This window comes from Aquarana catesbeiana, linkage group LG02 (genome assembly GCF_042186555.1).
Source record: "Aquarana catesbeiana isolate 2022-GZ linkage group LG02, ASM4218655v1, whole genome shotgun sequence".
NCBI lineage: Eukaryota > Metazoa > Chordata > Amphibia > Anura > Ranidae > Aquarana > Aquarana catesbeiana.
This window is the reverse complement of record NC_133325.1, coordinates 780,891,823-780,963,911: the sequence shown is the minus strand read 5'-3', so window position 1 is coordinate 780,963,911 and position 72,089 is coordinate 780,891,823.

Genomic DNA, 72,089 nt, shown 5'->3' with positions numbered 1-72,089 from the left:
CGGCATGGGTTTTCTGGGCAATTTTGTACACTAGGAGACCTAGCTGCACTGGCCAATGGGCTGATATTATATTTTCACAACCTCTTCGAGCCCCACAACTGAGCCAAGTCCTTACCCACTCCACAAGGCATAGATCATATCCCGACCAGCAGTAAAGAAGAGATACGTTCATGTTCTTCTGATTTCTTTTGCTTGACTAGAATATAACTAATAACATGACAGTCCACATTTCACAGCACTGTTCACATCAAAGAAACAATTTCCATCTTTTCCCACTGAATGGGGTGCACTCTACTAAGTTGGACTCCTTTGTAGCCTATTCGAGAGAAGATTTCCCATCAAGGGGAAGACCAATATGAAGGGCTCCTACAGTATGCCATCTTGGCATAGGAGGCTCCAACTTTACCGCCTAGGCCTGGAACAAGGCCATGGCACTGCCTGTTGTAGCAAGCCACTTACTACACCAACCAACCGTGTTACCACCTGCCAGCTCTAGAGACAGACCCCTAGTGGGAAAACAGGAAACTGAAACTCAACATAAAACAATGAGGAGAAGCAGCAGGGTGGCACTGCCAATTTACCTACTTAACGCCCCTCTACATGCTCCCCCATAAATACAGTACAATGGGTGAGCATGGTCACCCTAGAACAGGAAGTATGTTACTGGCAGGATCAACAGGTGAAAAAAAGGAAAACAACCCTTGGTTGGCTAGTTCTCAATACCTATACTACCTACCTTGTTCCATATTCCTCCAAAATAATTACCCTTTTAGCCATCAGAAGCTGACCAGGCTATTGACCCCCATTAACTGCAGCTGATGTTATAGAATTCACAATAAGATATACTCTACTTACTTTCTCTTGTCGCCTTGTCAACCAGAACCCATTAATACCCTAAAACCTTCCCACTTTGTTCTATAACTTCTGTACTGTATCGTCACTTGCACATTATAAGAATTTGACTTTAATTATCTTGAAGATCTTATTGTCTACATCCATTACTGCTGAAATAACCTTGAATAAAAGAATAAAGCATTAAAACAAATAATAAATGCATGCTTACGAACACGTACATCTGGTTTTCAGTTGAGAAAAGCTTTCCTCTGTGGCTGTGTGTGACACCACAATTTGATCTTGTGACAGTTTATATCTACTGGCCATCAGAACTTTCCTCCTTTCTCACTTTAGCCGAGGCCAACAGGGACATTGAACTCAAAGGAAAAAAAATTAACTGTTCACTTTCCATACAGAATTTGTACATTTCCTTGGCTATGCTGTGTTTTACGTAGTATCAGCCCACTTTTTTGGGGACATACTGAATGTTTCTATTTATGCTAATTTTCTGACCTTAAAGTTGTAAACCCTTACATATACCCAGAGAAGTGACTAGCCTGGGATGATACACAGAGATTAAACACTCCTACATGGGTTGTGTCTGTCTATCTGCAGTCTTCTTTCCTCTACATCGCTTCAAAGTCCAAAATTTACACAGCATTTCTGAGCTCTAGAAGACCGGGGGCATAGAGAAGAGAGCTGAGTGTAATCTGAGACCTGAGTGGAGGGAATGGACACACCCCCCCCGGTCTACACAGTCTCATAGGGAAACATGCACAGCGGAGGCTGTCAATCACCTTCTGTGTGCTAGAGGAGGGATATGGCCGTCTTTTGGGATTGTCTAGTGTCAGCTTAAACTATCAGAAGTGATTCATGCAGGGAGCAGAGAGCAGACAGAAATCACACTCTGTGCTTTGGATTGAGGCAAATGCACACCATAGAAGGATATGCTTTGTTCTTTTTTCATTTTAGAGGTTTACAATCACTTTAAAGGCCGATACACAAAGGAGAAATCCTTACAATGATTCCCTTGTTCTAATTGTTCTCATTGTTCTCATACCTGTGTTAAATAAAATGTCACTTTCTATAACAAAAAGTCTTTGTTCCCAAAAAGGGAAGTATCTATCCTGGACAGTAGAACCACTGCAGTCTCTGACCATCTCCTGTAGTATGTCTTAAGTCTCTGATAATCTCCTGTACTATGTCTGCAGTCTCTGACCATCGCTTGTAGTGCCTACAAGTGGCGGCTGATGGTTCTTTTTTTGGGGGAGCGGCAAACAACCACCCCCCCCCGGTCGGTCGCAGCATCCCCCCATCCCCCATCAAGCCCGGCACTTACCTAATCTAGGTTGTGGGCGGGCAGGTTGCGGTCTCCTATGGGCGGTGGGCAGTGGACGGGTTGCGGGCTCCTATGGGCAATGGGCAGCAGCACCTGTGTCCTCTCCTCCACTTCTGCAGCCGTGTGCCCCTAATGGACGGGCCATCCACTGATTTCTACGGTCCCTGACCATTCTTTATAGTCTTCAGTCTCTGATAATCTCCTGTAGTATTTCCACAGTCTCTGACCATCTCCTATAGTATGTCTTAAGTCTCTGATACTCTCCTGTAGTATGTCTGCAGTCTCTGACCATCTCTTGTAGTATGCCTACGGTCTCTGACCATTCCATATAGTATGCCTGCAGTCTCTGACCATTCCCTGTAGTATGTGTGGGGTGAGGGTCTCTGAACATCTCCTGTAGTATGGGTACAGTCTCTAGCCATCTACTGTACTATGGGTACAGTCTCTAGCCATCTACTGTACTATGGGTACAGTCTCTACCCATCTCATGTAGAATGTCTACAGTTTCTGACCATTTCATATAGTATGTCTCCAGTCTCTGAGCATTCCCTGTAGTATGTCTACTGCCTCTGGCTATCTCTTGTAGTATGTCTACAGTCTCTGACCATCTTGTGACCTAACATAATAGGTATAAAAAGATGTGTTTGAACCTTCCTCCTGCTATTCCTTGCCGGCCTTTATATGGAATGTAATCACATTTGTGCCTTTTCCCTCCTGTGAGCATAATTCACAATTGCGGCTGCATGGTTATAGCAAAGAGTTTCTCGTTTTACACAGGTAGTCCCTGCATGGCCCCTAATACATCACTCCAGCTGCGTTTTATAAGGTTTAAACAACTATAGATGGTGTGACTTCCCAGCATCAATCAGCTCCTATAAGGTATTATAGTTGGTGGTGTCGGCTTCAGAAAACATTGCTATCATTATCACAGCAAAGGGTTGGCTTTGAGATCCACTCAACAATTCTGGGCAGATGAAACAACGTCTGGGTTTCCTTTTAAGCATTCATAAGCTCGTAGGGTTGTCTCCTTTAATAATATCGCCGTATCCAGGAATTGTCAGAACCCAGCTATTGCCGGAGGCAGAAAAAACTAATATGGCATCCATTCTTCCTAAGACACCAATGAGAATATTTATGTGACTTGAGAAAACGTTGACATTTTATTAGTTTGTGAAAGGCCAACGAGTGCAAAGTTCTAAAAAGACAATGTCAGCTTTTTTTTTTTTATGTGTTTTATTTATTTATGTTTTTGTTCACTTTGGGCTTTATATTGGCCCATAGCCCATATTGTAAGAGATATTGTCCCCTTTCCCATTTAGTGATTGGTAGCTAGACAAGAGTTCACAAGTTCTATATTAGGGGAGGAGGTCACATGCTCCCCATACCCCAACACCGTATTTTTTTTGCACTGGTGGCTATAGGAGTAGGAGCAGCAGGAGAGCATTTAAGGTGGTCAGGTGGTGGAATTTACTCAGGCATTTCGGGTGGTGGAATTTACATTGGCATTTTTTTCCCTGAATGGGCAAGGTATCTCAGCTGGGGTTTATTAATCACTAATTTGCACTGCCAGACAATTCAGTCCACTTTGGGAACTGTAAAGGTTTCCCTTAAGGCCACCCAAGTAAATAGGTCATACAATTATGGGAGGAACAATATAATACCCCCAAGGTACAGTAGGTGGGATTTTAAAGGCAACTAATATATCCAATGAGGTTGTATAAACAAGCCATAAGTTTATTGATACATGTTAAAATAACATTGCTGGTGTTTACAACAGTAAAAGTTGGTTAGGTTTGTGAAACAACACTCTCTCTACTCCTTCCCAACGCATTTCAGGAAGTGGTCAATCCTTTCTTGAGGGGTATATTTGGAGGAGATTCATATGTTTAAGTGTTTCAGGTGAGATGATGGTGACCAGAAACTGAACGGAAAACTCCAGGCCACACCTGGAGTTTTCCATCCAGTTCTGGTCACTAGCCCTCCGAAGGAATGTGCTTGAGCTGGAGAGAGTCCAAAGAAGTGCAACAAAACTAATAAGGGGACTGGAGGTCCTCAATTACGAGGAACGACTGCAAACATAATTTTTTTTTTCGCTGGAGATGAGACGCTTGAGTGGGGACATGATAGCGATCTGCAGATATCTCAATGGTGATCCCAGCATAAGAAATAAACTATTCAGTCCCAGGGAGTGTAAAAGGACACAGGGAACCAGAACCTTAAACTGCATAGGGGGTACCTCACTGTTAGGGCTAGAAAACTCTCACACAATTGGTGGTGACTGCGGGGAGCATGGGTATTTTTAAAAGACTCTAATGACGCGTACACACGGTCGGATTTTCCGACGGGAAATGTTGGATGTGAGCTTGTTGGCTGAAAGTCCAACCGTGTGTATGCTCCATCAAACATTTGTTGTCAGACTTTCCGCCAACAAATGTTGGCTAGCAGGTTCTCGAACTTTCCGCCAACAAAACTTTGTTGTCGGACTTTCCGATCGTGTGTACACAAGTCCGTCGCACATAAGTTCACGCATGCTTGGAATCAAGTACGAGCCGGAAGCGCTCAGTCTTGTAAAACTAGCGTTCTTAATGGAGACATCACGTATGTCTTGTACGTCACTACGTTTGTAATTGTTGGCCAACATTTGTGTGACTGTGTGTATGCAAGACAAGTTGGAGCCAACACCCTTCAAACAAAAATCCACGGTTTCGTTGTCAGGAAAGTCTGATCGTGTGTACGGGGCATTAGATGTACATCTTAAAGGACACAACATACAGGGATATGGGAGAACATTATAGACATTGATACACATACACCTACATAGGTTGAACTGGATGTATTGTCTTTTTTCAGCCTTACCGACTATGTAACTATGTAATGATACAGGTGCTTTACAGCTGTAAAGGATTAAAATAAACCCTATGCATGTGCGCCAGTTGGAAAAGTGGGTGGCCAGTTGGATCCAGGAGCCCAAGTGATCCCACAGAGGTCTAGTGCCTCCAAGGGTAGTGCAGTCAGTAATCACTGGGGCCGCAATAGCCTTTAAAGGAGAGAGGGTGTTGTTGTGTGGAAGATGGAAGCCAGTCCACAGATTGCTGCCCCTGGTGGTCTGTGTGTGTGTGTGTATCCTTTCTCCTGGGACGTCCTAGGCGAAATGCTGTTAACATTTTTTTTGAACATTGTAGGGACTCGCTTCCAGTGTAGAGCTTTAAGGACAACACCACTCGTTTTCTTTGTTTAAGGGCTGGTTTTGCCCATTTTTATTTAAAAGAAAGTCCACCAAACACAGTAGATTCCCTCACAGGGGTATTCAGCATTTCAATCCTGCTTCACAAATAAAGGACTTTCAGCCCTTCTGGCTTGAAAACGCAGCACTCCTGCTCGGATGCTCAGCAACTCGGTGCTTACAGCTAGCAGCCTCGTGCTGCAATGGCTCCCACCTCCCTCCTAGGTGGAGCCCTCATGACTCCTGGGCCAGCCCTCCTGTCTGCTGGGGTGGAGCCCAGAACCATGGTCTGGGCGTTACTTAAATCCCAGAAAACAGCTGACCAATTAGTGTACCGGCTGTTCACTAGACCTGGACCCTGGCAGGGTACCGCCCTGTTACAACATGTATCAATATTTTTTTTTTTATACAGCTTCATTGGATATATTAATTGCCTTTAAAATCTCACCTACCTTTGGGGTATTATATTGTTCTCTTACAACCCGGATGTTGGCAACAAATCATGTTTTCCTTTATGGTGGACCCTTTGTCTACATTATGGGAGGAGGTCACATGCTCCCCCCCCAGACCCAAAAGCCGGGTATTTTGTAAGAAGGAGTGGCTGGAGAAGAGCAATATAAGGGGGCGTATAAAGTGGTTGGGTGGTGGAATTTACTCAGGCACTGACATTTATTGCCCTGGATGCACAAGGTATTTTCTCTGAGGTTGGTTGTTCAATAATTTGCACTGCCAGGTGATCCAATCCACATTGAAAACTGATAAAGGGTTCCCCAACGCCTCCCAAGTAAATGGAGCATGGAATATTGGAGGAGGTCACATGCTCCTCCATGCCCGGCACCGGATATTTTGTGGTGGTCTTGAATCTTTAGCTCTGCTTTAACCAATTGACCTATGGGAGGTTTTACCCCCTTCATGACCAGGGCATTTTATGCTATGTAGCATTGCGCTACTTTAACTGGTAATTGCTCGGTCATGCAACGCTGTACCCAATTTTTTTTGTTTCACACATATAGCTTTCTTTTGGTGGTATTTGACCACCAATGTTTTTTTTTTTAATTTTTTATTATATAAATGAAAAAATACAGAAAAATTTGAAAAAAAAAAAAACAATATTTTTTTACTTTCTCTTATAAAACATATCCAATAAAATCAAATTTCTTCATAAATTTAGGCCAAAATGTATTCTGCTACATGTCTTTGGTAAAAAAGCAAACTGCTTTTTGGGGACACCATACCATTGGGGACACTACTATAGTTCTGATCGTGATCAAGATACTGATCCGTACAGACACTGTAATAGTAATGGCAGTGATCAACAACCTATAGTGTGACTGTGATAGTGTGGTGGGTACTCTGGCACTAACTGAGACTGGCTGGGAGGGACCCTAACTGGCTAACTGACACTGACGTTGCTACTGCATAGCTCCCAACTGTCCCTGATTTCGACTGTCCCTGATTTCGAGGGACTGTCCTTGATTTGGAGCAATGTCCCTCTGTCCCTCTTTCCCCTTCATTTGTCCCTCATTTTGGTCTGATCTAGATAGTTGTATATAAAATGCACTTTAGCTTTCAAAAAGTGTTTCCCACCGCTAAACCTTTCATCTGTTTTCTAAATTGCTGCATTTGTATATTTTAAAAGCCAATATAAAGGAATAGTAGTGGTAAAAAAAAAATATCCTTGTGGATTTAATTAACCTTTTTTTTTGGTTAACTCTCCGTTAAGGGGGTGTGGCAGGGGGCGTGTCCTATGCCTACATACATTTTTTAGTAAGTGTCCCTCATTCCCATCTCAAAATGTTGGGAGGTATGGTTGCAAGTGACACCAAGACGGTTATCAGTGATTATACTGTACACTGTACTAATGAGACTAGCTGGAAAGGGGTTAACATCAAGGGGCAATCAAGGGGGTAACTGAGTGCCTAACAAGCGTAATGTGTGTAATGTCTGCTGCTTTTACTAACAGATCTCTCTGTGCGCTGAGTTCTGTGTGTTTGTCAACACAGAACTCAGTGCTGAGATTGGCCACAGCCGATCAGCAGGTTTCAGCCAAAATCATTGGCTGAAATCTGCTGACAAACTCGTGCTGTGTCCAATCACAGTGCACAGATCAGCAGGGGGCGCACAAGCGCGCCGCCAAACCAGGAAGTACACCGTGACATACACGTTTGTCGCCGCGCCTAGCTGTCCCGCCATCTCACATATCTACTGTGAGCGGGTCGGCAAGGGGTTACACATACAAGCATAACAGGTCACACTCAAAGATCCATCCAAATTTGCTATAATTATAAAATAAATAAAAGGATTATTCTGGACCAGGCCAGAATCTCCAGGTTGTTTTGTCTTCCCAACGCTTCGTAGCTTTATTTAGTCCATCCAATCTTCTTTCCCTGGATCTCATTATGTAAGTCGTCTCCACAGTCCTGCTGGCTCTTACACAATATTAATGTTGCTAAATCATTGGAAAGACAAACGTTTCAGGCGTGGAGGGTCAGCGCAGTTCAGGTGGAACGATAGGGAGATTTCCGCGAGGCATTGAAAAGCACTGCGAGGAATGGAGGGGAAAAAAAAAAAAAAGACTCCACTAAAATTATAGCACTGCCTCTGGGCCTTCGATGCGGGCCGCCGAAAACAATAAATCAAAGCTATTTAAAAAGGCATCTAAACACCTTGGGCTCTATACAAAACACTGGAAGAAAGGTAAATGTGGAAGCATTTGTCAAAATATGTTTGCGAGCGAGAAAAAGATATTAGGAAAAAAAAAAAAAAACTATAATGTTTCAACTTTTAACACTTTACAGAGGCAAATGAGGACAGAGCGGGGATTGGGCTCAAGACTTTGTTCTTCCTTTAAATGTTATTGCCGTGAAGCCTACATCTACCAAGACTTTCTAAAATGCTTGGGAGTCAATCCCAAAGAGCTAAACCCAATCATTATTCTGTAACAGGTCATTAAACCTGAATCCTAGATATGGCAATTTTCACATAGTCACACCTGTCCAGCTTTGGTAGCTCAATGTCTATGAAAATTGAGGTACTCCAAAGCATACAACATATTATTTTTTTAGTACTTGACCCCTTCCTGCCTCCAAGCCATATATCCCTCAGATCACTGTTGGTGATGCCATAGAAGTCGCGGCACATTGCTGCATATTTATTGGCAATGCCCGCTCTTACAACCATATTGGCGGGTTAGTTCAAGACCTCCTCCGAACGATTGTTTGATGTAGACTTCACCTCCTATCCCAAAATTTTACTATTGGATTTACTCCCACCCAGGTTGCCCAAGCTGGCTAAGAAGCTAGCACACCACATTCTCACGGCTGCTAGATGTCTAGTGGCCCTCCACTAGAAATGGCAATCACCACCTACCTCTATCGAGTTGTAGGCTAGGATTAAGGATGTGGAGCTTATGGAGTCTCTTACAGCGCACCTTTCCAATAAGCTAGAAAGTCACAGAGCAGTATAGGAGCCTTGACACTCACGAGAGGACCCCCCCCCCCCATGATGCCCCTGTATTCCTACTAGCCACCTCTGTTCCCAAGAGCATCGTGCTCAGGATTATACTTTTTTGCTATTCTTTCCCTTTGTTGTTTTATGGATGTTTTCCTAGGGTTCTTTGCTGGACTTAACCCCCTGGGAGTTGTTCTGCTGTTAGCAGGCTCAACAGAGGATGTTCATAAAGTTGGGCTGTTCAACATGTTATTTCTACAAATACTCTGTGAACATTATCTGAAGCAATTTTGTTGTTTTACCCATTGAATCTTTTTGACCTGTTGTTTTCTATATACTGGTCTGTTGTTGGCCCTGTATAAAGTCCACCGTTTGTTATCATTTTTCTTCTCTGATTTAAAAAAAAATTGAAAAAAATTGTGAATTATACAAAAAAAAAATGAAAAAATAAAATAAAATTGAGGTACTCCAATGAAAGGTCATTCATAATATTCCATGAAGACCTCATTGAATGGTTAGAGGAGTGATTTTTATACTTTCCCATACGAATGTTACAATTCAATTCTACAGGTGTGTCAGGAGAATCACAGCCATCCATGAAGACATGCACATGCTTGTAGCACCCTTCTAGGTAGGTTGCAAGTAAGGTTAGGTCAATTTCGTTTTTTTGGCCTCCTCTGTAAACAGTGGAGCAGATTATGATTTCTTTGGGTTGTTCTGGACTTCACAGGCTGCAGGGTTGAGTATTTCTCCCTGCCTTCTGGAGGATTCTAGAGTGTAGTGGGTTGGAAAGGGAAAAATTACCAGCCCGAATATTTATGTTGACTCAGCCAATCTCTGGGGCAGAGTGCCCAGTAGTTGTCTGGGGTGTGCATAAATATCCTGAGTTCTGGGGCAGCCCTGTTCTTGTCCAGAAGGGAAAATCTCCCAGCCTGAAGGGTTCTACACGTGCTCATTGAGGTCCCTGCTATGCTAGAGCTTGGGGGGGGGGGGGGGCGTTTTGCTGAAAATCTCTGAAACTAATTAAAGGATTTTACTCAAGATCTGGTCTAAAGAGTTAATTGTAGAAATGTCTGGATGATTTTGGAAGGAGGCATTCAAGTATCCAGGGACATTGTGAGTACAGACCTGAGTGATCCTGGTGACTGTTGCTGATACTATCCCTTGTGCATTGTGCATCAGTGCTAGTGCTTGCCTGGATTGGGACATTTCTTATGGTTTCTCAGTGCTGTCCATTTCCATGGCTTCTACTAGAAGGGCTGCTCTATGAAGTAGTGACAAAGTGTATCCTCCTGCTACTGTTCAGTGTTAATGGATTATCCCACAACTCCCTGGACCCATCCAACTTTATTCAGCAATAAAATCTCAAAAGGGCAACCCCTAGACTGTTCATTGAGCCAGAAAGAGTGACTGTTGCTGTGTGCCTGGCTGCCGCTGCACTAACCTGGCAGAGGTACCAGTGGCAAATCAGTGGGCCCTTTTGGGGATAAGTGCTACATGTGCATAGCCCAGTTCAGTCATTCGGAATAATAACTATGCTGTACTACGTTAGCATGGATGAGTGTGATCATGCACATTAGCGCGAGTGAGCGTGCATATGACGATGAACGTTTTGGCGCCTATCTAAAGCTTTGCTGGAGTCCAAAAGATCGCTGGTGGTTGTCAGCTCCTATTACCCGTGACCTGATCCCGTGCTTGCTGCTGTGTTCTGACCTGGCTTTGTTTGACTCTGCTTGCTCCTGGACCTGCTGTTCTTGTATCTTCTCTGCTAGTCCGATACAGACCTTGGCCCGACCCTGATTCTGCTTTGATTTCCTGCTGCCCTGTTGTTGTCGACTCCTGCCTAACCATACATCTGAGATCCTGCATCTGCCATCTGCCACTCTTCAGTTGTGCCCCTGCTAAAGTGTCTCCCGGGCAGAATCTCCTACAGGCACCGTGCCGTTCTGTCCCCTGTTATATCCGTTATCAATTCAGGGGAAACGGGGGTAGAGGCGTAAGGGAAGCCCTTTTGTCAACTCAGCCATGACCAGGTACGTGACTAGTTATAAGGCCCTTGACCCTGATGAATAGGAGCCGGACACCAATATTCGCTTGTTCAATGAATTTTATTGACCTGTCAATAGCCCGGCCCTTTCTTATGTTCAAGCCAGTAGTGGTGAGACGCCTTGAGGAGGGGCGGTCCCTGGGTGATAACGTTATGGATGCAGTTGTACTATTTACAGCTCAATAAAAGTCAGTTGAAGAGCAGATGTTGGTGTGCAGCTCCTATTTTTCAGCATCCTTTGGTCAATGGTCATTTTATATTCATGATTTAAATCTTTTTTTGAAAAAAAAAAAACAGTTGCTTTAAGCACTCGTTCACAAGGTTGTCTGGGGGGGCAGTAAAAGCTGAAGGTTAAGCTACGGTTTTAGCATCCCCCGACTGGCCACCTTAATAAGAAGGGCATGCAGCCACTAAGGGATGTACACATGCAGTGGCCACAATGCTTTGCTTCACAACTGTAGCAAAAGGTAAAAAACATACTGTATTCAGTGGGGAGTACTGTTGCCAAATGCGACACCTGTAGCAGTGTAGAGGTTCAGTCTCTTTAGGGCACAGGATGACATCATCTGTGACAAAACACGTAGGGAGGAGCGAGGTGCTGATGTCACTGCGTTTGCACAGGTCCCGGAAGGACGGCTGCCTTATTGAGCCAGCCGGCTTATCTTTTTATGCCTAATTTACATTCCTCGATGTAAGTGCATTATTGTTTAACAATAAACGCCTACGATTTTACATTATGGAGGCCTTATCTCTTTTTGGGGTTCATGTGTGATCGGGCCCTTCTGGATGGTGGAGTCTGGACAGCAATTCCCTTGGATGACCAAAGGCCCTGCCTGGGTATATAGCCACAAGCGGGAAAGACCTCCTCTATTAAGAGGTCACAAGGAGCTGGTAAGCGGCCATTCTTATGAGGTTGAGGCTTTCTTTGAAATTCACATACTACTTTGGTGAAAGTGTTAAGCACTGAGGGATTCATTGGACATCACGTCATTATATGGACTTCCTTTAACTTCTTCAGATCCACTCTATAGCCGAAAGACGGCTACAGCACGGACCTACTTTGCCAGGAGGGCATCAATGGATGTCCTCCTGTCCTTGAGCGGCCTGCGCGCCCCCTGCAGGGCGCGTGCGGCACACTCTGTGATCAGCGAGTCTATGAGAATCGGCTGATAACAGATCGGAGTAAGGGGTCAATCGCGACCCCTTACCACGTGATCAGCTGTCAGCCAATGACAGCTGATCATGTGATGTAAACTGAGCCGTTATTCGGCTATTTTTTCTCCTGGCGCTGATAGCGTGAGGAGAAAAAAAAGCCAATCACTGGCGGCTCTCAGAGGGACATCGGTCCCGATCAAGGAGAGCTGCTGCCAGCTCATCTGTGCCACCTGCCAGTGCCACCTACCAGTGCACAAGAGTACCGCCTACCAGTGCCCACCTGCGCCACCTAGCAGAGCCCACAGTGCCACCCATCAGTGCCCACAGTGTCACCAATCATTGCCTCATCAACAGTGCTGCCCATCAGTGTCACCTACCAGTGCCCATCAGTGCCACCTATCAGTGCCACCTATCAGTGCCCATCAGTGCCGCCTTATCTGTCCCCATCAGTGCCGCCTTATCTGTGCCTATCAGTGGCGCCTTATCTGTGCCTATCAGTGCCCATCAGTGCAGCCTATCAGTGCCGCCTCATCAGCACATATCAATGAAGGAGAAAAATTACCCATTTGCAAAATTTTATAACAAACTATGAAACATGATTTTATTTTTTTTTCAAAATTTTCAATCTTTCTTTGTTTGTTTAGCAAAAAATAAAAACCCCAGCTGTGATTAAATACCACCAAAAGAAAGCTCTATTTGTGTGAAAAAAAATGATAAAAATCTCATATGGGTACAGTGTTGTATGACCGCGCAATTGTCATTCAAAGTGCGTCAGCGCTGAAAGCTGAAAATTGGTCTGGGCAGGAAGGGGGTTTAAGTGCCCAGTAAGCAAGTGGTTAATGTGTTTACTATAATGTGTCACTTATATATTTTTTACTTTAGCGCAATTTGTTTTTGGATTCATTGATGTGTGCTGTGCGTATCTCACAGGAAAGTTTCTGCTTTTCTTTTATATTCACTCATTGTTGATTTGTGACAGCGCAGTAATAGCCATTTTTTTCTATGTAACTCTATATGCTTTTAGAAAATATATAATGTTTTGCGGGCTTTACATCATCTTCAGGGCTAAAATAATTTTTTTAAACAAGCATGCAAAAAAAGCAAAAACGCGTCTGGCAGCAAAAAAGGGTTAAAACTAGTGACAGCCTGTATTATCTATGTCATTTTAGATGTTGTCCAAGATCCACTTTAAAAACCCATTTTATGGGTCAGCAATGTCTTTTGTTGTTTTTTACGTTGAAGCCAATGGGCAGAATTTGCAAATTTGTAGCCATCACTGAGATGGACATTAGAAAGTTACAATTTGATACATATGGCATAATTGGTGTGGTAATATCACACAGTTGTGATCTACGGGGAATCTGTAGTAAACAGCCTTGGGTCTACACATGTCCATTCGTCCTTCTACGCAGGTGAAATTGCGTCTTTTCCCAGATAGCGATAATCATTATATCAATCTCCCCTGAGCTGTCATAACAGCAATATCAGCTGAACAAAAGAAGGATCGTGAGCCGTCACTGACCAATAAATGTGTCAAGCCGCCTCTCGGATCCTTGACTTATCAAACCCCGAGGCTGCGGTGATAAGAGGCTCCGCGCGCCAAGATGTGTGGACGCCGTCGCTGCAGCCGGCTCCCATGACAATCGTTCTAATTAGAGGGAAAATAGTAATCTGATTAAATGTGTGATGTCTGAGCTGCCCTCGCATGTGGCGAGACTGTCGCTGTTTGGTGGCACGCTTTCACAACAGGCAAAGACATTGTCATAATAAGGGATCTAACGACACACTACATATGTAACGAAGAACTGATGGAGCGCGCACATACGCGGGACCATAAAAATGTACATAGTGATATGGATGTGTCCGTTCAAACCTCAAGTGGTGGAAGCCTTTGGGGCATTCTTATGCCGCGTACACACGAGCGGACTATTCGACCAGACTGGTCCGACGGACCGAGTCTGGCGGACAATTCGACCGTGTGTGGGCTTCATCGGACCTGCAGCTGACTTTTTCAGTCGAAAATCTGACGGATTTGGAACATGTTTCAAATCTTTCCGACAGACTCGAGTCCAGTCGAAAAGTCAGCTCGTCTGTATGCTAGTCCGACGGACAAAAACAGGCAGGGCAGCTATTGGCTACTGGCTATCAACTTCCTTATTTTAATCCGGTTGTACGTCATCACGTACAAATCTGTCAGAGTTTGGTGTGATCGTGTGTAGGCAAGTCCATTCGTTGGGAAAGTCCGTTGGAAGTCCGCCGAAAGTCCGTCGGATAGACCGTCGGACCAGTCCAGTCGAAAAGTCTGCCCGTGTGTACGCTGCATAACATTATGGTCCCAGATCCCAGACACTGTTAACCCCACCCATGCTCTGCAATCTGCCAGCACACTTTCCAATTGGACACACCCAAGTCACACCCACTTGATAGGCTGGCCCCATCCAGACCCCAACTGTAAGTATGAAGGGACCTTCAACTCATGTCCCTAATACCTGCAATTAATGCCTTCAAGTGCAGTAACAGGGAAAGGTTGATGCTGTGATCCCCGGACATGGTCCAGGACACAGTATTGGCAGGACATGGTATGGTCCTGGTTCCTGGGACATTGTTAACCCCACCCATGCTCTGCAATCTGACCACCCACTTTCCAATTCGACACACCCAAGCCACACCCACTTTATACGTTGGCCCCATCCAGACCCTACCTCTAATGCCGCATACACACGATCACACATTCCGACAACAAAATCCATGGTTTTTTGTTGGCTCAAACTTGTCTTGCATACACACGTTCACACAATTCTTGTCGGAAATTTCGATCGCGGTGACGTACAACATGTACGACGAGCTGAGAAAAATGAAGTTCAATAGCCAGTGCGGCTCTTCTGCTTGATTCCGAGCATGCGTGGAACTTTGTGCGTCGGAATTGTGTACACATGATCGGAATTTCCGACACGGATTTTGTTGTCGGAAAATTTGAGATCCAGATCTCAAATTTTGTTTGTCGGAAATTCCGACGGCAAACGTCTGATGGAGCCTACACACGGTCAGAATTTCCGACAAGAAACCCCCATCGAACATTTTCCGTCGGAAAATCCGACCGTGTGTGTGCGTCATAAGTATGAAGGGACCTTCAATTCATGTCCCTGATAGCTGCAATTAATCCCTTCAAGTGCAATAACAGGGAAAGGTTGAAGCTGTGATCCCAGGACATGGCCCAGGAGACAGTATTGGCAGGACAGAGAATGGTCCTGGATCCTGGGAAATTGTTAACCCCACCTATGCTCTGCAATCTTACTACCCACTTGATAGGTTGGTCCCAAGCAGACTACACCTCTACTCATGACTCTGATCCCTGCAGTTAATGCCTTCATGTACAGTAACAGTGCAAGGTTGATGCTGGGATCTCGGGACATGGCCCACGACACAGTATTGGCAGGACAGAGTATGGTCCTGGATCCTGGGACATTGTTAACCCCACCTATGCTCTGCAATTTGCCAGCACATTTTCCAATTTGGCTCACCCAAATCACACCTATTTTATGGTGTGACCTTCAACTCATGGCCCTGATCCCTGCAAATAATGCCTTCAAGTGCAGTAAGAGGGAAAGGTTGATGCTGTGATCCCCGGACATGGCCCAGGACACAGTATTGACAAAACAGATTATTGCCTTGGATCCTGGAACATTGTTGATCCCACTCACGCTCTGCAATTTGCCAGCCCATTTTCTAGTTAGGCGTGCCCAAATCACACCCACTTGATAGGTTGGCCCCATCCATACCTCACCTCTAAGTATGCAGGGACTTTCAACGCATGGCCCTGATCCCTGCAATTAATGCCTTCAAGTGCAGTAACATGGCAAAGTCAATGCTGTGATCGCGGAACATGGCCCCGGCCACAGTATTGGCAGGACAGATGATGGTCCTGGATCCTGGGACATTGTTAATCTTGCTCATGCTCTGGAATTTGCCAGCCCATATTCCAGTTGGGCGTACCCAAATCACACCCATCCAGACCCCACCTATAATTACGTGGGGACCTTCAACTCATGGCCCTGATCCCTTAAATTAATTATTTGCATGCAGTAACAGGACATGGTTGGTACTGTGACCAAGGGACATGGCACACATATTAGCTGGACAGATTATGGTTGGGGATCCTGGGACACAGTTTATCCTGCTCATGCTCTGTAATTTGCCCATGCACTTTCCAGGTAGGTGCACCCAAATAATACACACTTTATAGGTTGCTCCCAATCAGACCACACCTCTAAATATGTGGGAACCTTCAACTCATGGCCCTGATCTCTGCAAATAATACCTGTCCTTCATGTGCAGTTACAAGGCAAGCTTGATGCTGTGATCCCAGGACATGGCCCAGGACACAGTATTGGCAGGACACAGTATGGTTCTGGATCTTGGCACATTGTTAACCCCACCTATGCTCTGCAATCTTACCACAGCATTTGGCAGTCCTAGATTCTGGGACATTATTAACCCCGTCCATACTCTACCATTTGTCCTCCCACTGTCCAGGTGGGTGTGCCAAAATCACACCCACTTTATAGGCTTGTCCCATCCAGACTCCCACCTTTATGTATGTGATTGGCTGCTTGTGCTGCTTCCTCCTTGCTTTACAGGGACTGCAAGTGGCTGATACCTGGTCACATTCATGTACTTACACTGCTTGCATTTAAAAAAATACTTTCAGGCAGTGGCGACCCGTTCATTAGGGGCGCATGGGCGCCGCCTCCCCCTATCAATGTGTCCAGCCTCTAATCTACGATGCATGGATTCCAATGTTTTTTTCTTTTTTGAAGCATGTGACTAGAGCCAGAGGCTGTTATAGGCTTTAAAAAAATGGTGGGCTTGAGGCGCAGAGCACTGCGCCTCGAGCCCACCCAGTTGTGACAATGGCAAATGAATATTCGCTATTGTCACACTGATTCTCCTCCCGGGCCAATCAGGAAGCAGGTCCTGAGACCCATCACCCAATTGGCTAAAAGGACAGGCAATCTTATTGGCCGCCTAGGAGGAGGAGGAAGAAGGAGGGAGGAGGGAGGAGAGGCACGGCCACCGCGAGGAGACGCACGAGAAGACGTCGCCCGGACGGGGAAGCGCTGCTCGCTTGATGGGGAAAGTGCAGGGCCGACCGACCGACAGGGGGGGAGGGAGTGCAATTAACCCAACTGACTGACCCACGGGTGGAGGGGGTGAGGGTGACCCGACCGGGGGGAGATGGGTGGCTGTAAGTGCTCTGATTACAGAGCTGTATTCATTTTTTTTTAACTTAAACCCGTATTTGCCAAGAAGATTTAAGGTAGCCCATTCAACAAAAATTCAGCCCATAACTGTTACACGCTACATATTACCGCATGGCAATGTTCATACGGCTGTGCTGTGCATTTGGATGGTACTTATTTTGAAGGGGATCTTAATGCAGACCGTAAAAGAGTAAGGAGCAATACGCCTGCACTGCATTATGCCATACACTTTGGTGTGTTGCAGCGTGGGTGCGTTGGCTTCTACTGTTTAAATGCATTGTCTTACATTGCGGTAATATGAATGTTTTTTTTTTGGGGGGGGGGGACACAAGGTGAAACATGCATTTGGGACCTTAAGCCTCGTACACACAATCGGATTTTCCGCAGACAAAACGTCAGACTTTTGTAAGAAGGGCGTTGGCCAGGAACTTGTCTTGCATACAAACAGCACACAATTGTCGGCCAACAAACACGCACGTAGTGACGTACTACGTGGTTTTTCAGCTCTTTAGCGCCACCCTTTGGGCTCCTTCTGCTAATTTTTTGTTTGATTCTGAGCAGGTGTGTTTGTACTTTGGACTTTTGTCTGACTTGTGTACACACGATCAGAAAATCTTACAACAGACCGTTGTCCGTGGAAAATTCAACAATTGTCCGATGGAGCGTACAAATGGTCAGATTTTAGTCCAGTCCAGTTCAGTCTGTCAACACACAATTCCCGTTGAAAAATCCGATCGTGTGTACGCGGCTTTAGTATTCCAAAAAAAAAAAAGCAATATTCTGAATAGTTCAGATCTAGGAGTTTTGGAGCTTTTTTTTTTTTTTTTTGGGGAATTTAATATTCACAAGGCATCCTCCTCTCCATCAATTGCTCAAAGCTCACGTGAAGTTCTGAGCTACCGTCTACTTTTGAAGCGCTCTTTCTAACTTCTCTGCCGACGTCCCTACATGGTACGCAATTAGTTATCCAGTGAAGGTTTGAAATGTGCGTCGGTGACATATGACGGTGGTGCGACATTAATATTTAACAGGATTCAGCGATCCCCCCAATGATAAGAATTAATACTGTTTCCTCTTGATGTTCTACATTTCAGCATCTGACAGCATCGGTTATCTTTGTCATGGGGAGCCACACGATTTCTGCAATTTTATATAAGCAAACTTGATGGATGGCAGAGACAATTTAAAGAGAACCGGTCAAGAATTGGCATTTTCGGTTACCTGAATCTCCATTCTTAAATTGCTATTGCTTATCTCTCAGGGGCTGCTTGATTGTTTTTTTATTTACTTGTATTCACTCCTTGTCAAATCATTAGTGCTAACTAAAAGAATTTGGTCAGAGTGGTGCTGGATCTAAAGAACTTCCTAAGGTCCTAAATAAGTAGGCAGATGGACGGGAAGGTGGCGATCAGTGGCCTTACCTTAGGAGGCCAATGACTAGGTGGAGCTGGATCCGGGGTAGGGCTCCTGGAAGCTTAAAGAGGCTGTTACTGCCCCTCCACCTGCTGCTCCTTGCTCAAGCTTGCCGAGGGAAGAGCTGGGGCCATTGCTTCTCCTCCCTGCCGAACAGGAAGTCCTAAGAGTCCCTGGCCAATCGTGTCTCAGGACCCGGTTCCTGATTGGCCAGGAAGAGATGCAGGAAGACATTAGCGAATATTAATTTGCTAATGTCACCCAACTGGGTGGGCTCAGGGCCCGGGACCACCCTTTTTTGAAGCCAATTAGAGCCTCAGGCTCTAATCATGTGCTTCAAAACAAAATGTAAATTAGGGGCCTGGTGCATGGATTAAGGGGGGCGGTGCCCCTGCGCCCCTAGTGGAGCGGCCGCCACTGGTTTGTTTAGCAGTTAGGTCACTCCCAAACCAGGATTTCCATCTACTCATTGAGGGGCCTTAAAGCTCAGCTGAACTGTCGGTCTAAATCAGTGATTGTAAAGGCAAACAATTTATTTTTAAAAAATAACATTTTTTACTTACCTGCTCTGTGTAAGGGATTGCACAGAGTAGCCCGATTCTGCTCTACTTGGGTCCCCCACAGGTGCTCCTGCCTCTTCCCCTCAGCTTAGTGCCCCCATAGCAACCCGCTTGCTATGGGGGCACTCGTGCTGCTCGCTCCTGAGCCGGCTCAGTGTGACCGTAAGACACACAGAGCATGGCTCCTCCCTGCCCCCTGCTCCCTCCTTACTGACTGTGATTGACAGCACCAATGGCTCCAACTGCTGTGTCTGAGCCAATGAGGAGAGAGAGGGAGATCCCCTGCTCTTGTGCACTTCACTGGATCGAAAACAGGTTCAGGTATGTATTTGGAGGGGGTTGGGAGGGGGGGGGCTGCTTTCAGAAGGTTTTTTTTACCTTAATACATAGAATGCAATAAGATAAAAACCACTTCAAACTAATTCCAGGTGTTCAGTCTTAAAGTCTATTTTCTTAATAAAGCAACCACAGCTTGAGTAGAAAAGACTGCCCCCTGTCATATTGTCTGTGTGGAAGCAGAGGTCTCTCTGCAGAGTTCTGATAGACCCCCCTGATGAGTCAGAGCTAGAGCCCTACAATAAGCAGGCAGCATGAGCTTTGTTGATTGTAGGTCTAAGACTGGCCACAGACAGAACACAATCTGTCCGGTTAAGCAAGAACCAACCGAATTTCGATCCGTCTATGAGCAGGCTGGTGGTACTGAAGTTGATCCGTCAATTGACTCCAGTACAAACAGCCTGTATGTTTTGTTTTTTTTTTTTTTCATGCAATCACTGCTTTCTTGATTCCCCCATCAATGTGTTGATGGGGAAATCAAGCAATTTTCAGAAAATTTTAAAATCTTACTTAACTCAGCAGGAAAGCTGTCAGACCTCTACAGAACGTTTGCACCTAACAACCTTACTTGTTCCTCTTTTTAGCACCTCTTTTCTTGTTAAGGCTGGCTTTTATCTGGGTTCAGGAGGCATACAAGTCATCATCCTTGGGCGCTTAGCCCCGTTTGGATAAGGAGAGAATACAACTAAATACAAGCACACACAACCAGCTCTCCCTGAAAGACGATGTTGTACTTTGCTCCACATTAAGCTGTCTTCAACAGTGGACCTCACACATGATCACAACCTGTTCTAAGGAATTTGGCTAGACGGTTATCTCGAAAATTGTCCAGACTTCCAAGGAGCAAGCAGAGTGAAGCACTAGTGTATTTTCTTGAGAAAAGTAGCCACAGCCTGGGAGGAAAAACCTGCCCCCTGCCATGCTGTCTCTGTGGAAGCAGTGCTCTCTATGCAGAGTTCTGACACATGCCCTGCTGAGTTAGAGCTAAAGTACCACAATCAGCAGGAAGCAAAAACTGAGTTGATTGCAGATCAATGGGTCTGCAGATCGTTTGCACCTAAGAACTTTATTTGTTCATCCTTTTGGCATCTATGTTCTTCTTCACTCTAAGCCAGTGGTGTCAGACTGAGTGTCAGGCTATATGACTGGCCTTTATCTGGGTTCAGGAAGCATACAGATCATCATCCTTGGGCACTTACTCCACTGCTTGGACAAGGAGAGAATACAACTAAATAAAAGCACAACAAGCTCTTCCTGAAAGATCATTTTGCACTAATGCTCCATATTAAGATGCCTTCAATGGTGGACCTCACATATGATCCCAACCTGTGCTAAGGAATATGGCTAGACGGTTATCTGGGAAACTGTCCAGACTTCCATGGTAGGGGTTCTACACCTCGTAAGAAATGTAGAGGGCCCTTGTGTAGCTGCATAGTCTCTACAAATAGTATGTCCTCCCTGCCACCACACCAACTTTCCTGGATCAGGAACACAAAGGTAATGAAAATCATTACCTTCCCCTCACCTTATTCCTGAAACCTAGTTTTTTCGAACCTTCTCTTTAACGCTAAGACTGGACAAGGAGAGAAACTAAAAAAAAAAAAAAAAACACCCCCAACTGTTCCTGAAAGATGATGTTGCACTGTGCTCCACATTAAGATGTCTTCCACGGTGGACCTCACATATGAGCCCAACCTGTGCCAAGGAATATGGCCAAATGGTTATCTGTGAAATTGTCCAGGCTTCCATGGGGCAAGCAGATTGGTGCAAATGGAGCGAATGTTTGCAACCGCAGACGTAGTCACCAGGGACCCTGACCAAAACCAGTTGTGCACCGCCTAACCCCATACCAACCAATAGAAACACATATTTATATAAGATGAAAGCTACATGACAGTGGTAGGGGTCTTACACCTGGTAAGAAATGTAGAGGGCCCTTGTGTAGCTGCACAGTCTCTGCAAATAGTATGTCCTCCCTGCCACCACACCAACTTCCCTGGATCAGGAATACAAAGGTAATGAAAATCATTACCTTCCCCTCACCTTATTCCTGAAACCTAGTTTTTTCGAACCTTCTCTTTAACACTAAGACTGGACAAGGAGAGAAACTAAAAAAAAAAAAAAAACACCCCCAACTGTTCCTGAAAGATGATGTTGCACTGTGCTCCACATTAAGATGTCTTCAACGGTGGACCTCACATATGATCCCAACCTGTGCTAAGGAATATGGCCAGACCAAATTGTCCAGACTTCCATGGAGCAAGCAGAGCGGCGCACATGATGTGAATGTTTGCAACCGCAGATGTAGTCACTAGGGACCCTGAGCAAAACCATTTGTGCACCCCCCAAACCCCTTACCAACCACTACTTGAGTAAAAACACTTATTTTTATAAAATGAAAGCTAGGCAAAAATTATCTATTTCTACAGGACAGTGGTAGGGGTCCTACACCTGGTAAGAAATGTAGAGGGCCCTCGTGTAGCTGCACAGTCTCTACAAATAGTATGTCCTCCCTGCCACCACACCAACTTTCCTGGATCAGGAACACAAATGTAATACATATCATTACCTTCAGCTCACCTCAATCCTGAGACCTAGTTTTTTTTTAATATTCTCTCTAATGCTAAGACTGGACAAGGATAGAATACAACTAAATAAACGCACAACCAGCTCTTCCTGAAAGATGATGTTGCACTAATGCTCCACATTAAGATGTCTTCCACGGTGGACCTCACATATGAGCCCAACCTGTGCCAAGGAATATGGCCAAATGGTTATCTGTGAAATTGTCCAGGCTTCCATGGGGCAAGCAGATTGGTGCAAATGGAGCGAATGTTTGCAACCGCAGACGTAGTCACCAGGGACCCTGACCAAAACCAGTTGTGCACCGCCTAACCCCATACCAACCAATAGAAACACATATTTATATAAGATGAAAGCTACATGACAGTGGTAGGGGTCTTACACCTGGTAAGAAATGTAGAGGGCCCTTGTGTAGCTGCACAGTCTCTACAAATAGTATGTCCTCCCTGCCACCACACCAATGTTCCTGGATCAGGAACACAAATGTAATACCTTCACCTCACCTTTATCCTGAGACATAGTTTTTCTACTTTTTCTTTTTACCGCTGTCCTTTTTTTAATTTTTTTTTAATTTTAGTGTTTAAACCAACATGCTTTTATCTTTCGAATTACCTTTTTTAAAAAAAAATTGAAACAACCACAAATAAATATTTCTTTTGACGTCAACGCTGACCAGCTTGCTCCGCAGTAGACCCAGGTAGGAGGCTGTATAACCGCGCATTGATCAGAAAACGTGGACAGTAGGAAATCACAGTTATTAGGCAGGAAGCAGCATCCTCAACTGTGCAAATGTTATAAAGGTGCGGGGAATGGCTGAGATCCTATTACGGAGAGAAGATTGATTGTAATGACTGAGATGCAAGTGTGAGAGCGATACATGCAAGGAGATTGTATTCAAGTATATACAGGCCTGGAACAATAACTCGGCACCGAACGTACTTTTCTGTCTCCCACGTATTGATTAAAGATGAAAAGTTAGGCATTAAGGGTATTGCGCCGGGTGAAATGCACAATTTTGACTTGTTATATTATATGGTAGTGAGTGTCAGTATAATGCCGAGAGTGAATAAGAAATTTGTAGGAGCCTTGGTAGAAAAACAGAATGCTTTTTTATAGCTGACATGTTCTTAAAGTGGAGCTTTTATCAGCATTTCAAGGAAATTCCTGACATGTCAATATTAGTTTTGAGATGCAGATATGGGTTAAACATAAATTGGACCTGGATTTTGGGGATTTTTATCAGAGTTACCCGGGGGCAATATCCCTGGGACTGTTGTGGGCATTTACTATCTGCTGCTAAAGAGACTGGGCCCTTTAGGAACCAACCATGCAACCATCTACTAGCCTTATTACTGCCTGCAGGCTTGACTGGGACTATTATTAAGTGCGCCAACGGTACTACTGGGCCCCAGCGCTAGCCGGCTGAAGAGTTAGAACAAAATACTGTCCCTTTACAGCTGCTACACAGAGACCTTTACCTATTGCTTATGCTAAGAGGTACCTCTCAGGGGACATATCCTACTTATTCTCCTGCAGTGCACTCTAGATAAATTATAGTATAATTATTCACATAATTTAACGAGGTGTGTCAGAGGGTCTGAGGGTATTCTTGGAGTTGAGGCGTAGAACAGAGAAGCCATATTACCAAGTGGCTCCTGCGGGGGGTAGCACTACATTTAAAGGAGTTGGTAAAGGTAGAAGGTTTTTTTTTTATCTAAATGCATTCTATGCATTAAGATAAAAAGCCTTCTGTGTGCAACAGTCCCCCTCAGCACCCCTACACTTACCTGGGGTCCCTCTCTGTCCAGCGATGTCCACGAGTGTCTCAGCCATCTGAGAGTCTCCCTCCCAATTGGCTGAGACACAGCAACGGCACCATTGGCTGTAACTGCTGTCGATCAAAGTCAGCTAGGCAATCAGAGTAGAGAGGGGCGTAACTTTGTGTCCGAATGGACACAGGGATCTGTGACTTCGCTCAGGTGCCCCCATAGCAAGCAGGAGGGAGGGGCCAGGATCACAGAAGAGGAACCCGAGAAGAGTAGGATCGGGGTTGCTTTGAGCAGGTAAGCATAACATGTTTGTTATTTGTATGGGGGGGACAAAACTAGACTTTACAATCACTTTAACTTTTCCAGCTGTTTTACAGTCTTCTCAAGCAGAGAACATTCCTCAAGGATGCAACCACTACAACCCAATCCCTGGATCATTGTGATGGTAGGGGGCCTTGTTGACAACCATGGAAAAGGTGTATCCATGACTAGGATATAGTTAGGATATAGTGCTGTGGTGATGACCATTCAGGAGACCAGTGGCGGCTGGTGATGCTATTGGGTTTATTATGAAAAACATAGCTGTTCATCCATCAACATTATATGTAAATTTGTTCTGTGTGAATGGGGCAAAATAGAATGATCTCAGGCTATATTCAATGCAGATCGATTGGTAAAAATGAGAAAATACGTTTTAATGGCCACTAGATGGAGCTAAGTAGCATAGGAAATAAGTACAACATGCTCTTCAGCTCCATCTAGTGATCGCAGTGCTGTATTTTTCCCATTCACACATTTTATCTGCAGAGAATATAGCCTGAGAACATTAGCTTGTGCCTCATTTGCACAGAACGACTTTACATGCAGTTTCGATGTGCATTTTTTTTATAAAGACACTGCTAAAAGTCTTCTAATTCAGAGGACTGTGGACGTCTAATAGAAGATAGGGCTTAATGCAATGAACAGAGCCAGATAGGAGGGGAGTAATAAAGCCATAACCGCTGGTGTTAAAGAATTAAATATTCTCAGGCACTATGCTCTGCAGATCGAATGTGTGAATCAGGAAATACCTCATAATGGCCACTAGATGGAGCTGATTATTAGGGAAATAGGTATGCTCTTCAGCCCCATCTAATGGCATAATATGTCATAATTCTTCATTCACACATTCAGCCTGCAGAGACTATAACCTGAGAACATTTGATTTTGCCCCATTCACAAAGAACAAATTTACATCCAGTTTCGAGGTGTACTTACACTTCCAAGAGTCATGCAATTTAGAAGACTGTGAACATCTAAGGGTCTATTTATAAAACATTTGCTGCAAAGATGTCAGAAAAATTGGTGCATGCTGAACAAATGGTCCCATCATATTTGCAAGGGATTAACGCCGTTATCTTCAGCTCCATCTAGTGGCCAAAATGCAGTATAGTTTTCTGAAACACTTTAATGAGGAAACGATACCGCCTTTTGGCCTGTAGATGGAGCTGAAGATACAGACATTAATCTCTTACAATAATTACGGGACATTTCGTTCAGCATGCTCCTGATGTCCGTGCAATTAACGTTTTATAAATGGCCCCCCCCCCTAGTTGCAGACGGGATTGACTGCAGTGGACAGTCTTGGATAGGAGGTGAGTAATAAAGCCATAACTGCTGTTTTTTTTTTTTTTTAAATTTTTAACCCCCTTCTGGGGGACTATTAAAATTTAAAAAAAAAATGCCTACAGAGGGGCTTTAACCACTTAAGGACCGAGCCTCTTTCTGAGATTTGTTGTTTACAAGTAAAAAAAACGTTTTTTTTTGCTAGAAAATTTTGCTAGAGAATAAAATGGCGGTCATTGCAATACTTTCTATCACACCGTATTTGCGCAGCGGCCTTACAAGCACACCTTTTTTGGAAAAAATACACATAATTAAAAAATAAGACAAAAGTAAAGTTAGCCCAATTATTTTTATACTGTGAAAGATAATGTTACGCCGAGTAAATTGATACCCAACATGTCACGCTTCAAAATTGCGCCCGCACGTTGGAATGGCGACAAACTTTTACCCCTTAAAAATCTCCATAGGCGACGTTTAAAAAATTCTACAGGTTGCATGTTTTGAGTTACAGAGGAGGTCTAGGGCTTAGAATTATTGCTCTCGCTCTACGAGCGCGGTGATACCTCACATGTGTGGTTTGAACACCGTTTTCATATGCGGGCACTACTCACATATGCGTTCGCTTCTGCACGCGAGCTCGTCAGGATGGGGCGCGTTTACAATTTTTTTTTTTTATTTATTTTACCTTTTATTTTGTATTTTTACACTGTTTTTAAAAAAAAAATGGTGTCACTTTTATTCCTATTACAAGGAATGTAAACATCCCTTGTAATAGAAAAAAAGCATGACAAGACCTCTTAAATATGAGATCTGGGGTCAAAAAGACCTCAGGTCTCATATTTACACTAAAATACAATAAAAAAAAATTGTCATTTAAAAAAACTACTAAAAAAAAAAAGGCTCGGGCGGTGTTTTGACGTCGCTCCCACCCTGCAGTCCAAGCAGAAAAGGGTCCCACCACTCAGGTAGGCACTAACCAGTGGAGCAGTATAATTTTATCCTTCAAAGGAAGAGTCCCAGGTGCTGGCTGATGCAGGATCCAGCTATGAGTAAGCACTCGTTGTGAGTGCGAAACGCGTCAGCTGTTCCCTGTACACTTCTGCTGTAGTGTGTTGTGTTCCTCTATGATTCAGCTTTTCATCAATAAAAGCACTTATCATCAGACCGGTGTGCGGCTTCCAGTTTTCCACGGTTTCTCTGTTCCACCCCGCAGTGTCATGGAGACGGGTGGGGGCCATCTTCCCCTCACTCGTCTCCATGTCAGCCCAGGGGACAGACGCGATCGCCTCCGCCGCTGCCAACGGCTCCGGAACGCGGCGGGAGGGGGGACCCCTCTCCCTCCGCCGATAAAAGTGATCTTGCAGCGAATCCGCCGCAGAGACCACTTTTATCTGAAAGCAACCGCCCGCTGAAGAAGACGATACCGGGGTTATGGCAGCTAGATGCTGTCATAATAACGATATTCCTCTTCAAAGTGCTGATGTATGATGACGGTGGGAGGTCCGGAAGTGATTAATAACTGCGTGCATCTTTTTTTTTTTTTCTTACCTGGAAGTTAATTGTATCAGAAGTAGTTCTGTAGATAATTATCGTTTGAGGTAACTTGTTAGCGGTGGGCTGTAACCCTACAATGGTGAGACAGAGCCGCAGTCTTCCGCTGACTCATTACTTCCCTCTGCAAAGCGAGGAAATGTTTTCCCATCTTGCCTGATACATGAAACAGTCGGAATAATTAGGAGAGCAACATCAAAGTTTCAGCACTAAATCAACTTTCTTTAATGCCTGATTTTTTTTCTCTCCAGTAGAGTTCTGGCTCCGCCTCGCTCTCCTACCGCCCGGCTAGCGCTGCGTTGGGTGGCACACGCTGAGAAATGTGAATATTCAAATCAGCAATTACCTCCCTTCCTCTAGTTTTCAACCTTCGAGCTATAGAGGGAATCCAGGAAAAAAATTATATTTTTTAGTTTCCATCTACTCCTCTTTGATTCCGTATCTCTCTTTTCAGCCTACATCTACAATCATTCACCCTCCCTCTGTCAGCTTTGACAATAAAAAAATAAATAAATAAATAAATATATATATATATATATATATATATATATATATATATATATATATATATATATATACACACAGCCTCTTGCAGTCCCTATACAGAGCTTAGATTTGGAGAATGAGAAGCAACGAAAGTGCTAATAAAGGATAAGATGATAGGAGGAGACAGCAAAACGAACTAGAGATGAGCTCATAAGTCTGCTACTCCTCCCCTACTACATATAGAAAAACAGGGAGGGCATACCGACCTTGCGCATTACCAAAGATAAAATTTATTTGAATATTAAAAACAAAGGTCATACTCACAAACAAACGTTAAAAAAGGCTTAACATTACTCCACGAATTTGGAGCCGTGTCTTCTAGACACCTGCAACCTGGACCGGGTGTTAGGAGGAACCAGATGGCTTCGCAAATCGCTTAGGCGTTATGAGGGAGTACCCTCTTCATCAGAGCCCCCTACTGTCCAGTCACAGGCTGGGGTGCAGACAAGATCTGTAAGCGTTACTAAACTGCAGCAGAGGAGAACCGGGGTCTTCTGCCCTGCCAGTCAGAATTTCCACATACTTGTTCTGAGTTAATGACTGTCAAGTTCTCTATTGCCTTTGGTGACCTGTTTTATTGCTTTACTGTGATCCCTGATATGATTCCCAACTCTGCTCCTGTCTGTGGAGGAGTTTGGGGTGTTTCCATCCACCCTTGTGTGTTCCAGCTTCTTAAATTGATTCTCTATGTTTTTAAGGCTCAAAAAACCTGACACCTGTGAGATCTATTAAGATCTCGGATCTAGCAATGGACATCTACTTCTAAGATGGGCCTGCTGTTTTTGGAAGGGGTTCCACCGAGGAAAACCACAGTGGGATATATAATATACTGTCCAGTTTGAAATGTAATAGTAGAGGAAGTTTTAAAAAGTTGATCAACTCCTGCCTCCATATATGTCTTGGATACTCCAACATGGAGACCTCCGTGCTATGATTACCAACTCTGCTCCTGTCCATGGGGTAGTTTTGGGTGTTCTTGTTTGTTTGTTTCAGTTCCTTAAATTAATTCTTGATAATGACCATTTTTAACCTTTTCAAAACAGAGCAACCCTTGAAATAACTTTCTGGTCTCAGGGAACTCCTGCTAAAAATGACTATATCTACAACTCATGATACATTAGTTTGATGGTCAGTGGGAAGAATGCTCCTTACATCTGTGGTCATTGAGATGAATTACCTCCTTACAGATCACTTAAAAGATCAATGGTGTAAGTGGAAATTTATCTAAGGGGCAGAAATTGGTCATTGCTCAAGGAACCCCTAGCAACTTCTGGAGGAACATTCAAGGAACCCCTAGCAACTTCTGGAGGAACCTTCAATTAACCCCTAGCAAAATGTGTAGGAACCCTAATGGAACCCCTAGCAAACTCTGGATGAACCCTCAAGGAACCCCTAGCAAACTCTGGATGAACCCTCAAACTCTGGAGGAACCCCTGACAACCTCTGGATGAACCCCCAAGGAGTCCCTAGCAGCCTCTGGACGAACCGTAGGGTTCCATGGAGCCGTGGTTGAGAAATCCTGCTTTATAATATAAATTACCTAAAAAACCTGTCAGGGATTGTTGGAACCCTTCTCAATGGCTACAGCAGGTGTACAGACCTTCATATATGTCTTGGATACTCCATCAGTGAGAACTCCCTTGCATCATTTCTGACTTTGCTCCTGTCCACGTAGGAGTTTGGGTGTTCCCAACCAACCTTGTGTGTTCCAGCTCCTCCAATGTATTTTCTATTATATTAAATAAATAAAAAAACTCAGGGATGGTGGGAACTCTTCATAATGGCCACAGCAGGTGTACAGACCTTGGAACTCAAGCAGAGAGCTCACCAAAATAATCCCAGAAAGAGAGAAGAGACCTTCAGGGGGTTTAACTCTCCAGCATCTACCAATCTACCAAATATCAGTTCTAAGTGGACAGACCCTTTAAGAAATTAGGAGGCTTGGCTGGAAGTTTCAGATCCTTAGACGGCTTGGAGAATTGGGCTTGCTTTTATTTGCGGGTAGCACATTACAACTGCTATCACCTGACATCACCTCTGTGTCTCGGGAATCTAAGTGAATTACAGATATCCTGAGCTTTCTTTCTCATCTGCCCTTTAAAAGCTGCCATGTAATGTCCAAACGCTGATATCACTTCCCTGACATCTGCCCCTTGAGGGATGTTTATGAGAAATAAGCTGGTAAAGCATCCTTTTTCTTTCTCTGGCATGTCATGGTTGGAAAATCATCAGAAGAAAAGTATATAGCAGGCACAGACCGGGGAGATGTAATATGCTCAACACGTCACAAAGCTCTTAGATATCAACGTTAAAAGCTGAACTCCATGTAATTAAAAAATACACAAATTATTTCAGATCTGTGTTCAATAATAGTATTACTTTTTTTTTAATGCAAACAGTGCAAGTGCCTGAATTCGACTTTGTATCAACTTCTTGCAGTTCCTACAGGGCAACACTTAGACTGGGAGTGAGAGAAGCAACACAAGAGGCCAATAAGTTGTGCTGTAGTGCTCAAGTGCTAACAGGGATCATTCTGACAGAAGGAAAGGGCAGAGTGATGAAGAGATTATCAGTTTGCTACAGCTCCTTTCCTTGTCTAGTCAAAAGCTGGGGTTGGGACAAAGCCGACAAATGTTACGTGAAGTGGCTGTAAACCCTTACATATGTCCAGTAAAGTGATACACAGCATTGAAACAAATCCTCATAAGTTGTACCTGTTTATCCGCAGCCCTCTCTTTTCTACAGCTGTTAAAAGTATACAGTATACACTATATTGTCAAAAGTATTGGGATGCCTGCCTTTACACGCACATGAACTTTAATGGTATCCCAGTCCTAGTCTTTAGGCTTCAATAGTGAGTTGGCCCACCCTTTGTAGCTATAACAGCTTCAACTCTTCTGGGAAGGCTGTCCACAAGGTTTAGGAGTCATGTTGGAACAAGTTGGGAGCATGAAATTGTCCAAAATGTCTTGGTATGCTGACGCCTTAAGAGTTCCCGTCACTGGAACTAAGGGGCCAAGCCCAACCCCTGAAAAACAACCCCACACCATAATCCCCGCTCCACCAAATGATTTGGACCAGTGCACAAAGCAAGGTCTATAAAAACATGGATGAGCGAGTTTGGGGTGGAGGAACTTGACTGGCCTACACAAAGTCCTGACCTCAACCCGATAGGACACCTTTGGGATGAATTAAACTGTGAGCCAGGCTTTCTCGTCCTTCCAACAGCCTTCCCAGAAGAGTTGAAGCTTTTATAGCTGCAAAGGGTGGGCCAACTCAATACTGAACCTTATGGACTAAGACAGACATCCCAATACTTTTGACAATATAGTATATATATATATATATATATATATATATATATATATATATATATATATATATAGTTTAGGAATGCAAATTAAGTTAACTAATGACACTGCTTATCTATTTGCGGTGTATGACCTCTTGAATACACTACATGATTTAGGATTTAGCTAAACCTGCCATAGAGTTTAGAGTCAAATCAACTGTCACAGACTGATGCTACAGAATTGGGTCTGGGCATCTAGGCTTCAATGCAATGACCTCTTGGCATGAAGCGGTTAAACCACCTATCTTGTGCTATTGCCTAAAAGTGCTCCTCCGCAATTTGGTGCATCAGTTTAATGCTATTATTTTCATACTAAATTGGGTCTGGGCACCTTGGTTTCAATGACCTCTTGACATGAAGGGGTTAAACCTCATACTTTGTACTATTGCCTGAAAGTGCTCCTCTGCAGGGCCCTGCGTGATGGGCAGGAGCCGATGGCGGTCACCAGAACAAAGTGACGGCACCTTTAATCACGACGGGTGAGTACTGGCATCTCTTCCACTCTACTTGCCATTGATGGATGACGGTGCACTCCATGATGAATGCATTTATAAATATTGCTGCAGAATAATTTCCTCCCCTCGCCCAGGCACTCCAAACAAATTAGATTCTCTCTAATCACATCTCCTGTCTGAGTCCCGGCAAAGATGAACCCTCAGCACAAATGCACCCAGGTGGAGATTGAAATTCACCTCCAGTGCTGCCAGACCTCGTCCATCAAACAGGCTCAACTACAAAGTGACGGTCTCTAAGAAGCCCATTACGCAGCTGTCTCTTCATTACCAGCACTGATTATCTGCAATTCGCTGCACTGATCACTTTTGGGTCTCAGTTTCCTCGATAACCAAATTTCAGGGCTGAAGGATTGCAGTAAGTTGGCTAAGTGGTTGGCCCTTGTATGTAAACTCTTACAATAAACTTCTCTTATTAGTTCCCTTTGAGCTGCTAAATATTCCATTGGTAGAATTTTGATGTATCTGTTCCATAAGTATAACAAAAATACCAGTTGATCCTGCCAGGAATCCAATGTTCTTGGAATGAGCTGGCAATGCTGCACCAAAATCTCCCCAGAAATTGTCTTTGGTAACTAAAGAACAGGTTCCCCCTTATGCTATGGAGATGAGGAGAAGGAGACATGGCCTGTAGTCCTAGCACCCCTCCTGCCCTAGGTGATAATGTTTCTTCTCTATCTCTATTGCCGCGTACACACAAGCAGACTTTTCGACCGGACTGGTCCAAGGGACCGAGTCCGGCCGACAATTCGACCATGTGTGGGCTTCATCAGTCAAAAATCTGACGGACTTTAGATTTGGAACATGTTTCAAATCTTTACGTCGGAACTCCGGCGGACCCAGTTTCTATCGAAAAGTCCGCTCGTCTGTATGCTAGTCCGATGGACGAAAACCGACGCTAGGGCAGCTAATGGCTGGCTACTAGCTATGAACTTCCTTACTTTAGTCCGATCATGCGTCATCACGTACGAATCCGTCGGACTTTGGTGTGATCGTGTGTAGGCAAGTCTGTTCCTTGGGAAAGTCCGTTGGAAGTCCGCCGAAAGTCCGTCGGATAGTCCGTCGGACCAGTCAGGTTGAAAAGTCCGCTCGTGTGTACGTTGCATTACTCTAACACTACAGCAGTTTTTTTCAACCTTTTTTATCCCAGAGGAACCCCTTAAACAGTTATAAGGTCTCAGGAAACCCTTCTAAAACCAATTAATTGGAGATCATTGGGTAAAACCGCTGACAGAGAGCTCATGAAACAAGTGCGAATTCCAATGCGGCAAGTGCTTATCTTCATGCGCATGTGCAGGGTCTTAACCATAGAAGCCTAACCAGATGGGCAAGCACAAGAATGTGCACACGCATGAGCATTGGCACATTGAGGCAGGTGTAGTTTACTTGTTCCACTGCATGTGGCGCTCTCCCACAGTGGCACCACAGTTGGAGAGTAAGTCAAGGGGAACACAGTTTCTCAATGGTTTCCTGGGTCACTGGGGAAGCACCCGATTGGATGCTGATGCCCAATGTGACTCCAGCAGTCAACTTGGGTCAGGCAATACCAGGGGTCCCTGGATGGGAATTGCGCAAGAGGCCAACCTCATCATCTCAGTCTCCACAGTCAAGTACGTGACAACTGCCCCCTATTGCTGGGTGGTCTGAAAAATACAACCCTTACATCATTGGACAGAATATCGCTTTTACAGGTAGATAAAAATATCATTGATGTCATGCCTTTGGCTCTTCCAAATGGCATTGGTTGGCATTAGAACTATAGAGGCTTTGTCAAATAAGAGGTCAATCAGCCACAGCTCAAGGAACCCCTGGACATCTCTGGAGGAACCACAGAACCTTGGTTGAGAATGACTGAACTATAGTGAATGTTGTAACTCCTAGGACAATAAGTATGCTACTGGCAGGTTGGAAAACTGGTTCATGATGCCTTGCACTCACAGGATGACCTCAGTCTTCTGAGCATCATTCATCTGAGATGAATGAGGACATATAATGACGGAAAGGCGTAACTGTAGGGAACAGCACCTAAGAGGGAATGAGCATGGCGGTTGTTTTTTTTAAATATCTTGATGTTGGGCTTTAAAGTTTACCCTTTTGTAAGGTAGGGATATTAAATTGTGAGCTTCTGGGCTGACCTGGTAAAATGATGTGTCACATATTAATGATATATACTGACATTCTGTATAATGTCTTATTGCAATGATTGATTAAATGGCTTCTTACTCTTTTTAAACCCTTTATCGGTTTACTACCGCCCTCTAAATGCCTAGGGGGGTGCCCTTTATTGACATGATTGATGGTGGATCATGGAGTAATTACTCCAATGTCATTACTATATAATTTAATCAATACGGAAATATTATACTATTGAATCAATAACATTAAGCATGTCAATTAAAGCTTTAAGGGGAAACGATAATGGCTTTCCGTCAACTTTATTTTTTTTTTCATACATTTTTTAAACTGATGTTTTGTATCTTTTTTCTCTGGAAACTTCTAAAAGGTACTCCCAAGAATGCAGTAATTAATCGCTTGTGAAATCCACAATTTTATCAAATCAGTCAAACTATGGGGTAAACTCAAATGAAAGCTTAACTCATTTTTGCAGACCACCCTTTATCTGGACCTCTGACTGAAGAACACGGTTGGTTTTTACGTACCTGGGTTTGGTTCCAAACCCCAATGGAGGCATTGGAAGTGGAGTCTTTAAAATCGATTATGACTATTTTCAAGGCTAATAGGCAAGGTATTGCCCATGAATGGGCATAAGGAGCTGGATACTGCCTTGAGGGACATGCACTAATGCAAAAAAAAAGTAAAAAATACAATTTGACAGGGAAAAGCTCCTTCAACTAATGCTTAAAGTGAAATATTAGAATATAATTCTTTTGAAAACCATGCCTGGGGGGGTACCTAAACCTGCCCGTGAAGTGGCGTGCCTGTACAATGTAGAGATTTCCCTGCCAGTTTATTTTTATTTGTAAAAAATGGCAAAAACACCTTATGGGTCTGGTATATATTTTTGGTGTATAGCAAAGGAAAAGGGAACAGCGAACTCCTTAACCCTAAAGAACGTAATATCATATTGACAGCCATAATAACAAAGCGCTTCGTTATTAAAACTTTTTTATTATGCTTTATTATTATGGCTGTCAATAAGTTATTTGATTACTGATTGCTTTCTATAGGGTTAAGGAGTTATTGCGCTGTTCCCTTTTGCTTTGCTATTCACTATATACATCAGGCTCCACTCATGGTTTGTATAGCTGCATCAATCCTTCCTACAGCGGGTTCCATTGGGTCTCTAGTTTGTGGTGCAGTGAGTTTTATAAAAAACAAAATTGTGGTTTATATATTTTTGGTGGGATCTTTGGGGGTCACCATGCTATTCTTAACACAAAAAAAATCTATACCAGGTACAAAAAGCCAGGAGGGTGGACCTGGCAATCAAGCTAACACAATAAGACAGAAGGGTGGACCTGGTAGCCTTAGCAATTAAGCTACCACAATAAGACAGAAGGGTGGATCTGGTGGCCCTGGCAATCAAGCTACCTCAATTATACAGAAGATTGGACCTGGTGGCCTTGGCAATTAAGCTACCACAATAAGACAGAAGGGTGGACCTGGTGGCCCTGGCAATTCAGCTACCACAATAAGACAGAAGGATGGACCTGGTGGCGCTGGCAATCAAGCTACCTCGATTATACAGAAGGGTGGACCTGGTGGCCCTGGCAATTAAGCTACCACAATAAGACAGAAGGGTGGACCTGGTGGCCCTGGCAATTAAGCTACCACAATATGACAGAAGGGTGGACCTGGTGGCCCTGGCAAATAAGCTACCACAATAAGACAGAAGGATGGACCTGGTGGCCCTGGCAATTAAGCTACCACAATAAGACAGACGGGTGGACCTGGTGGCCCTGGCAATTAAGCTACCACAATAAGACAGAAGGGTGGACCTGGTGGCCCTGGCAATCAAGCTACCTCGATTATACAGAAGGGTGGACCTGGTGGCCCTGGCAATTAAGCTACCACAATAAGACAGAAGGGTGGACCTGGTGGCCCTGGCAATTAAGCTACCACAATAAGACAGAAGGGTGGACCTGGTGGCCCTGGCAATTAAGCTACCACAATAAGACAGAAGGGTGGACCTGGTGGCCCTGGCAATTAAGCTACCACAATAAAACAGACGGATGGACCTGGTGGCCCTGGCAATCAAGCTACCTCAATTATACAGAAGGGTGGACCAGTTGGCTATGGCAGTCAAGCTACCCCAGTAAGACAGAAGGGTTGCCTTGGTGTCCCTGGCAATCAAGCTACCACAATAAGACAGACGAGGTGACCTGGTGGCCCTGGCAGTCAAGCTAAGGGTGATCAGGCAACAACAGGGGCAGGTAGAGCCTTTGGAGTAGCCTTTGGTCCCTTCACCCAGAAGCCTTTTGGAAACCTGAACTTCCAAAAATAACACTGAAATTTAATATGGCCATCCAACTCTGTGAATCCTAAAACGATATGTACATTTTTCATCTATTAAAAACTATTTATGTTGCTCTGGACTTCCTAAATTATTACATTCATCATTTTTTTTTAATGTTGGGAAAGTCAGTGGTGAAAAGTGATTAATATTTTTGTAGTACACTGCTGACCACTGTAAGCCTACCACTAAATTAATTCTGCACATTAATTCTATGTGGCCTATATGATAAAGGAGTTGGGTAGGTCTTTTGCCTCAACACTGGGACCTGGTGCCTTACAATGGAGAGTGTGGCTTTGCCTGTGGTTTTTTTTTGTTTTGTTTTTTTTTTAATATTATTATTGTTAGGGATTCACTGATACCATGTTTTTTACAAGTATGAGTACCGGTACCTTTTTTTTTTTTTTTTAGTACTTGCCGATACCAATTACTGATACCGACTGCAACTGTTTTGTTTACACTTCAGCTGTCAGTAATGGTACAAAGCATTAAAAAGTTATTTACAAAATAAATAATTTTTTTTTTTTACATTTTGCGCCTTCTTCAATGTGAAACGTGTAAGTATATGTTAACCACTTAATGACCAGGCCATTTTTTGCGATACGGCACTGCGTCGCTTTAACTGACAATTGCGCGGTCGTGCGATGTTGCACCCAAACAAAATTGACGTCCTTTTTTTCCCACAAATAGAGCTTTCTTTTGGTGGTATTTGATCACCTCTGCAGTTTTTATTTTTTGCGCTGTAAACAAAAAGAGAGCGTCAATTTTGAAAAAAAAAAACAATATTTTTTACTTTTTGCTGTAATAAATATCCAAAAGTAAATAAATAAAAGAAAGCTAATTTATTCATCAGTTTATAACAATATGTTTTTTTTTACATATTTTTGGTAAAAAAAAATCGCAATAAGTGTTTTGATTGGTTCGCGCAAAACTTATAGTGTCTACAAAATAGGGGATAGATTTACAGCATTTTTATTATTCATTTTTTTTTTTTTTTTTACTAGTAATGGCGGAGTTTAGCGAATTTTAGCGGGACTGCAAAATTGCGGCAGACATACATTTTCGCACACTTTTGACACTTTTTTGGGACCAGTGACATTTATACAGCGAGCAGTGCTATAAAAATGCACTGATCGCTGTATAAATGACACTGGCAGGGAAGAGGTTAACACTAGTGGTGATCAAGGGGTTAACTGTGTTCCCTGGGAGGCGTTTCAAACTGTGGGGGGGGGGGGGACTGACTGGAGGAGGAGAGAGATCACTCTTCCTGATCACTAGGAAAAGACGATCACTCTGTATTTCACGGTCAGAACAGGAATCTGTTTGTTTATATTGACAGATCCCCATTCTGGCTCTCTGTGGAGCGATCATCGGTGGCCGGTGGACATTGCGCATGCGCATCAGCTCCCCCGCCGTGCAGCGGGTGCGCGCACCTGCTATAGCTGTAAAATGGACTGACGTACAGCTACAGCAATTCACGGGAACGAGCCGACCTGCCGCCGTATAATGACAGGGGCTGGTCAGCAAGTAGTTAAAGGTATAAAAATATTATCGAACAAAGCAAACAATTTTTTTTTTTTTAATTATTAATAGTTTATTAACCACGTACGGACTGCCTGCAGTCATTATACGGCGGCTTTTTGAAGTGGAATATCGTTGCTATGGCAGCAGCTAGCTGCCATAACCACAGTATACACTTCTTCAGCGGGTGGTCCCCTTTCAGATAAAAGTGGTCTCAGCGGCGGATTCGCCGCAAGATCAATTTTATTGGTGGTGGGAGAGGGCCCCCCCCCCAACCGCCGCTTACCGGAGCCACCAGCAGAGGCGGAGGCGAGTGAGGGGAAGATGGACCCCACCTGGCTCCATACCATTGCAGGGCGAAAGCGACGTCAAAACGTCACTTCCGCCCACAGCTCTTAAAGGGACTTTTTTTTTTTTTTTTCAAACTACATTTTTAGATTATTTTATTGTACTTTAGAGTAAATATGAGATCTGAGGTATTTTTGACCCCAGATCTCATATTTAAGAGGACCTGTCATGCTTTTTTTCTATTACAAGCGATGTTTAAATTCCTTGTTATAGGAATAAAAGTGACACCTTTTTTTTTTTTTTTTAAAGAACAGTGTAAAAATTAAAAATAAAATAAATAATTAATTAATAATATTAATAATTAAAAAAAAAAAAAGAAATTTTAAACGTGAACCGTCCCGCCGAGCTCACGTGCAGAAGCGAACGCATACATGAGTAGCGCCCGCATACGAAAATGGTGTTCAAACCACACATGTGAGGTATCGCCGCGATCGGTAGAGCGAGAGCAATAATTCTAGCCCTAAACCTCCTCTGTAACTCAAAACATGCAACCGGTAGAATTTTTTAAACGTCGCCTATGGAGATTTTTAAGGGTAAAAGTTTGTCGCCATTCAACGAGCGGGCGCAATTTTGACATGTTGGGTATCAAGTTACTCGGCGTAACAATATCTTTCACAGTATAAAAAGAATTGGGCTAACTTTACCGTTGTCTTATTTTTTAATTCAAGAAGGTGTATTTTTTCCCCCAAAAAAAAAGTGCGCTTGTAAGACCGCTGCGCAAATACGGTGTGACAGAAAGTATTGCAAAGACCGCCATTTTATTCTCTAGGGTGTTAGAACCCCCAAACATTATATATATTTTTTTCTAAGTAATTTTATAGCAAAAAACCCCCTGTTTTTAACTTGTAAACAGTCATTAAGTCTCCCCGTATGTGAGGACGCTTATGTGAGCGTCCTCACATAAATCCTCGCCCCCCCCCCCCTCCACCCCCCGCTTAGCATTGCAGCTGCCATATTTGCCGCGCCGCAAATAAATGTAGGAACCGCAGTCAGAACCATCAGATAATTCCACTACATCCAGACTCAAAGACCAGTAAAAGGCTCAGCAAAATCGATAGCGTGATTTTTTTTTTTTTCCTCTCCCCAGAAGTAAAAGAAAGTGAAAAGTGAAAAATCTTCCCAGTATATGGAGGATCGGATCAATAAGTAAGTATAATTGTATTTACCAAAATGCCTTGAAGGAGCTGCACAGGTCCCTCTTACTCCTTATTCAGACTTGACAGAAACGTTAAAGCAGCGCGGAAAGGTCCTTCCGAACGTTCTCTACAACCCGCCGGCAGGATCTCATCCCAACGGAGCGGCGCCATTGGGGATTTGGGAGCAAAATATAACAGTATTTAAAACGAGCAGGGTGTAGTAAAGGAAATATATCGAGTTTGTACGTGTGTTCCCATATTTATTACCAGCGTCGCTAAACAACTTTTTTTTTTTTCTTTCATCAGGAAAATGTAAAAAAAAAAGTGTCTACGATATATAAAATATACATATACAGTACAATCACCGGACACTTCATTAGGTACACCTGTTCAATTGCTTGGTAACACAAATTGCTAATCAGCCAATCACATGGCGACAACTTAATAAATTTAGGCAGCTAGACGTGAAGACGACTTGCTGAAATTCAAACTGAGCCTCAGAATGGGGAAGAAAGGGGCATAAGTGACTTTGAACGTGGCATGGTTGTTGGTGCCAGACGGGCTGGTCTGAGTGTTTCAAAAACTGCTGATCTACTGGGATTTTTATAGAGAATGGTGGGAAAAGGGGAAAATATCCAGTGAGCGGCGGTTGTGTGGAGGACATTGCCTTGTTGATGTTAGAGGTCAGAGGAGAATGGGCAGACGGGTTCCAGATGATAGGAAGGCAACTGTAATGCCGCGTACTCGCGGTCGGACTTTTCGGCTGCAAAAGTCCGACAGCCCGTCCGACAGACTTTCGACGGACTTTTGGCGGACTTGCGGCGGACTTTCTAACGAACGGACTTAACTACACACGATCACACAAAAGTCCGACGGATTCGTACGTGATGACGTACACCGGACTAAAATAAGGAAGTTGATAGCCAATAGCTGCCCTAGCGTGGGTTTTTGTCCGTCGGACTAGCATGCAGATGAGCGGATTTCTGGGTCCGGCGGAGTTACGACGTAAAGATTTGAAGCATGTTCCAAATCTAAAGTCCGTCAGATTTGTGACTGGAAAAGTCAGCTGAAGGTCCGGTGAAGCCCACACACGATCGGATTGTCATCCGGATTTGGTCCGTCGGCGTCCGTCGGACAAGTCCGGTCGAAAAGTCCGACCGCGTGTACGTGGCATAACTCAAATAACCACTCGTTACATCCAAGGTATGCAGAATACCATCTCTGAACACACAACACATTCAACCTTGAAGCAGATGGGCTACAGCAGCAGAAGACCACACCGGGTGCCACTCCTGTCAGCTAAGAACAGGAAACTGAGGCTACAATTCGCACAGGATCACCAAAATTGGACAATAGAAGATTGGAAAAACGATGTCTGGTCTGATGAGTCTTGATTTCAGCTGCGACATTCAGATGGTGGGGTCAGAATTTGGTGTAAACAACATGAAAGCATGGATCCATCCTGCCTTGTATCACCGGTTCAGGTTGGTGGTGGGGGTGTAATGATGCGGGGGATATTTTCTTTGCACACTTTGGACCCCTTAGTACCAACTGAGCATCCCCACGGCCTACCTGAGTATTGTTGCTGACCATGTCCATCCCTCTATGACTACAGTGTCCTCATCTTCTGATGGCTCCTTCCAGCAGGATAATGCACCATGTCACAAAGCTCCGATCATCTCACCACTGGACAATGAGGTCACTGTACTCCAATGGCCTCCACACTCACCACATCTCAATCCAATAGAGCAGTGGTGTCTCCAGCTTTCATGTTTAGGGGGGACACATGAGGACACAGGCACAAAAGTAGGGGGGCAACTATAAAATGCAAATATATATATATATATATATATATATATATATATATATATATATATATCCTGGGGCCCTTTACTACGATCCCACAACGGCCCTTTCACATGTTCTGCAGTGAGCTCCCTTCCTACTGTATTGGGCCCCCCAGGGTGGCAGAAAACAAGAGATATATGTCACCAGCATACCAAGAATATATAAGGGTCCAAAGCAGTGGGAGAACTATCAGGGTTGCAAAGGTTGTCTCGCCACCGGGCCCTGGTGTTCTGTCACTGTGGGGTTTCCCAGTCTCCTCTTGCTGTCCTGCCCCTGCTATTGACAGCGCTGATCTGGCATCTCTTGGAATTTACAGGCTGGTTCTCCTGTCCTAAGGACGGGAGAAATCAGTCTGTTGTTTCAGTAACTGAGAGTCCTGGTGGAGTCCTTCCTGCAACTCGCTCTTCTCCCTGCCAATGAGGATGCAGGGAAAGGAGCAGATCGGGCGGCCGTGGTTGTGTGAGCGCTCGCATTATGCAGTGTCAGCGAGCAGAGGGAGGGGGGAGGAATCACCCGCAGGAGCTGACTGGGGACGCTCTCCCTTTTACACATTGCCTTTTTGTAAAAAAAAAACAAAAATTGTTTTTTTTTAATGGGGGGGGGCACATGGTGGCGCACAGCATAATGTTGGGGGGGTCAGGGCCCCCTCTGCCCCCCCCCAGGGACGCCATTGGTTATTACCCAGTTATATTATGTACATTTAGGAAAGAATCCAGGCCTTTTTTAAAGCAATCTACTGAGCTGGCCAGAACCATCTCTGGAGGGAGCCTATTCCACATTTTCACAGCTATTACTGTGAAGAAACCTTTCCGTATTTGGAGATGAAATCTCTTTTTTATATAATATATTCTATTTATATTAAATGTGTATATTGTTACACATTGTATCAAACTGTGATTTTTTTATATACTATTTATATGAAATGTATATATGGTGATACATTGTATCAAACTGTGATTTTTATAATAATATTTATATTAAATGTATATATTGTTATACATTGTATCAAACTGTGATTTTTATAATAATATTTATATTAAATGTATATATTGTTATACATTGTATCAAACTGTGATTTAATATAACATATAATATTTATATTATTCATAATTACTCCAGCACTGTCACATGGGGACAGGGGCAACGTCTTTTAGCCCTGTGTAAATTCCAAATCACTCCCTAGAGCATACTCAGTGGTTCCTCTCTTCAACAGGGGAGAAAATGGAAGAGATGAGTAAATGCAGCTGGTTGAGCTGGCATTAAAGTGAGCCCGTTGATTTTAATCACATTGGCACAATGCAAGCTATTATATTTTATTTTTTTATTTATTTATTTTTTTTTTTCCTGCTGTCCTTAGCTTCAAAAAGCTTAAGATAAAATGCTCTCTTTTCAAAGCATCTGTGTATTCTCCGACGAGGGGCAGAAATAATACATCCTTTCTTTATACCACTGAAGAATTTCAGTGTAATTCCCTCCTCTGAGCGATTGTACAGTGTTCTCTATATTCCCTTTTTTTTTTTTTTTTTTTTCCCCCCGTCTGTCCAGCACAGGTGTTATTTCTGGGGAGGTCACAGCTAATATTACTTCCCGCTCTTCTGGTGGAACAGACAGCGCGGCTCGTCCGCTAATAACAGGTGTTCGCTACGGCAATCACGGCGCGGGGCTGATCTGAGAAATCCACACCAGGCAAGACAATATTCGCCGGTTCTTTAGGAGGTGAAAATAAGTACCGAGCCAGTCATAGAGAGAGAGAAAGAGAGAGGCTGCTGAGCGGAATAAAATTTCCTGCCGAGTATTTTTTTTTTTTTTTTTGAAGATTATAAACTTTTCTTGGATAGGCCTCCGACATATGGCAGAAGGAGTTTGATGTACATGATGTGAGAAAATCCAGATTGTCAAAGTGTATTACTGAGCAGATTTGCCAGCCAGGAATGGGGGGTGTTTAACCAATTCCGCTCTTACACCTGTATACCGCCTATGGACCAGAGCAATTTTTACACTTTTGCTATGGGCCTGTCTATGGGCCTGTCTTTGGGCCTGTTTATGGGCCTGTTTATGGGCCTGTTTATAGGCCTGTTTATGATGAAATAACGTAGTCATTACTTTAGATAATAGATGAATACATATGTCTTTTTTTTTTTTAAGCAACCATTTTGTTTTTGGTGATAATCACCGCAAAAATTGCATTTATTTATTTAATGCAATCCATAGACAATGATCAATGTTACAATTTCTACAAATAATAAGTGGGCACCCCCAAAGAACAAATCAATAACAACAATGCATATAGTACACCAAATCGTCAAAAGTATTGGGCCAGCCTTTACACGCACATGAACTTTAATGGCATCCCAGTCTTAGCCCGTAGGGTTCAATATTGAGTTGGCCCACCCTTTGCAGCTATAACAGCTTCAGCTCTTCTGGGAAGGCCGTCCACAAGGTTTAGGAGTGTGTCTATGGGAATGTTTGACCATTCTTCTAGAAGCACATTTGTGAGGTCAGGCACTGACGTTGGACGAAGGAGGCCTGACTCGCAATCTCCGCTCTAATTCATCCCAAAGGTGTTCTATCGGGTTGAGGTCAGGACTCTGTGCAGGCCAGTCAGCTTCCCCCAACCCAAACTCGCTCATTCCTGTCTTGATGGACCTTGCTTTGTGTACTGCTGCGCAGTCATATTGGGACAAGAAGGGGTCATCCCCAAACGCGTCGCCTACTGGAGAGAGTATTTTTTAATACGTCATGCAAACTATGTAATCTGTCATGTTCTTTTCTTTTTCTTTTCTGTTTTTGAAATATGTGTTTTTTGATATGTCCTTTTAATGATCATTTCATGTTTCAATGATCGAATGATTTTATGTACAAACAATAAATATATTCGTTAATTTACTCATATGTAGTTGTTGCCTACAAAGTCCCAACGAAGGGGGATCCTCTTTTTTGGTTTATGTTTTTCAGTCCATTGATACTACTTTTTTTGTCCGAAGTTGAGTGAGCGTGGCGCTTTGATGATGCTTGAGAGAGTGGTGCCAATCTCCTGCACAGTCGGTCTACTGGCGGTGGGCTGATTTGGCACGCACCTATAAGAGGGGGAAATTTTTCATTTCTGTGAAGCAAATTAAGAAACCATTCATAGTCTTCCGACCCGGGGCGACCAGGAGCTGTGTGAGATTACTTTGCATTTTGATGGACAATTATGGGAAAGTTCAAAATTATTTAAATAGAATGTAGCATTGTACAGTGGTTAGCAGGTTCTAACGCTTTCCCACTGAGAAGGTCCTCTATTATTTTTTTAAACTTTAGAAACTTAAAGAAGAAGGTCAGACACGGTCTTTGAATGGAAGTGAAGATGGAAGAATGTCAGGATCAAAATATTGAATAGGACTCAGTGCCTGCTTAATTCCTCTCTTGTTCCCCGGGAACGCAAACCTACCCCAAGGCTAACATACTGTTAGGACTTTAAGACCATTCTGTTGCTTAATCCTTTCACTATCAGAACTGTTTTTCACACATATGTTTAAACAATCACCATAGGCCTGATGATTAGTTAAAACCCCAAAACAGTATACAGTATATTTTTCTGAAAGCAGAGATCCTGGAGAAAAAAAAAAACGGTGGTAGTTCCAATTTTTGGCCCCTGATGTCGAATCTGCTCTCTATTGAAGCTAATGGAGCACAGATTGGATGACAGCTGAGCGTGAAAAGTTCTAACTAGGCTGGGGAGATTGGAGACCAGACGTTCACTGGTCTACCTCCTCTCTACCTGTCTGTACCCACCATGCCAGACCTGGGTCCACAGATGGGAGCACAGAGCCTGGGAAACATATTTGGTGTTGAGGAACATAAGAGGCCTGCACAGAGACGTGACCTCAACCTTACTGATCATCATTTATAAAGACATGATTTGATGAGTTTGATGTGAAGGAACGTTTCTGGTCTGCACAGACCTGACCTCAACCCTACTGATCACCATCCATCAAGACATGGTTTCATGAATTTGATTTGGAGGAACTTAGTCTGCACTGGCCTTACTCCCCTCTACCCTCCGCACCCACCATGACTGTCTTTGGTCCACAGATGGGAGCACAGAGCCTGGGAAACATGTTTGATGTGGCACTGGTGAGTTTGGTGAGTTTGAAGTGGATGAACTTGAGTGTCCTGCACAGAGCCCTGACCTCAACCCTATTGAACACCATCCATAAAGACATGGTTTGATGAGCTTGCAGTGGAGGAACTTAAGTGGCCTTCACAGATTTGACCTCAACCCTACTGATCACCATCCATGAAGACATGGTTGATGAGTTTGGCGTGGGGAAATTGAAGTGGCCTTCTTAGGGCCCAGACCTCAAGCCTACTGAACATCTTTGGGATAAATTGGAAAACCAATGGTGAGCCAGTTCTTCTTATCCAAAATCAGTACCTGACCTCAAAAAATTATTTTGGGGGTTAATAGCAGAATGGGTGGGGGAGAAAAATGTGAATAAGATTGGCGTACCTAGGCAGGCTGCATTTGCATGGAAATCACCCTAGATCAGTGATGGCGAACCTTGGCACCCCAGATGTTTTGGAACTACATTTCCCATGATGCTCCACTACAGTGCAGAGTGCATGAGCATCATGGGAATAGTTCCAAAACATCTGGGGTGCCAAGGTTCGCCATCACTGCCCTAGATGATGCCCACATATGATACGGAGCCTCCATAAATGAAGGAACTATAATCCAATGGGCAGGCCAAGGATAGTAGTACTGGGGAGGAAAGATGCTGGATGTTCTACAGCCAGGAAATGAGGCGGGCTCTATCTCACTTGCTGCAGCTTCTAGTGCACATTGTGAGCAGCTCACAGTGTACACTGAAATCAGAGTAAGCCATTTCAGGAAAGGAGAGGAGTCTGTGTAACTGTGCAAGACTGAAGAGAAGGCCAGATTTTTCCTTAACCCTCGTGGTGTGGTGGGAGCCCCACTGCGAGGGTCTTTTTTTTATCTTTAAGCAGTTCTGCTTTAACAATGGGCACAACCAGTAACACTCACTTATTTTTTTTTTTTTTTGGGGGAGTTCTAACAATTAATGATCATTACTTTTATAAAAAGACTAAACTGAACACTTCATATCCAATTTATGATCTATGTAGCCAATCAGAAGTGACAGCTGAATGTGTAATGATTTGTGCGGTCAGCTCTTTTCCCTTGATTGATCTGGCATTGCTCTTCAATGTGGACACTTCCAAAGAGAACACTGGGAAGAAAAAAAATGTGCTGAACTTGCTCGGGGTCTTTGACTCCAATATAAGTGGCTAAGTGTGACAGAAAAGATTTGTTTTGTCACCGTCAAGCAAGATGGAGTGGCAATCGCTACGCGGCAGAACAAAAGGGTATCCGGTACAAGATGATATCTGGAAAGACATTCAGTTCACATCGCACCATCAGCCGCATCCTCATCTTACCTTCCAGCCCCGTGCTCTGAAATGAACATTTGCACAAGAAAAGATAATTTAAACAGGAAAAAAAAAACTTAATAGACAGCATTTTGATGTTTGAATAAGTGCTCAGGAATACATTGACTGAATCGGATTCAGCCCAGACTGTAAGATTCCAGCTTGGAAGAATCTGAAAAAGACTGGGAAACCTGTCCTCACCCAGTCACCCATAGAGATGGGGGGGGGGGTTTAAAGGACTATCTCGGTATCAACTTACACAGCATATATTCAAGGTTTGCTAAAAAATATTAGATTCTTTATTGATAGAGAAAACTATAAAAACAGAATATCCTGATACTTAATAAAAAACATCATAAAAGGTGCATGGTAACAATCCATGTACATAACCAACATTCATGTACACTGCTATGGAGGATCAAGATATGGTGGGTTCCCATTGTTCTCGACATGTACACTCACTACTTTACATTGTAGCAAAGTGTCATTTCTTCATTGTTGTCACATGAAAAGATATAATAAAATATTTACAAAAATGTGAGGGGTGTACTCACTTTTGTGAGATACTGTACACATATATTTCACATTTATAAATCGTTACATTTATGATTTTACGTGTACTAAAATTAATTTAAGTGCCCTTTTTTTATCCTTTAAAATACGCATTTGAGAAAAATTTGTACAAATATCGTGTAACATAAAAATTGCCACTGCCACCATTTTATTCTGCAGGGCCTCTGCTTTCAGAAGATGTATAATCGTTTGAGGGTTTAAAATCATCTGAAATTATGCTTTCTCTGCTTGAGCCCATGGAAACAGTACCCAATGTGTATTCTAGGAATTTCCATTTCCTTTCTCTCCTTGCTCCCTACTTGGTAAGCTTCTGCTCTACCAGAAGCTTACCAAGAACTTAAGTCCAAGTTACGTGCATTCCCTGCGATGTCCTTATTTTTTGGAAGAGATAGTTGCTGTTTTTTTGCATAGGTAAAGAAATATGTATGCTGGGCAATATCTCTTTTTACAACATTGGGATTGATCATGTGGTTATAGAAATCAGACCCTCCCATGCAGTACTCCTTTTCATCAGGTGCAATGGTGGCACTTTTATCAATATCTACAAAACGGAAGCAGTTAGGTATCTATAATAATGTTGGCTAAAATTATTGCAATATTTAGAAATTGCATGTTTGTGAGCTGTGTGGGGCAACAACATTGGGATTGATCATGTGGTTAAAGAAGTTGGACCCTCCTATGCGGTACTTCTTTCCATCAGGTGCACTGGCGAGGCTTATATCAATATCTACAAAATAGAAGAAGTTGGGTATCTATAATTTACTGTACAATATTTAATATAATATAATATGATATAATATATAGTGGTTACCACTTCTGCCTGGCAGCACCAGGGTCATCGGTTCAAATCCCAACCATGGCAACTTGCATGCTCTCCCTGTGCCAGCGTGGGATTCCTTTGGATACTCCAGTGTGCTGTCATACACCAAAGACATGCTGGTAGGTTAATTGTCTCATGTTTAAATTGTCCCTAGTGTATGTATGTATGAATGTGAGTTAGGGACCTTAGATTGTAAGCTTCTTGAGGGCAGGGACTGATGTGAATGTACAATATATATGTTAATTGCTAAGTAAATTGTTGGAGATATATACAGTAAATACCTGTAATATATACATAATAAAATATTATAACTTTGGCAAAAATTATTGCAATGTTTACTTGTAGAAATTGTGTGTTTGTGAGTGTGACCATGGAGTAATAGACGTTGAACCCTCCCACGCGGTACTCCCTTCCATCAGATTCACTGCCAAGGCTTATATTATTGTTTACAAAACAGAAGCAGCTAGGTATCTATAATAATGTTGGGTACAATTATTGCAATATTTACGTTTAGAAGTTGTATGTTTGTGAGTGGGTGTGAGGGAAAAAACATTGGGATTGATCATGTGGTTATATAAGTTGGACTCTCCCATGCGGTACTCCTTTCCATCTGGTGCACTGGTGAGGCTTATATCATTGTCTACAAAACAGAAACAGTTAGGTATCTATAATAATGTTGTCAAAAATTTTTACAATTTATAGTTTTAGATTATGTGTGTTTGTAAGCGTGTGTGGGCAAGCAACATTGGGATCGATCATGTGGTTTTAGAAGTTGGACCCTCCCATGCAGTACGCCTTTTGATCTGGTGCACTGGTGAGACTTATATCAATTTCTACAAAACAGAAGCAGTTAGGTATCTATAATAATGTTGGCTAAAATGATTGCAATGTACACGTTTAATAAATAGGTGTGTTTGTGAGCATGTGTGGGGAAACAACGCTGGAAATGATAATGTGAGTATAGAAGTTGGACCCTCCCATGCGGTACTCCTTTCCTTCTGGTGCACTGGTGAGGCTTATATCATTGTCTACAAAACAGAAGCAGTTACGTATCTAAAATAATATTGGCTAAAATTATTGCAATGTATAGGTTTAATAAATTGTGTGTTTGTGATGCTTGGGGAAACAACACTGGGAATTATAATGTGAGTATAGAAGTTGGACCCTCCCATGTGGTACTCCTTTCCATCTGGTGCACTGGTGAGGCTTATATCATTGTCTGCAAAACAGAAGCAGTTAGGTATCTATAATAATGTTTGCTAAAATGATTACAATGTATCGTTTTAGATATTGTGTGTTTGTGAGCGTGTGTGGAAACAACACTGGGAATTATAATGTGAGTATAGAAGTTGGATCCTCCCATGCGGTACTCCTTTCCATAAAGTGCACTGGCCAGGCTTATATCAATGTCTACAAAACAGAAACAGTTGGTATCTATATTAATGTTGGCTAAAAGTATTACTATGTATAGATTTAGAAATTATGTGTTTGTGGAGATTGGGATTGATCATGTTGCGCTAGAAGATGGACCCTCCCATGCGGTACGCCTTTTCATCTGGTGCACTGGTGAGGCTTATATCAATATCTACAAAACAGAAGCAGTTAGGTATCTATAATAATGTTTGATAAAATGATTACAATGTATAGTTTTAGAATATGTGTGTTTGTAAGTGTGTGTGGGGAAACAACATTGGGATCAATCATGTGCTTCTAGAAGTTGGACCCTCCCATGCGGTACGCCTTTCATCTGGTGCACTGGTGAGGCTTATATCAATTTCTGCAAAACAGAAGCAGTTAGGTATCTATAATAATGTTGGCTAAAATTATTGCAATGTACACGTGTAAATTGTGTGTTTGTGAGCATGTGTGGGGAAACAACACTGGAAATGATAATGTGAGTATAGAAGTTGGACCCTCCCATGCGGTACTCCTTTCCATTAGGTACAGTGGCAACAATGTCTACAAAACAGAAACAGTTAGGTATTTAGGTATTAATAACGAAGATGGCTAAAACCATTGCAATGTTAACTTTTGGAAATTGTTTGTTCGTGAGCGTGCATTGGAAAACAACATTGGGATTGATTATGTAGTTATAGAAGTTGGACCCTCCCATGCAGTACTCCTTTTCATCAGGTACAGTGGCAAGGCTTATATCAATGTCTACACAACAGAAGCAGTTAATAACGTTGGCGAAAATTATTGCAATGTATTTTTTTAGAAATTGTGTGTTTGCGGAGATTGGAATTGATCACGTGGTTCTAGAAGTTGGACCCTCCCATGCGGTACTGGTGCACTGGTGAGGCTTATATAAATGTATACAAAGCAGAAGCAGCTAAGTATATATAATTACATTGGCTAACATTTTTACATTATATACTTTTATAAATTGCGTGTTTGTAAAAGTGTGTATGGGGGAGTGGCGGGGGGTAGTATCACTTTAAAAGAAGGAGCGGTAAAATGCCTCCCGTTTATGCTAAGTATCAATAAATAATTACACCGACTGCACGACGTTTGCTTGGATTAAGTTAAAGCCATTCTATAATACGGACAGATTTTTCTGAAGTACTCATAAAGCTCCGGGAAGATTAGAGACGGATAAATATGTAAATAACCAATATTAATTGTGGCAATCGAGACTTGGCTAGGCGGAAGAAATGGAATGTTTTTTCATAAATCTTTAATGGCACGGCAAACAGCATCCATCTTTTTCTCTCTCTCTGCTCCCCGCGCCGCCGGCACAAATATACGGAAGAGGTTAATTTGACTTTTCGCTGTGAACCAATATTGGCACTATTAAATTACTAATATATGCCTCTTCATCGCTAATTGTGCGGAGTAGGCACTGATAATATAGTGGGGAACATGTTTGTTAAAACTGTGTACATAATGTTCGCGGCGCCAGTCACTGTCTACTCTCTCTTTGTCTTGTTTTCTCCTTACTAGGACTTTCTGTCGTATCATTCCCCGGCTTCTGAAGAGCACTCTAAGAGGTTTTCACCATTAAAGCTGAACTCTGGGAGAGAGCGGTTAAATACACAGATAAAATACATACATGGGAGCCGTTTTACCTGTCCATCCAGTTCTGAAATGTTATACAGCACAGCCCTGTCTGGTAGAGCTGAATTTTTTCTCGGTAACACTTACAGGTCTTGGCCAGTGGCGGCTGGTGTTCAATTTCCTTGGAAGGGCAACCCACGCCCCCCCAAGCCAGCCAGCCCCCCCCAGTCAGAAAACCAACCAACCAGCCACCCCCATGGCGCTTGCATGCTCACTCGATTTCCGCTCCCCCGTCACTCGCCCGTCAGGCCCGCCAGGCCCCTTGCCAGTCTCGCACTTACCCCATCCATGTCGCGGCTTTGGCAGCTCCCCCCCCTGCGTCTCCTCCCGGACAATCAGGACTTAAGACTCGCGGCCAATCGGGTCTTAGGACTCCCGACCAAGGACCCGCTTCTAGATTGGCCCGGATGAAAAACGGGAAAGCATTAGCGAATATTAATTCGCTAATGTCACACAACTGGGTGAGCTCGGGGCACAGTGCTCTGTGCCCTGAGTCCACCCTTTTTGAAGCCAATTAGAGCCTCAGGCTCCAATCATGTGCTTCGATAAAAAAAACAAAAAACATTGGAATCCATGTGTCCGGCGCCTTGCATGCAGATTAGGGGCCAGGCACACGAGTTAGGGGGGCAGCGTCCCCTGCGCCCTGCAGGAGCTTCCGCCACTGGTCTTGGCCCTCCCCCAGCCTTTGAATGGACAGTGAAAGAGGAAGCAGCTCATCTCTGTGTCACTCTGCTCTCTCTCCTCCTATCAGCATATTCCTTAGGGCTCGTCAAGGACTGGCGCTCCTCTGAAAAAGCAATTCACGCTCAAATTTCTTTGTCTGACGGTCATTAAAAGAGGTGATGTGCTACCTTCTCACCACCCAAATTAACCCTTTAAATGCTGCACTATCGCGCCACAGTTACCTGCAATTACAGGGCAGTCCCTTAGATATGCATTCGTCAATTTGGTGGTGGCAACACCCGCCAAAAGCAGCATGCACATTTTTGCTACAGAAATGGCACGTGTACAGCCATGACCAGCTGCATGTCACCCTCCAGGTGGGCAGTCAAGGGGTAGTAAAACCGCTACTCAACCACCTGGTTTTGCTGCCCCCCGGCAACACACATGTGATTGGGCCCTTATAATGCAACACAACCAATTGACTTCTTGTGCTGCTTTTCCCTTCCCCAGTCTTAGCTCTGCTGTACAAGGACTGGAAGAGACTGATATCAAGCCAAAATTGTAATTATGCTCACATTTAAAAAAAAAAAATATGTAATGTGGTATTAATGCTGAACTCCGGGGTCAGCAAATATTGTGTAAATTCATTCATCATGTATATTCTCCTCTGAATCTTGGTGAGCTTTGTGTATTTCTTTCAGATCTGTGCAGTAATCCAGTGTGAGACTTCCTGTAATAAAGACCACTCACTGCTGCTCTCTCTCCTTGTGCAGGGGGGACTGGTCTTATCTCCGCCCCCCTCAGGTAGTTTTCTGCAGGCAGCCTGTAGTGGGTGGAGCCTGATGGGCCCCTCCCACAAGCTTTGCTCTCTGCACAGGCTGTGTACAATACAGTGATGATGTCACTGTTACTTTCGCAAAGTAATATCTGGGTTTGTAAAGCCATTTGGTCTATACACAGTGGAATTACATCCTTTTTTGGCTATTGATAGATTTATATCAATTAAAGCTTTTGCACGCTCAGTTCAGCTTTAATGAATAAATATCTGCATTCGTATGTGACTTTCATATCTGCCTGGAGTTCAGTTTTAGCATTGAGGACCACTTAAAGGTCAGGAGATGGCAGTAATAGTTCAAAGTGGTTGTAAACCTCAGACATGAAATATGAACAAAGCATATCCCTCTATAGTGTGTACTTGTCTCAAGCCAGAGCACTAAGTGTCATTTCTATCTGCTACTACGTTCCTCTGCTATCTGCATGAGTCACTTCTAAAAACTATTGCTGACACCAAGAGATAAAAAGGTGACAGGGGAGGGAGCTCCAGCACACAGCCTCTGATTGATGACCTCAGCTCTGATCCTGTGTGCTTGGTGGAGGGGGGGGGTGTCTCTTCCCTCCAATCATCTCTCAGAGCTCTGTAATTTCAGTTCTCGACCCGCTCCTTTCTGAAAGCTCAGACGAGCTGTATAAAGTATGTACTTTGAGTGACTGTAGAGGAGAGAGAGCTGCAGATAAAGAGGTACAAAGTATAAAGGAGGATTTGTTTCATCTCTGTGTATTACCTGAGGTGAGTCACCTCAATGGTTATATGTAAGGGTTTACGAACAAATTTTTAATGGGGAACTTCTGTTTCTGCATATTTTGCCCTGTGGTGCCGCACCTCAAAATTAGAATGTCTTTTTTTTTTAGTTCTGAAGGCAAGAATGAAATGTGTTCAAGTCCACACATGCACAGATAGTCTATGCTGATGATCCCTAGATGCCCTTTGGGGCCCGGCGCAAGATCATGCCGTGCAGTCAGATTGGGCTTGCAGACTCCTGGGACATGTGACATAACCAAGGAAAATTCTGGAAGTAAGAGCAGGTCCCTGTCGGAAGACTTACAAATATGGTGGGGCAGGGCTGCCGATAGGGGGTACCACCGGGCCTCCTGTAGGGGGCCTGGACAACAGGGGGATCAGTGCCGTGGGAAAGGAGAACAATTACAGGATTATGCACTGTGTCTGTGTCTCTCCCTCCAGCAGCTGAAAGCCATTTCTCCCCATCTCCCTCCCACTATCTTTCAGCTGCTGGAGGGAGAGACATAGACACAGTGCATCATTCTGTAATTGTACCGTCCTGCTGCATCAATCCCCCTCTGTGTCCTGCCCACATCTGAATCCCCCCTGTGTGCCCCCCCCCCCCACTCCATCCCCGCGCCTCTAGTCACCTGTTAATTGATCTTCAGTGCAGCTGGGGCTACAGAAAAAGAAGTTGAAGAATCTGTGTCCTCAATAATAAGTAAATGGGCTGCCCTACCCATGAGAAATGGAAAGAAGAAGAAAGAAGTCATGGACCTTTTTTTTAAAATCGCGCCGCACCATGCAGTTCGGCATGCTCAAAAAACAATCAGCGATTTTCCGATGTGTGGGGGTGCCATTAACATATAATGGCGCGCTCCTGTGCACCTGCTAAAGAGCAGCACATTTCACTGCATAGACCAATGCAGAAGGCCAGCACCGGAGGAAGCAAAGAACAGCGCATTCTCCAGCAACAGCAAGCAGCTGAACCCTTCCATTCCTCTGTGCTCCTCTGCCCCAGCAAGTCCATTAACATGCGAGTATAGGTCTGCTTTAACTGCATCACTTCCCTATTTATAGCTAATAAAATTTACAGAGATTGTAGCTTCCCATTTAGCTGACACTCAACGAGATACAGGGGAGCTTTTCCCACCAATCTTCATTAATGACATTTGATTCCTTGGCAGGATCCGCGAGGCTGAATTTTTTGCATTTGTTCGTCCTTTAAGAGCCGACCGATTCTGACTAGCAATTACTCCCTGTTTGGGTGCTAAAAGCGGGGCCTGCGTTTGATCCAAGATGACAACTTCGCCTGCGCACTGCCACGGCGCCGAGCCTCAAGCTCGCACGCCATTTGCCTCAGCGCTGGGAAAAAAAAAAAAAAAAATGAGGCTGCCACTGCCAAGAAATTAATGCCTGTTTTGTCGCCGCTGTCTGATTTATCAACCGTTGAAATGAATAGGAACTGGACTCCGTTTATTTTAATGGGCCAACAAGTTAATTTTAAACACGGCGTCCTAAAAAAAAAAAAAAAAAAAAATAAGAAAGAATTTTTTTTTTCCGGGGGATGGAAGGGGCTGACGTGCGATCGGAGCGACTTGGCAGCTTCGCCAAAATGTAGTTGACCAAATCCGTCCCCTATAACATCATATAGTTATTATCTAATTATAATTATAGATTTTGCTTTGTTTTTTATTGAAAGGCTGTTAAGAAAATGTCTATGGCTTCGTCGTGGCGGAATTAATTTGATTAGCAAAATAAAATCCGTTTATGGCAATTTAATTTGGAGGTATTAAAATTCAATTATTTTCTGTAGTATAAAGAATACGGGGTGCTTTCAAGACAACTGAGCTCTTAGAAAACAGCCAAGAAAGTTTGGAAATGTTTCACCTTTTTTGCCTTGCTGCTGCTGTCCCCTGAGACCTTTTCAGGTTCAGAAAACTTTATTAATCCCAAAGGAAATTATTCAATCTCAAAGGAAATTTTCTGCGGCTCTCTGTGATCTGGCTAAAGGAATCTGTCCATGGAACAAAGTACAGTATATTAAAAAAAAAAAAAAAGTTTCACTTGCATCCCTCTAGATCAGGGGTCTCCAAACTTTCTAAACAAAGGGCCAGTTTACTGTCCTTCAGACTTTAGGGGGGCCAGAATGGGACCATCGGAAGTAAAAAATGTCCTGGCGTCATTTGGAATAAACTATGGTTGGTGTAATTGGGAGGAATTGTGCCCCATTGTTGGTGTCATTGGGCCCCATTGTTGATGTCTTTGGAAGGAACTGTGCCCCATTAATGGTGTCATTGGACCCCATTTTTTGTGTCATTGGGAGGAATTGTGCCCCATCATTGGCATCATTGGGCCCCATTGTTGGTGTCATTGGAAGGAACTGTGCCCCATCAATAGTGTCATTGAACCCCACTGTTGGTGTCATTGGGAGGAATTGTGCCACATCATTTGTGTCATTGGGCCCCATTGTTGGTGTCATTGGAAGGAACTGTGCCCCATCAATGGTGTCATTGGACCCCATTGTTGGTGTCATTGGGAGGAATTGTGCTCCAACGTAGGTGTCATTCGAAGGAACTGTGCCCCATCAATGGTGTCATTGGGCCCCATTGTTGGTGTCATTGGAAGGAACTGTGCCCCATCAATGGTGTCATTGGACCCCATTTTTGGTGTCATTGGGAGGAACTGTGCTCCATCGTTGGTGTCATTGGACCCCATTGTTGGTGTCATTGGGAGGAACTGTGCCCCATTAATGGTGTCATTGGATTCCATTGTTGGTGTCATTGGGAGGAACTGTGCCCCATTAATGGTGTCATTGGATTCCATTGTTGGTGTCATTGGAAGGAACTGTGCCCCATCAATGGTGTCATTGGACCCCATTGTTAGTGTCATTGGGAGGAATTGTACCTCTCCGTTGGTGTCCACTGGCCAATTAAAGCACACTCCAACGTTGGTGTCATTGGAAGGAACTGTGCCCCATTAATGGTGTCATTGGATTCCATTGTTGGTGTCATTGGAAGGAACTGTGCCCCATTAATGGTGTCATTGGATTCCATTGTTGGTGTCATTGGAAGGAACTGTGCCCCATTAATGGTGTCATTGGATTCCATTGTTGGTGTCATTGGGAGGAATTGTGCCCCATCATTGGTGTCATTGGACCCCATTGTTAGTGTCATTGGGAGGAATTGTACCCCTCCGTTGGTGTCCTGCATGGCCTGGGACATTGCTTATGGTGTCCCAGTGCTGTCCATTCCCAGAGCTACTGCTAAGGGATTTTTCTAAGGATTAGCTGCAGAAGGAATGGCGTCCTCTTATTACTGTTCAAAATTCTGGAGTTCCACTTCAGTCGTGAAGTTATATTCTTCTACCTAGCCTATCCTCTCTACACCAGACCTGACCCCAATTATTGCATGCTCCCTGTGGTTTTTAAAACTGGGTTTAATGCTTGTTAAGTATAGATAATTACTGGCCAATTAAAGTACAAATTGCCAGTATGTCGAGTTACTAGGAATAGTCACATGGCTCGGGTAACCCTTGCTCTTGCTTGGATCTCAGCATGGTTCATACAGACTTTGTTATGTTCAGTTTAGAATCAAATGACTTTTTTCTTTAGATAGAATGTTTATATACAGGTAAGTCCATAAAGCTACAAGTAACTCCATCCGAATCCTAATTTCATTCAATGGGAATCTTTAGACGCACCACCAAAAAACAAAATGAAGACATTCCCCTCCTCCTGAAGTGCATATCACATACTGTATATGTGCAATATTTGTTCTAAGTACCACTAGTAGAGCCCAGGCATCTGCACGCTACATCCCTCACACTACCAAGGTAATAAAACCTTTTTTTTTCATTGATTTTTTTTTACATTTTTTTTTTTTTATTATTATATTTTTTTTAGTCTTTATTTTTTATGTAATTATTATCATTATATGTTATTGTTATATGATATTATTATTTTGTATTATTGTATTGAAAATTCTTTTTTCCCTCTCACAAATACAATGTCATTGGATCCCATTGTTGGTGTCATTGGGAGGAATTGTGCCCCAACATTGGTGTCATTGGAACAAACTGTGCCCTATCAATGGTGTACTTGGACCTCATTGTTGGTGTCATTGGGGGAATTGTGCCCCATCGTTGGTGTCATTGGATCCCATTGTTGGTGTCATTGGGAGGAATTGTGCCCCATCGTTGGTGTCATTGGATCCCATTGTTGGTGTCATTGGGAGGAATTGTGCCCCAACATTGGTGTCATTGGAACAAACTGTGCCCTATCAATGGTGTACTTGGACCTCATTGTTGGTGTCATTGGGGGAATTGTGCCCCATCGTTGGTGTCATTGGATCCCATTGTTGGTGTCATTGGGAGGAATTGTGCCCCAACATTGGTGTCATTGGAACAAACTGTGCCCTATCAATGGTGTACTTGGACCTCATTGTTGGTGTCATTGGGAGGAATTGTGCCCCATCGTTGGTGTCATTGGATCCCATTGTTGGTGTCATTGGAAGGAACTGTGCCCCATCAATGATGTCATTGGATCCCATTGTTGGTGTCATTGGGAGGAATTGTGCCCCTTCATTGGTGTTCTAAGGAGAAAGTGAAAGTGATACAAGGGAGGCATTTATTGGGCTTCTGGATCTTGTAGTTGCTGTGATTGGCTGTCACAATGATCACATGATCGGAAGCCTGTCCTACTGGCTTCTGATCTTGACCCTGTGACCGAGAGTTTTCGCTGACATCACAGTCATGGTGCTGTGGGTGCAGGATTAATGGCTCATTCACATTAGCAGTTGAGGTGAGGTAAAACCCTGTGGTTGAGCCACATTTTTACTGCCCCAAACAATCCCCCCTTCCCCTGGCTGGGGGGGTATACACATGTAATGGGCATGGCAGGAATTATACCCTTTTTAGGCTTTTGGTGGGTTTAGCACCTGCTTAGTGCAAGCCATTTAAATGAATGGGGCCGCTCTGCAACCGCATGTAATTTAGGTGCTTGTGGCGTTCTAGTGTGGGGGGTCCAGCAACCTTCTTGCCACCTGTCAAATGCTCTCTAAAGAGTGAACTGAGTGCAGATCACCCTTCAAGCACGTGTGAACAAGCCCCAAGTGGGCTTCCGATACAAAGGCAATGATGCATACATGCGCCAACATGCAATAAGGTTAACCCCATCGCTACCACATATATAGCTAACAGGAAGGTGTTAACTCTGCTTATGACTGCAGCTAAAATAAGTGCCTTAATCTACCATAATTTCAGTCCCTCCTGCACTACAGTGCTCAGACTTGGAGAAGGAGAACCAGCTCAGAAAGCCAATCGGGTCCCGATGACAGGGAGAGAGAGCAAAGTGAGCAGGAGGATTCATCGCTGTTCCGCTGCTTCTTCATTGCCCAAAATATAGGGTATGGGGTGTGTATTTGATGAAGCCATGTTGCTTTTGCTACGGTTGGGACTGTCTGTACTGCCTGGCAGGTGTGCCTGGATGGATCACAACTACAAAAAAAAATGTAACTTTGGCAGCTAAAACAGTTTTCATTTATTTTATCCGTGTATTTTAGCAGCTTGTCTGGAGATCTGATACCATTTATAAAGAGATACAATCCATTGAATGGTCAGCTTTCAGCAATTCATTCATCCCTGTTTAATATCCTCCTTTGTCCATGAACATATATATATATATACACAGCTCGGGTGCCCTGTAATAGCTTTGCCTTCCATTCTTCTAGTTCTCCTGTTGTCGACCGTTTTCCCCGCTTCAGATACTAGGAACATGATGTATGGACGATAGAACAGAAATTTATTCTAATTATAATTAAATATATTTAGTTATAATATAATATTTCATATGACATATAATTTAAAAAATCTGACGTATTATATTAATCAATTAATTATATTTAAATTTTAAATAAACAGATATATACAGTATATATACAGTATGTGTATATATATATATATATATATATATATATATATATATATATATATATATATATATACATATATATATATATATATATATATATATATATATATATATATATATATATATATATATATATATATATATATATATGTGTATATATGTATATATATATATATATATATATATAGATAGATAGATAGATAGATAGATAGATAGATAGATAGATAGATAGATATCTATATCTATCTATATACTGTATCTATATGTGTATATATATATATATATATATATATATATATATATATATATATATATATATTTATAGTTATAGATCTATATCTATATCTATCTATATATATATATATATATATATATATCTATATATACTACATACTGTATATATATATGTGTATATATATATATATATATATACAGTATATATGAAGTATATATATCCTTTTTTTTTGCATAAAGAATTTCTAATATTTTGCTTGCCAAAAGCACTTCTATGGCTGATGGTGAGATTTTTGCATTTGCATTTACTGCATCTGGCTGCGGAGTAACCATTCACACAGCGCAAACCGATAAAAAAAAAAAAAAAAAAAAAAAAAAAAAAAAAAGGTTTGTTTGCTAATTTGCAGGAGCGAAGAAACTGCTGATATTGTACCTACAGCTTTTACAGCACAAATAAGAGAGCAATTGATTTCGAATTAAAAGGTTGCTGCTTTTGACATAGGTCACACACACTAAATGCCTTTTTTCCCAATCCTAATTATTTTTTTTTCTTACCTGCTGCTAAAAATGGCAGTGGTTGGTGTGGTAAGGAGGGGTGTTATGTCTCATTTAATGCATGGTGTACTATGCAAGGATCTTAAAAGATGTTTTGCCACTGCATTTTTTTTTTTATTGATAGACACTTCAAGCCCCTCCCCTACAGAATGATTTTCTGCTTTACTCTACCTAATGAGACTTTGAGATAAGAAATAGGAATGTCTATTCGCCTTCAAGGAAAGGAAAAACATCCTTAGTAAAGTCTCTGATCTGAGACTTCCTAGTGAGTTAACACTGCCTGTGGATACTGTTAAGTCAGTAAGGCTTTTCCTCCAAAATGTGTTGGCTTTACTTGATACTTGTTATAACATGAAATATAACTAGCAAAACATACCATAATGTACAATACAGTAATATTTAGTATGAGATATTTATGGTATGTTTCACTTTTTATTGTTCTCTTGTACATTAACCCTGAGGAAGGTTAAGGCTTTCCTCCGAAACATGTTGGCATTACCTGATACTCCTAACTATTAAAATAGCAAATCCAAAAACCAATAGCCAACAAAACATACCATAATAAACAATACAGTAAGATTTAATATGAGATATTTAGGGTTTGTTTCACTTTTTATTGTTCTCTGGTACATTAGCTCTGAGGAAGGGGAAGGCTTTTCCTCCGAAACCCGTTGGCTTTACTTGATACTCTTATCCAATAAAACAGCAAATACAGAAAGCGATCACCAGAACATACCATCATATACAATACAGTAGTATTTAACCACTTCAGCCCCAGAAGGATTTGCCCCCTTAATGACTAGGCCATTTCTTGTGATACGGCAATTTTTAGCAGGACTGGAACATTGCGGCGGACAGATCAGACACTTTTGACACTTTTATGGGACCAGTGACATTTATACAGCGATCAGAGCTAAAAATAGCTACTGATTTTTGTATAAATGTCACTGGCAGGGAAGAGGTTAACACTAGGGGGGGATCAAGGGGTTAAGTGTGTCCTATGGAGGTGTTTCTAACTGTGGAGGGAGGAGACTGACTGGAGGAGGAGAGAGATCACTGTTCTTGATCACTAGGAACAGCAGATCTCTCTCTACTCCCCTGTCAGAAAGGGGATCTATTTGTTTACATACACAGATCCCCGTTCTGGCCCTCTGTGGAGCGATCGTCGATGGCCAGCGGACATTGCAGCCGCCGGCCACGCGCATCACCCCAGGCGTCGCGCCGCTGGCCCCCTATACCTTCTTAAAGCGGCCAACGTACACCTACGGAATAATGACGGCGGCTGGTCGGCAAGAGGTTAATATGAGATATTTATGGTTTGTTTCACTTTTTTTTTATTGTCTGGTACGTTAGCCCTGACGGAAGAGGAAGGCTTTTCTTCCAAAACACGTTGACTTTACATTATACTCCTAACCAATAAAACAGCAAATACAAAAAGCAATAACCAGCAAAACATATGACACTGTAATATACAATATTGTAAGATTTAATATGCAATATTTATGGAACGTTTCACTTTTTATTGTTCTCTGGTACATTAGCCCTGAGGAAGGGGAAGGCTTTTCCTCCGAAACACGTTGACTTTGCTTGAAACTCCTAACCAATAAAACAGCAAATACAAAAGCAATAACCAGCAAAACATATCATACTGTAATATACAACACAGTAAGATTTAATATGCGATATTTATGGAACGTTTCACTTTTTTATTATTGTCTGGTACGTTAGCCCTGAGGAAGAGGAAGGCTTTTCTTCCGAAACACGTTGACTTTACATTATACTCCTAACCAATAAAACAGAAAACACAAAAAGCAATAACCAGCAAAACATATCATACTGTAATATACAATACAGTAAGATTTAAATATGCGATATTTATGGAACATTTCACTTTTTATTATTGTCTGGTACACTAGCCCTGAGGAAGGGGGAGGCTTTTCCTTCGAAACACGTTGACTTTACTTGATACTCCTAACCAATAAAACAGCAAATACAAAAAGCAATAACCAGCAAAACATATCATACTGTAATATACAATACAGTAAGATTTAGTACGAGACATTTATGGAACGTTTCACTTTTTATTATTGTCTGGTACATTAGACCTGAGGAAGAGGAAGGCCTTTCCTCCGAAACATGTTGATTTTACTTGATACTCCTAACCAATAAAACAGCAAATACAAAAATCAATAACCAGCAAAACATATCATACTGTAATATACAATACAGTAAGATTTAAATATGCGATATTTATGGAAGGTTTCACTTTTTTATTATTGTCTGGTACATTAGACCTGAGGAAGAGGAAGGCCTTTCCTCCGAAACACGTTGAATTTACTTGAAACTCCTAACCAATAAAACAGCAAATACAAAAAGCAATAACCAGCAAAACATATCACACCGTAATGTACAATACAGTAAAATTTAATATGCGATATTCACTTTTTATTATTGTCTGGTACACTAGTCCTGAGGAAGGGGGAGGCTTTTCCTCCAAAACATGTCGGAAATCAATAAACATTTCAAAAAGACTTGATATGAACTTTTGTACTGGGCGTCTTCTCCATAATACCAACCCCAGAGCTAGTTATTGCAGTGGATGACTTTCTAACTGAAGCAGGTCCGTAGGACTCCATTCAAAAACTGTTAGCAAAACAACAACTCAATTAATAAGGCCAGCGTGTCATTACACTGACTGTGTTCTAATGGAATGATGTAGCCTACTTGAAATTCTTGTTTTAACAGTGCATTTACTAAATCGGGAAGGCTATAGATAAAAAAGCAATGGTACTTTTTAAAATTCATTCCAACAAAAAAAAAAATTCTAGGAGGTGTCGATGCTTAGCCATGAGTCGAATGTGCGCAGCTTAATGGATTGAGCTCACTTCGGGCTTTCACTTCTCGGCTAATTGCAGGTTAAAGTGGGTTATAATCTGCTCCTTCTCTCAGCCTGACTTCAAATTGTTGTGTTATCACTGCCGAGTGTTTGTACATATAAACACAGCGATCGCTGGGTGCAATTAGTAAGCTTTCCCTGCCTGTCTCACCGGGACCCCGGCAATGGAAGAAAGCTACTTTCTCATCAAAGATACCCTCTACTAGCAGGCAACGTTGGCTCGGAAATGCTCCCAGCTGTATGTAACAAAACAAAATAGTGTCACTTATCTGTATTTACTAAACATAAAGCTGGATTTGATCCTTCAAGTCTTTTAACCACTTCACCTCTCGTACCTGAACGCCAGAATGGTAATTGCAGCGTGGGGAATGGTGGTGGCAAAGGAAAAGGAACAACACATCCACTTGGGCCTGCTGGTTCCATTAACGCACAACTGACCATTACCAAAGCCTTGCAGAATCCCGGTTCCAATGTCCCAATAAGTAAATGATCAACATAATCGATTCTATACCTTCACCCCCCTCCTTTTGGAGGGAGTTAGCAAAGGATCTGGTATATGATTGATATGGAATACCTATCCAAGGAGGGTGTGGGGACTGGAGGGGGTCCACCCACCAGAGAGGTCTTGGGATGGTCTGTCTTTCCTCCATACCCTCAATATGTCTCTTACCCCCCATTCTCTTTCCCCCTCTTTTATTCATACCTACAAACCCAAGAAATCACCCCCCTTCCCCCCGTGGTTTTTTTTTTTCAAATTTTTTTTCTGTTTTCCCCTCCCCCTTTGCAGTGGTCGATCCAGATCTAGATAAGAGGGATCCATTGGCCAGTGTATTTTGTCTCCTTTTTTGTTTTGTATATCCTTGACAAACCCTCCTTCCTTGACTAAACATGCTCAGTAAATTATCTTTCAAGTCCTCCTACCCCCCCCCTTTTTTTAAAGGAATTCTTCAAATGCCCCAATATCTACATGTTTGGTAACTGATCCATATGTAATACCTATCCAAGGAGGGTGTGGGGACTGGAGGGGGTCCACCTACTGGAGAGGTCTCGCGATGGTCTGTCTTTCCTCCATACCCTCAATATGTCCCTCACTCTCCTATCTCTTTCCTCCCCTTCTATTAATTCCTACAAACCCCCCCACTTCCCAGTGGGTTTTTTTCTGTTTCGCCCTCCCCCTTTGCGGTAGTCGATCCAGATCTAGATAAGAGGATTCTATTGGCCAGTGTATTTTGTCCAAATCATTTGGTGGATAGGGGAATTATGGTGTGGGGTTGTTTTTCAGGGTTTGGGCTTGGCCCCACTAGTTCCAGTGAAGGGAACTTAAGGCGTCAGCATACCAAGACATTTTGGCCAATTTCATGCTCCCAACTTTGTGGGAACAGTTTGGGGATGGCCCCTTCCTGTTCCAACATGACTGAGCACCAGTGCACAAAGCAAGGTCCATAAAGACATGAATGAGGGAGTTTGGGGTGGAGGAACTTGACTGGCCTGCACAGAGTCCAGACCTCAACCCAATAGAACATTTTGGGAGGAATTAGAACAGAGACTGCGTGCCAGGACTTCTCGTCCACATCAGTGCCTGACCTCACAAAGCGCTTCTGGAAGAAAGGTCAAACATTCCCATAGACACACTCCTAAACCTTGTGGACAGCCTTCCAGAAGAGTTGAAGCTGTTATAGGTGCAAAGGGTAGGCCAACTCAAAATTGAACCCTACGGACTAAGACTGGGATGCCATTATAGTTTATGTGCGTGTAAAGGCAGGCGCCCCAATACTTTAGCTAATATAGTGTATATTCTTTGCGAATATTCATTTGTTAATTGTATTTTTATTTTATTTTCATAATTTCTACTGCAACTGTACTATAATTGTGTCTTAATACAGTGTATTTATGTCTTTATAGTTGTGATAATACACATGATGCTTTAAAGCTCCTGAAGAAGCCCATTGGCGAAACATGTCAAGTGAAGAGCATAAACATTTGTATACAATATTCCTGGCTTGCTTTTAATATCTGTTTGTTATTTACATATTTTTTTAATGCTGGAGTAAAATAAAAAATTAATATTTTTTATGAAGTATGTGTTTATGGCACCCTTAAAGTCCCCCTTTTTGTGTAATTCCAAAGATGTTCTTTCCTAGGATGTCGGTGTCTCTAATCCCCATTGGTTCATACAAAAATGTGTTAAATGGTAATTTAGCTCATGGCCATAATAAAACGTCTGCCCCCTAGCCATCATCCAGCAAAGCCAGACTGCTGTGCTCCATAGGTAAGCTGCTGTCCGATCCCAAGCCTTCTATGAGTTAGAGCTACAGCCCTTCACTCGGGGGATCTAGATCTGACTTTTACTGACTGGGTTTACATCTATTTGAACTAAAAAAGTTTTAAGGAGAGTAAAACAAAAAAAACAAAAAAAAACACGGGGGGGGTTGGTTCTCTGCAAATGAATTTTGGTAGAAAGATGTCAGCTGACGTGATCTTTCCTCCCGTGTACTCTTATTTTCCTGGCATTTTATCTGAAAGGTGTGTAGGATGTCTCTCGTTATAAACACGTTGTACATTTTTGAGTATTTGTGGCTGTTTTTTTGTGCCAAGCTGTAAAATTCTAATTTATATGCACCTGACTGGTTCACAGCTATCCCAGGGACTGTCATACTGCCATCCGAATGAGATGTGAACACATTATACTGCATTCTGCTCGAATGGCGCTAAAAGGAAACATACTTACTACTAGCAGCTATGGTGGCCATTTTCTACCTTTTACTACCTCCTCTCTATCAGTGCAGGTACTTATCGGTGTTATATCGGTGTTACCTATTCTGTAATTGCATTTCCCTAAAGATTGAGATTCTTGGCTAGTTATGGCTTATGGCATATTAGCGGGCCAGAACAAGGGGTAGGCAGGAGGGGTGGCTGCCCTGGGCACTGCAGTATTATGTGGGGGGACCACAAGGAGATTGGGGGGAGGGAATTTGTGTTGAGAAGAGGAATTTGGGGGGGCGGCAGGGGATAAGAATTGTTATAGGAGGGCAATTTGGGGACTTGTGCTAGGAGTGGTGATTTGGGGGGTTTGTGCTATAAAAGTAATATCGTAGAGGGGAATTTTTTTTTGGGGGGGTGGGGGTAAATTTGAGCTGGGGACAGAGAGAGAATTTTAGCTGCAGGGATGGGGGGGCAAAGATTTTTGCTGGAGAGGGGAGTTTATGCTTAGGGGACGAGCATGCAGATTAGTGCTTGATTTTCTTTTGTGGGGAGGAGATTTTTGCAGACACATAATGCTCATACATCATGGGAAGGGAGGGGGGGTGCAATTTGGCATGTTCAGCCTGACCTTGCCCTGGCACTGCATATTAGCTACGCCACTATATCTCAGCCAGGGTACCATTTTTGTCCCCCCCCTCCCCGAGGTTCAGCGAGCACAGGACCCAGTTTGGCCTGGACAAGCATCATGAGTTGCCATAGTGCAGTCAGGCCAGCTGCCAGCCACCACCACCATAACAACCAATAAAGCTCTATGGTCAGGACACACAGCATCATAGTGTTAGAGGCCATTGCAGTACATGGCGCCAATAAAGGGATGCAACATGCAGGGTCACCTCCCCTAGCTTTCAGCAGAGGATGAAAGTCCACCTTCCCTCTACATCCAACCCTCTGCCTTGCTACTGGAGCCAAAAGGTAGAGCTCTGATGTAAAGAGGGGACGTTATAATTATGGGGCTGTGATAGAGGGGCTAAGTAATGGGGGGGGGGACTCTGCGATTGAGGACTCAGTGATGGGGGGCAGTACGATTGGGGGCTCAGTGATAGTGGGCTGTGTGATAGAGGGGCTAAGTAATGGGGGGGACTCTGCGATTGGGTGCTCAGTGATGGGGGTGGAGTGTGTGATTGGGGGCTCAGTGATGGAGGTGGACTGTGTGATTGGGGGCTCAGTGATGGGGGTGGACTGTGTGATTGGGGGCTCAGTGATGGGGGGGGGCTGTGTGATTGTAGTCCCAGTGATGAGGGGACTGTGTGATTGGGGGCTCAGGGATGGGGGGACTGTGTGATTGGAGTCCCAGTGATGAGGGGACTGTGTGATTGGCGGCTCGGTGATGGGGGAACTGTAGGATTGGGGGCTCAGTGATAGGGGGCTGTGTGATCGAGGGGCTCAGTAATGGGGAGGACTGTGCAATTGGAGGCTCAGTGATGGGGGTGGACTGTGTGATTGGGGGCTCAGTGATGGGGGGCTGTGTGATTGGAGTCCCAGTGATGAGGGGGCTGTGTGATTGGGGGCTCAGTGATGGGGGGTTCTGTGTGATTGGGGGTTCAGTGTTGGGGGACTCTGTGACTGGAACACTCTGATGTGGGGCTCTAATGTGATTTGGGTACACTAATGAGATTGGGACTCTGATATATAGGGAGACTCTGATGTATAGGGGTACTCTGGAGTATAGAGGGGACTCTGACATGATGGAGGGACACTAACATGAAGGGGAGACCTCTGACATGATGGGGGCCTCTGACATAAAGGAGGATTCTGATGTCAGGGGGGTGCCCTGATGTGATGGAGGCACCTCTGATCTGATAAAAAAGCTCCAAGATATGAGACTGTCCTGGCATATCCAGGACAATTGACAAGTATGCAAATCGGGAAACCAAGTGGACCATCTCTGGAATTCAGAATCAATCGGAAGCTTTGCCAAATCACATTCACAGAACCAAGTGCCTTTCGGTCTGTTGTACCCTTCGCCTCCTTTCTCCTCTCCTGTAAATCCCATGCAGTTTTATATTTAGTGTCTATAATTACAGAGCAAACATTGTATTCATATTTCCAATGACATTCATTGCACTTTATGTGGATTCAAGCCAGTCGAGCACATTTATTGGACAAACAATGTTAGGTTTATAATTACATGCCAAGTTTGTAAATATTTTATGCTATTTTATCCTCCCAGTAAAGCAAACTGCTCCAGTGCGCATTAAAGCTGAATGCCGGGGGACAAAAAAAATATACCCTTGCAGTGGGTCACCCCAACCCACCACAAGGTTTAACTGCTGGTTTTGCCTAAGAGATGATGAATGAAGTGATATACCAGTGATGGAGAACTTTGGCACCCCATATGTTTTGGAACTACATTTCCAATGATGCTCAACTACACTGCAGAGTGCATGAGCATCATGAGAAATGTAGTTCCAAAACGTCTGGGGTGCCAAGGTTCGCCATCACTGTGATATACCTATCTTTTTCTATATACTACTTACCTTATTCCTTGCTCTACCAGCAGTCAGTGCTCCAGAGTTGAGTACTCCTAGGTAAGGATGAGCTCCGGCGTGTTCGCATGCTGCACGTGCCAAGCCCACCAGGAAGTCGGCACGGCGCATCGCTAATCACAGGCAGTGAGACATATCCCGATGTGCGGCTGCAGAGATCAGGAAATGTCTCACTGCCTGTGAATAGCGCTGCACCGTGCCGACTTCCTGGCGCGATCGGCACGTGCAGCATGCGAACACGCCGGAGCTCATCCTTACTCCTAGGTTATGGGGGGTCCTTGGCTTCTTCCCATACAATGCAGGATCAGCAGTCCTGCAGGTAGCCCCAACCACTCCACTCAAGGCTCTCCACCCTCTATTTCACTGACTGATGGTGCTGGATCCCAGCTAACAAAAAAAAAACAGTTTTCCTTCTAAAAGCCCAAAATGAACGTAATTTAATTAAGTCTGGTACAAGGCTAATCCACCTGCTCCTTTAAAGCGCTTCACTCTGCTAGGAGCTTAATCGCAGAGAAACCCTGCATTGGACAGAAGGATGTTGAGGCCCATCCATAACCTGGGATGATATCAGAGAACTGACTGGGCTTTGAATACCAGGGCTCACTTCAATGGCAGCTCAACCAGCTGGATTTACTCATTTTCCTTTTGCTCCCATGTTGCTGTATTGATTCCCAGTTAGTAAAGAAAGGAAGCCTTGTGTATGCGCTAAGGAGTTCTATAGGGCTTACACAGGGCTGAAGACTTTGCCTTTGCCCCTAAATGACAGAGTACTGTAAATGATGGAAAAGGGGGGGGGGGTTTACTTTCTCTCATAGTTTTTGGGTAATTTTTTTTAAATCAGCGGTCTCCAAACTGCGACTTGCAGGACTGACGTGGTCCTTTGCATGCAATTATCTGGCCCTTGGAACATTGTTTCTTCCACTGATATGAGGCACTATTCATCCCACTGACACCAACAGTAAAGCACCATTCCTTCCACTGATACCATCAGTGGAGTACTGTTCCTTCTTCTGTAACCAATAGTGGGGTACTATTCCACTGACCCCAAAAATGGGGCACTATTCCTTCCACTGACACCACCACGGGGTACAATTCCATCCACTGATGCCAACATTGGGGCACTATTCCTCCCACTGACATCAGCGATGGGATACTATTCATTCCACTTACACCAACGGGGCACTATTCCTCCCGCTGACATCAACAATTCCATATATGTACATCTTTTCCTGGCAACCTGCTGGAGTACCCACAGTAGGTTAGCCATGCCTGTTGTGAGCAGCCTGACCTAAGTCAGTGGGCTCTTCAAATGTTTCTTGCCCTCCCAGCACCTTGTTTAAACTCATATCAAAGTCCCAGTGCCTCTTGGATGCCCTTTTTTTCCATTGGAATCAACGATGGAGCACTCTTCCTCCCACTGACACAAACAATGGAGAACTATTCCTCCCGCTGACACTACCATGGGGTACGATTCCTTTCACTGACACCAAGGATGGGGCACTATTCCTTCCACTGACACCAACAATGGGGCACTATTTCTTCAACTGACATCAACAATGGGGCATTATTCCTCCCACTGACTTCAACAATTTCGTATATGCTTGCCTTTTCCTGGTAATCTGCTGGAGTACCCACAGTAGGGTAGCCTTGCCTGTTGTGAGCAGATAACCTAAGCCAGTGGGCTCTTTGAATGTTTCTTGCCCTCTCACTACCTTGTTTTAACTCATATAAAAGTCCCAGCGCCTCTTGGATGCCCTTTTTTTTTTCATTGGAATCAAAGATGGGGCACTCTTCCTCCCACTGACACCAACAATGGGGCACTATTTCTCATCCTACTGACCACAGGCGCTAAGTAATTTTTTTTACTCCTACTAACCACCAAGTCAGAGACATACTCCCACTGGCCACAGTTCGGCACTCCTAAAGTCTGAAGGACAATAAACTGGCCCTTTGTTTAGAAAGTTTGGTGTGATTTAAATGTAGAAGTCAAACTGATTGTAAATACCTACAGCCCTGGCTTGGTCTGGGGGGACCAGTTGCATGAAGAGGAGGAAGCCTGCAGAAGCAAGGAATAAGGTAAGTATATTACCTTACTTCTCACCACCTTTTCCATCAACCCCTAGGAGGAATGAGCAGTGTAGAGGGGTAGATGATTTCCATCCCCTGTTCCGCTTTAAAATTTCTCTCTTTGTTGTACCCAAATGCTTTCGTAAAAAAAAAAAAAAAAAAAAAAAAAAGGAAAAATAAAATAATTTCATAGTGCTTGCATCATCGTGAGCGACACTTAGCAGAATCCTGTAATTATTGTGTGTAAATTACTCAGAACGGCTCAGTTCCTCCTACACTTGTTCACGTTAAGTTGTGATGTGTTTTTAAAAAGTTATTGGTATAAATGGTGATGCTGAGAAAATTGGACTTCTAGATCGACGACTCACCCTGGGCCATTCATTTACCTGCATTGACACGGAGGCAAAATGTTTAGGCATAAGTCACATCTACCCAACAATTATATAGAGTAGTATTCATAGTAATGGCAATAGACAACGGTGAGCGAAGCATTATCACAGCTGCACTACCTTATCTGATTGGATGGGGTGTGCTATCAAAATGGCCAATCAGACAGGCGGAGAGAACACAGTTCAATTAGGTTCTGCAATTGCCCATACACTATATAACCAAAAGTATTGGGACGCCTGCCTTTACACACACATGAACTTTAATGGCACCCTAGTCTTAGTCCGTAGCGTTCAATATTGAGTTGGCCCACCCTTTGCAGGGTTTCTTTAACTGATGCCATATGATTATCTTCTTTTCTATGCCCTTTAGACCTAAATGAGCAGCAAACCCTTGATGTGTAGGCATTTCCCCTCTGCCAAGAGGAATGTTCAAGTTTCTAAGAGTTGGGCTTTAAACTCAACTGACCAACTCATCATTTCTCCTCCTTCCTTCTTCATCTAATAAGGAATGCTATTGCTAAATGGGGAGATCAGCCAAGGTAGACGTTGCCCCACCCATCACTTCATACCTTCAGCATAGATTACGAGACCAAGAACCTAGTGTCAGGACCCAGGTCTGAACCTGCAACCTTTGCTGTGTCTGGTGATGTCTCTTCTTGTTGAGCCATCTAGGATGCTGGACAGCTACCTGAACAATGTCTTGAATGATCTTGCCTTGAACCTTGTTTCTCTTGAACCTTGCTCCTCCTTCCTATTTTAGCCATGCCCTTGCACTTCCTGTTTGCCAGATTACTGTTCTCTCTCCAGCCAATATGTTGCTCTTGTCACTCCTGCTGCCATCCGTATCTTCACTAATCAACCTTGGGCTTGCTCCTCAACTATGTTTTTGCTAGATCACAACCTCCAACCGCTTGTTACCAACCTTTGGCTTGTTCCTCCACTGTGCTTCTGCTTGACCCCAACCTGCAACCACTTGTTACTGACCTTTGGCTTGTTCCTCCACTGTGCTTCTGCTTGACCTCAACCTGCAACCACTTGTTACCGACCTTTGGCTTGTTCCTCAACTACATTTCTGCTTGATCCTAACCTGCAACCACTTGTTACCAACTGTTTTGCTTGTTCCTTTGACTGCACTTCTGCTTGACCCCAACCTGCGACCACTTGTTACCAACCTTTGGCTTGTTCCTCGACTACACTTCTGTTTGACCCCCAACCTGCAACCACTTGTTACGGAACTTTGGCTTTTTTACTGACTACGCTTCTGCTTGATCCCTACCTGCAAAATCTGCTACTGGACCCCAGCTTACTCACCTCCTGGTGGGGCGATCCTGAAGACCGTGACCTGGTACTAACACGCAACAAAACCCATCTCCACCATCAGGAGCTTTGGTGAACACCGGTTAGTGCTTAAATTCCTCACCTCAGGTGAGCCCATGTCAACCGCCAGGGTGATCTGCTGCTGAACCTATCCAGCTGGTCTGTTGGAGCCTCTCTACTGCTATAGATATTGGTCTCCAAGCCTGACCTCCTGACCATGTCCAGCATGCTAACTTTATGCTAAGGTTTTCACAGAAGTCCATTTTATTATGTATCTTTTTTTTCGTGACCAAGAGGCTAAACTTCACTTTTTGATTCTGTAATTTGCCATCTGTTTTTTCTTTTTTTTTTTCGAAACCATGATCCGCTCGCATGAGCTACGCAGCTCACTGCTAAAAGTTAATTAATCCGTGCTTATTTTTTATGGGCGTCCTGCCCCTCTAACCTGTGGCATTTGTGTCAGGCTTGATTTATTTGCAAGCTTTCTTT